This window comes from Solanum lycopersicum, chromosome 10 (genome assembly GCF_036512215.1).
Source record: "Solanum lycopersicum chromosome 10, SLM_r2.1".
NCBI lineage: Eukaryota > Viridiplantae > Streptophyta > Magnoliopsida > Solanales > Solanaceae > Solanum > Solanum lycopersicum.
The window spans coordinates 43,988,270-44,060,358 of record NC_090809.1 but is presented as its reverse complement, the minus strand read 5'-3'; the positions used below and the strand labels follow the sequence as shown (position 1 = coordinate 44,060,358).

At 35.7% G+C, this 72,089-nt stretch overlaps 1 protein-coding gene across 1 annotated transcript; it reads right to left on the bottom strand.

Moving 5' to 3' along the window:
• Positions 1 to 44,172: 44,172 nt before the first annotated feature.
• On the bottom strand, positions 44,173 to 46,916 carry LOC101260585 (pectinesterase-like). The gene is made up of 4 exons (XM_010329183.3): positions 46,557 to 46,916; positions 45,410 to 45,574; positions 45,006 to 45,326; positions 44,173 to 44,930 (listed from the first exon to the last, which is right to left on the bottom strand). The coding sequence occupies exons 2-4, from the start codon at positions 45,432 to 45,434 to the stop codon at positions 44,236 to 44,238; spliced, it is 1,041 nt and encodes a 346-aa protein (XP_010327485.1). The 5' UTR covers positions 45,435 to 45,574; positions 46,557 to 46,916; the 3' UTR covers positions 44,173 to 44,235.
• Positions 46,917 to 72,089: the final 25,173 nt, after the last annotated feature.

Below are 72,089 nucleotides of genomic sequence, written 5' to 3'. Positions count from 1 at the left end.
GACTTCACAGTAGTTGCACTTGTATCTCAACTAAATGACTTGACCATCAAAATATCTGAGGTGGAAGATCTGTGCAGGCACCAAGGGAAGTATATACCTCCCCACGCAAAAAGGAAACCAAAGAAAATGACAAATGTCCCCTAAGAAAGATGCACTTTTTCTTTAAGATCAATAATACTAACCTCTGAGTTTTCTTCATCTTCGATATCTGAATCTCCTACAGTCATGAAAGTTGTTTCATCTATTTCATTATTGGATTCTCCATATTCTAAACCCCAAGCAGCAACCATTGCACATTTCTCTTTTTTCTTTTTTCCCTTTTCTATCTTTTCTTTCCTCTATTCAAGTTCGCACTAGGGACAATTCTTAACATGATGATCAGTTTTTCCATACTTGTAGCAGCCATTCTGAGATTTATTATTTACCCACTTCTTCTCATTGGTTTCCTTCTTTTCATTTCTTTCTCCTTCTAAGATACTTTGCCTTTTGCTAGAAGTGTTATTTGATCCTCATCATAGTCAGTATCTTCTCCATCGGACGCTTTTAAGGCAAGTGATTCTTTCACTTGTATTTTACATAATACCTTTTATCCTGAATACTTAAAATTTATCGTCTCCTTGATCCTATCTTCAATTAACAAAAAAGTGGTTACGTTAGATGAAAGAAATGTCATCGTAGAGGATAGTGTACTTTGAAGTTGAAGTTTTACTCTCTCTCTCTCTCTCTCTCACACACACACACACACACACATATATATAATGATTTGATTCTTTGTTATATGCACTAAAGAGATTTTTTGCGCTACTTGTTGGGTAATTTCTTAGTGCAATAATTGCTGACACATTAGGCATGTCCTTTGAGTTTTTCGTGAAAATATATGATGGATTATTTTGATAAAATAAGATTATTTAGTCCCACAAATGATTTTATCAAGTTCTTCACGTCCCTTTTTGATATTTGCTCTATTATTTGTTGTTGTTATTTTTTTTTATCACTATTGATAATAACAATTACTAAATTTTCTTTTAGCACGAGTTTCATATCGATGCAATAATTACATTAATGTTCACTACTTATGTGTTTGATACACTTTTTTATGAAATTTAAGAAGGGTTCATGTTGTAGGCTTCTTACTTAATTTGGGTACAAATAGACCTCACAGTGAGTTTATAGAAGTATGAGACTATATAATGACAGAGGATATGGAAGTGTGGGACGTGATATGTAAAGTTTCTTATGTGCAAACCATGGAGGTTAAGGTTGGAGAGATAACAAGATTCATTCCCAAAACAAGACAACAATATAATGACTCTGACAAGCAACTAGTTCAGAAAAACTACGAAGCCAAGAAGTACCTTATGTTTGGCATTGGAATGAAACATTACAAAATGATCTCTTCATGCGAATCAACCAAAGAAATTTGGGATCTAGTGACTACTACCTTTGAAGGTACTGAGGAAACATGGAATTCTAAGATAGATTTCTTTACTACTAAGTTTAATAGTTTTACCGTGGAAGAAGGTGAACAAGTTCATGAGACAAGTTTCTCCAACATCACCAACGAGCTCATGTTTCTTGATAAACCAGTCCCAGTGTGCAAACAAGTCTCTAAGATATTGGAAATTCTTCCTAGATCTTGGACAAATGAATGTGTATTTGCTGAGGGGACAAAGGGACCTGAAGAGGCAACTCTAAATAAAATATGTGAGATTCTTCAAGATCATGAGTTGCATAGAAAAAAGAAGTGTCTTATTCTTAAAGGCAAATACAAAAGGACAGATATGATTGATAAAACTAATCAGAATAAAGAAAATTATGTCAAGACTACAAAAGGTAAAGACAACGATATGGACCTGGTCCGTCTCAAAATAAGCAGAAGAGAAGCTTCTTCAAGATGGTAAAGAAGGATCTTGCTGCACGGGAAAAATCCTCAGGTGATTCAGATGATGCTTTCATGGCAAAGTTAGATGAAGAAGATGCTAATGAGAAGGTAACAATATCTTATTTCAAGCGAAACTTGAAGCTGGTTGTTTCATTACTTGATTTGATAATTGAGATGAAAGATGAGAAGGATCTCATAAACAACAGCCTAGACATCATTCAAGATGGAAAAGTTGCTTTAGTTTCCCAAATATCTGATATTGAAAGTCAAATGGTTGTTCTAGAAGCTGAAAATCTAGAACTGAAGGAATAAATAAAAGGGGCGACTACTACAATTTTTAAAGGAAAAAATAAGGTCAAAAACTTGCAACTGAAGATAAATAATATGCTGCACTCTGCTGAAATGAAGGCGAAATTGGCTCTAGAGAGAAATCATATGCTAGAGAGGGACTTAGTCCGTGAAAAAGAAAAACTGGAAAAATTCCTCAAATGGACCAATTCCTCTAAGATTCTTACAAATCTGATCGATCAAGACAACAACAGTAGAAGAGGGCTGGGCTGTGACAAGATTAAATACTCCAACAATCCTTCAAGCAAAAAGGTTTCTGATGCTGATAATTTGTTGTGTGTAAATTGTGTTCGAGATGGAAATCTTAAGAAGGTTTGTCAAAATTTTGAATTTTTTTAAAGGAATTTCGTCAAACTATTCCAAACAGCGAAATAGACTGAAGAAGGGACCTTGTCCTACTCAGGGTCCTAAGATGGAAAAATCCAGTCTTCCTTACTGGATGACAAATTTTCTTATCACTCCATTATTAGCTTACTGGGTACCCCATCTCAAATGGGTTTCCAAGGTCAACAAGTGATTTGCCATGCAAGTGAGAGGAGGTAGTATCGGTTATTGTGATTTATGAATAAATCGATGATGAAAACACATTATTGTGAAAATTACAAAACTTCCTCTCTCTCTCTCTCAAGACTATTCAAGGTGGAGGAGTCAAATTTGGCAATGATAAGCAAAGGGTATATTTTTTTTTGGGGGGGGGGGGGCAGAAATGTTTGAAAATCTAAGGAAAATACACAATTGAGGATGTGTACTATTTCAATGGTTGAATTAGAATCTTGTAAGTATTTCATAGATTTGTGATGAATGAAATAATGTTAAGTTCTTATTAGAAAGAAATGTGTGATCACAAACTTGCTCTCTTGGGCAATCATCATGATAGAAAAGAGATGCAATAACATCTGTATTGCTGATCTGTTTACAGCTCATTGTGATAGTCTCACTGAACTTCATGCTCAAGGTAAGGATGTTGAGGTATATTCAAGAGACGTACTCATGAGTGTTACTTTGCTTCACAAACCTGTGCCAGGCGACCTGGTCACAGTCTGCAAAAAATGTTATTTGCAGATGACAAAGGTTGGGATTGGTGTTAAGAAGAACCAGATCAGACTATCCTTCAGGTGAAATATGCATACTTATAATCTTCCAAAGAACTTTCGACTGAAGTGGTGAATACTACATGTTTTGTGACAAAAATGATGTTATTGAGAAGTTTGATCTAAATATTGATGAAAGAATAGTTGTTGTACACTCTTCCTTCAACAAGGCTTATCAGGGGTATATTAAAATTGGTATGTGTTTATTCATGAGTCTAGAAGACTTTAGAAGTTACAAACAAAGAAGTTTCTGAGATGGAAGAGTTGTTTTAAAATTGGAGAGATGGTTTAAAAAGTGATCTTGCTTAAGAACATTCTCTTCATCAATCCAACAATCTCACGGATGCTAACGCAAATGATGAACCTGATGACGAACTCGGTCCTCTAGAAAGCGTTGAATAAAGATGATGCAATTCAAACTGAGAATGTAAATTCTAAAGGTGAGAATTAAGAAGCTTGTTGAATGCCTTGAATCGGACCCGCTACAAACAGAAAGGACGGGGGTCTCGCTGCCCGGTCAGCGAGTCGGGGGGTCCAGGGGGGCGACGCGCCCCCTGGCCTGGGGGTCCGGGGGGGCGGAGACGCCCCCGGGCCGACGGTATACAATGTTGTTGTATTGGGCCCTTAATTTTCTGTTGATTCTGTATGTTGGGCCCAAGCCTGTTAGGGCGTAGCTTAGCACTATATATAGACGCTATGGGAAACCCTATTCTGTAATTCTGTTTTTGCCTCTCCATAATAAAACTGCTCCCTCTCTTCCCGTGGACGTAGCCAATTTGTTGGTGAACCACGTAAATCTGTTGTCTTATTTTTCGCGTTTATATTTTCTCGTATTATCTCAAATTCCGCACAACAAATTGGTATCAGAGCCTCTCGGTTAATCGGTGTTCTTGGAGAATTCGAGATGTCTGCTTTGAACGTGAAAATCGACAAATTCACAGGGAGGAACAGTTTCAGTTTATGGCAGATCAAGATGCGGGCCTTGTTGAAACAGCAAGGCTTCTGGGCGCCGTTGTCGAAAGACAAGAACGCCGTCGTTACTCCTGAGATGGCGATTCTGGAGGAAAAGGCGCACTCGACGATCATGCTGTGTCTCGCGGATGACGTCATCACGGAGGTCTCGGATGAAGAGACTGCTGCTGGTCTGTGGTTGAAGCTGGAGAGTTTGTACATGACAAAATCTCTAACCAACAAGCTGCTTCTGAAACAACGTCTATTCGGTTTACGAATGGCTGAAGGTACACAACTCAGGGAACACTTAGAGCAATTGAATACTTTGTTATTAGAATTGCGTAATATCGATGTGAAGATCGAGGATGAAGATGCTGCCCTGATTCTGTTAGTATCTCTCCCAATGTCGTTTGAGAATTTTGTTCAATCGTTCATTGTTGGGAAAGATACTGTGTCACTGGAAGAAGTCAGATCAGCCCTTCATAGCAGGGAATTACGGCATAAGGCTAACGGCACAAGTACGGACATACAGCCTTCCGGTCTGTTCACCAGTAGCAGAAAGGGAAGGAAAAACGGCGGAAAGAAAAATAAGCCGATGTCGAAGGGTGCAAAGCCGGATGATGTTTGTAATTACTGCAAGGAGAAGGGACATTGGAAATTTGATTGTCCGAAGAAGAAGAAGCAATCGGAAAAACAATCAGTGTCTGCTGCTGTTGCTGAAGAAGACACCAATTCTGAAGAAGATATTGCCCTAGTTGCGGATGAGCACACTCATCATTCAGATGTGTGGGTTCTTGATTCTGGGGCATCCTATCACATCTGTCCTAGGAGAGAGTGGTTCACGACTTATGAGCAGGTAGACGGAGGCAGCATCTCGATGGCCAACAGTTCTGTCTGCAAGGTGGTTGGGACAGGCTCGATCAAGATAAGGACACATGACGGTAGCTTCTGCACATTGAACGAGGTCAGGCACGTTCCATTGATGACGAAAAATCTGATATCTCTCAGTCTTTTGGACAGCAAGGGATTCAGCTGGTCGGGAAAAGATGGAGTCTTGCGGGTCTGGAAGGGTTCAAATTTGATTCTGAAAGGTGTCATGCGTGGTACTTTGTATTTTCTACAAGGTTCCACGGTTACAGGTTCAGCCCATGTTGCATCGTCAGAATTTCACCAGAAGGATATGACTAAGTTATGGCACATAAGACTTGGTCATATGGGTGAAAGAGGGATGCAAATTCTGTCAAAGGAGGATTTACTTGCTGGTCATAAGGTTAAGAGCCTAGAGTTTTGTGAACATTGTGTTTTTGGAAAACTACATCGCAACAAGTTTCCAAAGGCCATTCATAGAACAAAAGGCACACTTGATTATATCCATTCTGATTGCTGGGGTCCATGCCGTGTTGAGTCTTTGGGAGGCTGCAGATTTTTTGTGTCCATTATTGATGACTACTCAAGGATGACTTGGGTGTACATGATGAAGCATAAAAGTGAAGCCTTCCAGAAGTTCAAGGAGTGGAAAATTTTGATGGAAAATCAAACAGGGAAGAAGATCAAGAGGTTGCGAACTGATAATGGGCTGGAATTCTGTTGGTCTGAATTTGATCAATTCTGTAAGGATGAAGGGATTGCTCGACATCGCACAGTCAGAAATACACCACAGCAGAACGGTGTAGCTGAGCGGATGAATCAAACACTTCTGGAGAGAGCAAGGTGCATGCTCTCTAATGCTGGGCTAGATAGAAGATTCTGGGCAGAAGCGGTTAGTACAGCTTGCTACTTGATTAACCGCGGACCACATACAGGTATACAGTGCAAGACACCTATGGAGATGTGGTCTGGAAAAGCTGCTGATTATTCAAATCTGAAAGCTTTTGGTTGTACGGCTTACTATCACGTCAGTGAAGGTAAGTTAGAACCAAGAGCTAAAAAGGGAGTATTTGTGGGCTACGGAGATGGAGTGAAAGGTTTCAGAATCTGGTCTCCAGCAGAAAAGAGGGTTATTATGAGCAGGAACGTTGTCTTTGATGAAAGTCCTCTGCTTAGAACCATTGTGAAGCCTACAACTACGTCAGAAACTGGGAGTCTTGACAAACAGGTGGAGTTTCAAGTCATTCAGAACGAGAGCGATTTAAAGGAACCTGAAGAGGAGGATCAAGAGCCACAGACTGAAACTGATATTCCAGAATCTATGCCATCAGATATCCATCAGAGTATAGCTCAAGATCGGCCAAGGAGGGTTGGAGTTCGGCCACCTACGAGGTATGGTTTTGAGGACATGGTGGGTTATGCACTGCAGGTTGCTGAAGAGGTAGATACATCTGAGCCGTCTACTTACAAAGAAGCCATTTTAAGTTCTGATTCTGAAAAATGGTTTGCCGCTATGGGAGATGAGATGGAGTCCCTACACAAGAATCAGACATGGGATCTGGTCATACAGCCTTCGGGGAGAAAGATTATTACTTGCAAATGGGTTTTCAAGAAGAAGGAAGGGATATCACCAGCAGAAGGAGTCAAGTATAAAGCCAGGGTTGTTGCCAGAGGTTTCAACCAAAGAGAGGGAGTGGACTACAATGAGATCTTCTCACCAGTGGTCAGACATACTTCCATCCGAGTGTTACTAGCGATAGTTGCACATCAGAATCTGGAGCTTGAACAACTTGATGTGAAGACAGCGTTTCTACATGGAGAGTTGGAGGAAGAGATATACATGACTCAGCCGGATGGTTTCCAAGTTCCAGGGAAGGAAAATCACGTCTGCAAGTTGAAGAAGTCCTTATATGGACTTAAGCAGTCTCCAAGGCAGTGGTATAAAAGGTTTGACAGCTATATGGTGAAGTTGGGCTATACTCGGAGCTCATATGATTGTTGTGTCTACTACAATAGGCTCAATGATGATTCATTCATCTATCTGGTGCTTTATGTAGATGATATGTTGATAGCTGCAAAGAAGAAGTATGACATTCAGAAGCTGAAGGGTTTACTTAGTGCTGAGTTTGAGATGAAGGATCTGGGAGCCGCTCGGAAGATTTTAGGGATGGAGATCATTAGAGACAGAGAGAGAAGGAAACTTTTCTTGTCACAGAGAAGCTACATTCAGAAGGTCTTGGCGAGGTTTGGCATGTCTTCATCTAAGCCCATTGATACCCCCAGTGCTGCCAATATCCATCTCACTGCCATGTTCGCTCCACAGTCAGAAGAAGAGAAGGAGTATATGTCACGAGTCCCTTATGCCAGTGCCGTAGGAAGTTTGATGTATGCTATGGTCTGTACAAGGCCAGATTTAGCACATGCAGTCAGTGTAGTGAGCAGATTCATGGGACAACCAGGGAGAGAACATTGGCAGGCTGTGAAGAGAATTTTCCGGTACCTTAGAGGTACATCTGACGTTGGTCTCATTTATGGAGGTGATACTCAGTGCTTGGTTACTGGCTATTCTGATTCAGACTATGCTGGAGATGTTGACACAAGAAGATCGATGACTGGCTATGTGTTTACCCTTGGAGGATCTGTCGTCAGTTGGAAGGCAACTTTGCAACCTACAGTGACTTTGTCTACTACGGAAGCGGAGTACATGGCCTTGACAGAGGCTGCAAAAGAAGGGATTTGGTTGAAAGGGCTGGTTAGTGATCTTGGTCTGCATCATGATCAGGCTACGGTGTATTGTGACAGTTTGAGCGCAATTTGTCTAGCCAAGGATCAAGTCCATCATGAGAGAACCAAGCATATTGACGTAAGGTATCATTTTCTAAGAAGTGAGAAGAGAATCAAGGTGAAGAAAGTAGGAACTGCTGATAATCCTGCTGATATGTTCACAAAGCCGGTTCCACAGAGCAAGTTTCAACACTGTTTGGACTTGCTCAACATCAGAAGCTGTTAATTGCCCTGCGGGGCAACTCTGAGGAAGAGGGGGAGGCTTGGCACTATCATAGTGCGTCTGAAGAATCTGTTCGGAGAATTCAAGTCAAGGTGGAGATTTGTTGAATGCCTTGAATCGGACCCGCTACAAACAGAAAGGACGGGGGTCTCGCTGCCCGGTCAGCGAGTCGGGGGGTCCAGGGGGGCGACGCGCCCCCTGGCCTGGGGGTCCGGGGGGGCGGAGACGCCCCCGGGCCGACGGTATACAATGTTGTTGTATTGGGCCCTTAATTTTCTGTTGATTCTGTATGTTGGGCCCAAGCCTGTTAGGGCGTAGCTTAGCACTATATATAGACGCTATGGGAAACCCTATTCTGTAATTCTGTTTTTGCCTCTCCATAATAAAACTGCTCCCTCTCTTCCCGTGGACGTAGCCAATTTGTTGGTGAACCACGTAAATCTGTTGTCTTATTTTTCGCGTTTATATTTTCTCGTATTATCTCAAATTCCGCACAACAAAGCTGATCAAACTCATTTTGAAAGATGCAGTGTATGACAGCCGCTTCCCAAACAAGTTGATCAGTTTGTCCAAGTTGCTCATCAATAATGGCTTCAAGAGAGGTAACATTGCCAAAAACCCGCTGTTTGATATCACTATGAAAGGAATTAAGGACTATTCACGTACATATTGATGATGTCATCATGGAGTTTTACAAAATGGAGCATGACATCTTCACCTTAGGCTTAAGTAAGGAACAACTTGTGAAGAATGTGTATGTACTCATAGTGGCTTAGCCGAAGGGAAGAAGCTAGCACAACATGATCAGGGCAATTGTTGTCTAAACATTGGAAGGGACCTAGTACCAGTTCAAAGAAGATGCTGAAAAGGTTTCATATTTTAGGTTGCTCGACAATTCAAACTCTCTTTGGCACTTACTTGAAGCTGGATGCTAATGAATTGTGTTTAATGATTCTACCCATGTACAAAGAAATAACTTTTGATAGCTGCTAATAGAATTCGAAGATATTTGAGGAAGACACGCGACCTGGTCCTATTTTGTCAATCTGCAGACTTTTTGATTTGGTGTATATGGTGTTGATTGATTGTGCTGGGTATCAAGCTGATGGAGAAAGTACCTCAAGAGTGGATAATGTTATAGGCTGATTTCTCACTAAATGGAAAATAAAAGGCAAAATATATTTGCCGTTTCATCAAACTTATGCAAGAATGTAGCAAGTGCACCTTGTTGGGTTCAACTCTAGTGGATAAGAAAACATCTTGAAGCTCATAAAAATCTGGCTGATTTAATCAAGCTGATGATGTAAATGCTAAATCCTTCTTGAATGGATCCCACCTGAAGCAATCAACTCTTTCATGAATATGCAAATGGAGAGAGGTATCCTTGCTTTTTCAATTTTGTGTGTTTTAGCAAGTTCAGTGTCATACCTTTTGTAGGTATACATACATGGAAAAAGTGCTGAAGGAAAAGGGATGTCGGCACATATTTTGGCAATCACATTCAAATTATTGAGAGGAACATGGTACTTTCTCACAGGATAGCACTCTTAACATTGTAGTATGAATTATACATGAGAACCATTGGAATTGCACATGTCTATCATTCAGGAATCTGACCATTGTCTCATCTTTTGAGTACCAAAATGATACTCCTTTCTCTTTCCTTATATTCCTTATTTCTTTCTATTGTCCTAGAAAAATCAATTTACCTTCAAAATATCTGGGTGTTTCAAAATTCTCTTTTCTCGTCTCTCCAAAAAAAGTTCAAATTGTTAACCCCTTTATTCTTACTAGAGAATTTTCTTATGAAAATGTTTTAAGTGTGAAGAGGGATCAGGTCCTCCAGGAAAAATGAAGAAGTGAAAAATGATGTTCAAAAAGGGAAAAGTTGATTTTTGGAGAACCCAATTCTAAAAAGGAAGTTGTCTGATTAAAAAAAATATGGTTCCTCAATTGTTGATCTATTCATCTCAGAGGCCTTGAGTGTTTGTGTTACAAATCTTTCTGTTATGAGAAACTCAGGCTGGTGCTGGAAGCTATGACAATTGCTCTTGTTAACTAGAATACTTAAATGGGTTGTCTACAAGTCCAGCTTCGGAAAAAACAATATCAGAGGGACCTGGTGCCATAAAAAAAATTAAAGTTAAAACAAAAATTGGCAGTCCTAAAGGTTCAAGATTGAGGAGAGGTGGAAAAGAAATTCAGTTTTAATAGAGACTTCTGAAAACACCATGCTAAGGGATATACTATATTAATTCTATTCTTTCAATCCCTTGCCTCTATGTCATCCCTTCTCTTCCTATATCTCTATGACAGTCCTCATTACTCTTTTTCGGCATTGTTTTGGTTTTCATTCTTAATGATATTTTACAATGCTTTAATGGCTGATCTTTTATTTATGAATGAAGAATGTCTTCCTTCTACTGGTTTGTCTAATTACATTACACAGTTTTTACTCATGTTAAGTGTTGCCTAAGTGGCCATGAATTTTCTGAATTAACATTTCTGTCAACTTGGTTTATTGATTTAACCCTTTTTAATGATGTCAAAAGGGGAAAAATTATTAAGGTATGAGATCAATGATGTTACCTATTTGAAGAAGACATGGGTTATGCCGATAAGGGAAATCTATGCTAGCTACTTAAAGCGGAAATGGTTCTGTCAATAGGTGGAATCAATGTTAACTGTCTGAAGAGGAAATGGTTCTACAGACAGGGGGAATCAATGCTAGCTACCTGAAGAAGACCTGGTCCTGCCAACAGGGGGAAGAAGTTGAAATTTTTTTGTCATGATCAAAAAGGGGTAAAATGCTATATTTATATTTTGATGAGTTGACAAACTTTGGAGATAATCCAAATCGAGTTACCCCAAGAATTTTTGTTGGTAAAGAGAACTGGTGAATAAGTATGTTATCAGTAAAACGGGAGAAAACATTAGTTCGAAGCTGATTTGAGATATTGATTCAAACTGGATATGATGTTTTTATGATTTAACAAACTTATCCATCTAAGAAGGAACCAGATACTTCCTACTGGGACAGGTGATAGTGAAATGAATGATAAACTCAATGTGAGGTGTATTTGTATGATATAATCAAAAAGGGGGAAAATGTTATATTGGAGGTGTTATGATGATCCTCATATATGAAGGGACCTGGTTCCTATCTGAGTTCGCTTGTCACAATTTATAATGGGGTATATCTATAAAGTTGTCGTGTCACTGGTTGGTAAGGCGTCAACGTACTACACCAATAAGAATGGGTGAGGGTGTTTGTACAATGGATAATAACTCTTTGTGTTTGATATTTTTAGCATGAAAAACACCATATCAAATTCAGTCATTCAAAGAAGAAAGTCAACCAGCAAGCCTTTCAAGAATTCATAAAGAATTTTGCAAAGGGACGTTGTCCCTGCAAGATTTCGCATGTGAAAGGACGAAAAAAGAGGTGTTGGAAAAGCTGCCACTTCAGATGTCGTAGGTGCACATCCTTCTAGAAAGGCAGACTCTCATCCAATAGGTGGTCCCAAGAAGTATGTGTGTAATTGATATAATCTCTTAAAACATAACACAAACCCAAGATTTGACAAACTAAATTTTGATTTTCTTCTCTCTGAAAATTCATGAGCTTACAAAGCGAAATACATATTCAAGATAGAACTTTGATAAACTTAACAAAGGGACTTCATAGAGTGAAGGAGAGTTCATTGGCCATATGTTTAATGCTTATTCTATATGGTTATATAAATGAACGATTGTACACTCACGTGAGGAGTTATGCAGGTTCTATGTCATCATAAAAGCAATGGAAATTTATAAGTGTGTATGCTCTAGATGTAAGGGCTTGGGTTACGAGTAACTTAGGCTTTTACTTTTGAGAGCAGTGTTGTGTTTTCTCAGACTCAACTAAGTGATAGGGAGTATTACTTTTACCTTGCTTGTTGAAGATTAGTGAAAGTGGTTTGAAAAAGTCATGTTGAGAACAGGTCGTGGTTTTTCCTCCCTTGGGAAAGGAGGTTTCCACATAATTTTTTTTGTCAATCTTTACATTTCTTTATTTGCTCTTTACTGTCTTACTTTACTGTATCGAGGACCTGGTCCTATCTATAAAAGTGTACGCATACATTCCAAGAACGTGTGTTCTTCGTCCATGTATATTGTAATTGTGAGGAAGAAGTTAGTAATCAATTTATGTTAGGATGAATCTCTTTGATGTTCTCAAATCTCTTACCAGCTTTATCTCAAATTGATTGAAGTGAATCTTTACTTTCTTTTCTATTACAGGGATGATTCTTCAAGTCATGAAAAATTAATCACGGGGGAGTTTCAATACATCACAATCTTGTATTGAGAAGTATTTTGGTTATGTCTTTTTATGAGTAATGGACAATAGCTATATTGTAACTAAATATATAAATATTAATTTTTTTCTAAAATTTATTAGTATTTGTGGCGACTTATAGTTGCCACCAAAAGTAAATTTTCCCAATATTTAAAGTTAAATCTATTGTGTCGGGTTAAAGTTGCCCCTAGTACTGTTTGTGGAGACTGTTGTTGCTGCTAAATACTTTCCATCAGTGGTGGCCTTTTTATTGGACTAGGTGTCAAATAAATTTGTGACAATATAAATAAACTTTTCAGGTATTAAATGTCACCACAAAAATGGTATTTTTGTGGTGATTGTTCTTTGTTTCTACAAAAAACCTTTAGCGGTTGCAACGCTAACGACCCTTCTGTCGCCACTAATGTAATTCACAGTGATATTTCATGATTTTGTGGCTACTTTACCTGTCACTGAAAGTGTAATTTTTTATAGTGCATTGAGGTTTGGAAAATTATTTTTGAAGGTCCTTATGTGCCAACTATGGAGCTTAAAGATGGATAGGTTCCAATAGTCACTCACAAAACATGACAACAACATAATGACTTTGACAAATGATTATATGGAAAAAACCACAAAACTAGGATGCTACTATATGTGGCATAACTATGAATGAGTACGACCTGATCTTAGCGGGTGAATCTACCTAGGATATCGGTTGAGAACAACATATGAGGATATTGAGGAAACAAAGAAATCTAAGTTAGATCTCATTACTTCTCAGTTTAAAAGTTCCACCATAATAAGAAGGTGAATGTATTCATGAAATGCGTACCAAAATGTCTACCATATTAACCAATGATCTCATGTTCCTTGATGAACATGTCCATGTGTGCAAGCAAGTCTCGAAGATATTGGTAGTCCTTCCAAAATCTTGGACAAATGATTTTGTGTTATCTATGAGACAAGGGATCGTGAATAGGAAACTCTTAAAGCGCTATTTGGACAACTTCACGTTCATGAGATTCACATAAAAGGGGAGGATCTGAATATCAAGGGCAAAGAAAAGAGGATAGATCTGATTGATGAGGTTGATCAGAAGAAAGATGTAAAATGAGTCGAATCACTAGCTTCCAAGGTGTCACAAAGTGAAACTCGCGAAATAAATAAGAAATTGTGTTATTTCACTCAATGATTTTAAAATATCGTGACACAAAATAGTTGTTTTATGAAGAAATAAAATCATGACAGGGCTACAAGTTTAAGTGACGTGTGTGAAAAGTGCAATCAACTAGGTCACTCCATTAGAGACTGCCTATGCAAAAAGCTGACCACATCGAATATATAAAGTCTGAAGAAGGAAAAGACAAAGAGGGTACCAGGTACGTGATAAGACAAATAGAAAAGAAGCCATTTATTGGGTCGTGAAAAAGGATATGACTTCGCGTGAAAATATCTCAAGTCATTGTGATGATTCTGAGCACTCTAATGATGTTTTCATGGCAGAGTCAAATGAGGAAGATGCTGATGAAAATGAAACTTTATCCTATTTCAAGTAAAAATTGAGTACCTTTTCTACCACTAAATTCAGAACAATAGTTGTTGTATTACATGATTTGATAAGTAAGTATGCTACCGACTAAGGATAATCTCGTGAACAATAGCCTAGTCATCTCTCAACATGGAAAAATTGCTTTAGTTTCTCAGATGTCTTATATTGTAAATTAAGTGTTGTTCTAGAAGTTGAAAATCTAGAACTGAAGGAAAAGATAATGGAGGTGACTACTACAATTTTTTTAAGTAAAGCATGAGTCAAACAAATTACAACTAGAGCGTGGAAATAAGCTACATAATGCTGAAATGAAGATGAAAATGAATTTAGAATGAAATCTTGAGTTGGAGAAGGACCTAGTCCATCTAAAGAGGAACTACAAATATTCCTCAAATGGACCAATTACCCTAAGATACTCACAAATATTATCGGTCAAGGCAAAAGTAGTAGAAATTGGTTGAGTTGTTAAAGGATAGTTCCCCCATACAATTCTCACAGCAAAAAAGGCTTCGTATGTTGAAAATATGCTATATGTGCACTGTTGTTGTGAAGGACATTTTAAGAAAGATTGTCATGTTTTGAAAAAATATGAAGTAAGTTCGTAAAGCTATCCCAAATAGAGGAATATACTGAAAAACGAAACCTGGTCTTGCTTCTGTTCATAGTTGAAGAAAACAAGTCTGCCTCACTGGACAGAGAATTATCTTATCATTCCTATATTAGTAATTAATTAATTAATTAATTTAATTAAATAAATTAGACTAAGTTGAATGAGTCAAGATCAATTCCTAAACGTAAAAAACTAACGATAAAACACTTAGAATTGGAAGTCCATCCCAAAGGGTTTCCAAGGTAACAAGTGATATGGTATACAAATGAGAGAAAGCAGCAACAATCTGTGGTGGTTCATGAATAATGGAGGAATCTCAAAGCACGTGACAGCAAAACTAAAAACTTCTTCTCTATCAATGCATTTCAAGGTGGAGGTGTATTATTTGGCGATGGCAAGAAAGGATATATTCTTGGTGTAAACATGTTTGGTAATTCTATTGAACAGACTATTAAAGATGTGTACTCTGTCAATGGTTGAAGAACAATCTTTTAAGTGTTTCAGAGATTATGATAAATGAAATCAAGTTAAGTTCTTATCTGATTAATGTGTTGTCACAAACTTGCTCTCTCGGTGATGATCTTAATAGAGAAGAGATGCAAGAACATGTATTTTATTGATCTTAATAATGGTCGAAGTAACAGTCTCACTTTCTTTAGTTCTCAAAGTGAAAATGTTGACTTATAACATGAGAGACATGCTCATGTGAGTGCTTCTCTACTACACAAACTTGTTTCAAGGGACCTGGTTCTTGGTTTGCCCAAAATCAAATCTGCAGATGCCAAAGTTTGTAATTCTTCTGTTAAAGAGAAGTAGATATGTTTGAAAGAAGCAAAGTATGACGCTCAGTTTCCCGACCAGCTCAAAGGTTGTCCAAGTTCCTCTCAACAATTGTTTCAAAAGAGGTAAAATTGACAAAATTCTCTTTATAAAATCACAAGGAAAATGTTGGTTATTAAAGTACATATTGATGTACCATGGTTTTACGGTACTTTCAGTGCTTTTTCCTTAAGTTTAGCGTGTTTCTAAGGCCTTTTTATAATAGTTTTAATGTATTTTTCTCTATATTTGCAGGAAAATTGTCTAGAATGAAAACATGGAAGAATTGTGTTGAAATTGCAGAAGTGATGACCTACGAAGCCATCGACGGTCGGGTGACCCCTCGATTGTCCGTAGGTGGAAACCGTCGTCTGAAGAAAATCATGGTGATGGAAGACCGAGGAAATCTGACCTAGTGTGGGTCTACGAAAGATATCGACGGACCATCATCTCCACGACGGACCATCCTGCACATCCGTTATTGCTAACAGAAAGTAGACCAGTACAAGTGTTGAAAGGATTCTAAGTGTGGAGAAATGGAAGCCATCGACGGACTGTCGTGCACTAAACGGACCATCATCATTGTTCGTCGATGGTAACAGTGAGGTTGAGAAGAAAGTAGCTAAAAAAGATTCTAATTGTGGAACGACGAGAGGCCTCGACGGTCAGTCGGTCCCGTCATCGACTCAGACGCAATTTTGGGAAGATTTTCCTTATATAGATTTCCTTTTTAGGTTAGTACTTCTTTATTATAAATATTTGTAAAAACCTCCTTTTTGGGGTTAGAAAGGATTCTATGTGTGGAGAAATGGAAGCCATCAACGGACTGTTGTGCACTCAACAAACCATCATCCTTGTTCGTCGATGGTAACAGTGAGGTTGAGAAGAAAGTTTCTAAAAAAGATTCTAAGTGTGGAATGACGAGAGGCCTCGACGGTCCGTCGGTCCCATCGTCGACTCAGACGCGATTTTGGGAAGATTTTCCTTATATAGATTTCCTTTTTATGTTAGTACTTCTTCATTATAAATATTTGTTAAAACCTCATTTTTGGGGTTAGACTCTTTGGTATTTTCAGTTTTATTATCCTAGTTGTTGAATATGAGATTTTGGGAAATATTCTACTTTCCGGAATCTTTTTTTGCAAGACTTTGATTTATTGAAGTAATTTTCTGAATTTTCTTAAATCTCATCAAAGTAAGTACATGAATTCTTGTCTAATCAATATAAATTGTGTGATTGTTAACATGGTAACTAAATCCATGACAAGGGTTGTGGGATCCATAGGTAAATAACAAGTTAAAAACTAGCTAAATTAACAATTCAATAATAGTATGTTGCATATGTTGATAATTCTTTTGTTTAGAAATCTTTTTAACGAGTGCACGCGTTAGAACTCACATTGTTGCTACATGTCGGACCAAGAAGATATATATAAAGAAAAGATTTATCAACGTAGATTTAATATACACTATCTAATTGGCTAGTGTTGATTGGTGCGAAGTAACATCTAAGCTATACATCGATTATGATGCTAAATATGAGGTAAAAGTAAGGTTTAGTAAAGCATACACACGTAGCCGGACAAAGGTGCGGGGTGAAATACCCTAGTTGCCAGACCGAGGAATTAGGGATACATAACTTACCACTTTGCATGCAAGATATTAGGAAAGGATTGTTATAGCTAGAATTACCACGTTATGAACCCGTGGGGAATACTTATGCCCTAGTTACTCTAATCACTTGATAAATATCGACAATTGATATTTGCTACTTGTTTACTTAGAAATATTTAATTCCTTTTATTATTTAAAACCCCTCTTTTATTACCTTTTTTCGGAAATGACTTGATTAAGTATATGTAATTGTAGGTTAAAGTTAAGTCTAAATCATTTTCCTCACGGGATCGACTCCAACCTCATAGTTGGATTCTTTACTTGATACAATCGCTTATACTTCTTTTCGAGAACTAAATTTGAGCGTGTCATATTTTGGCGCCGCTGCCGGGGATAAGTGGCTTTTAGATGAAATTTAAGCACATTACCGAAGATTAGTCAATAATTTAATAATTTTACTTTTTCTCTTTATTTTTTCTGTTGCAGATCTAACTTTAGTGTATGCAAAGTACACTGAGTAGAGGAGAACCCATACTTCGCCCAACCCCGAACTGAACTGTGAAATGTACAGAATGAACAGAAATTTGGGTAATCTTAAGGAAAAGTCTGACCGGGAAATTCCACCACCGGTTGAAGCTCATGATCAACTATTAGCTGAAAATGGTGGGGAAGGTGAAATAAGGAGGCATCACCCGTTCCACGCCCTCAAGAGTACTATAGGGGAAATGTAAACATCACTAACTCTGATGGTGCACTTGTCCTACCTTCTTTACCACATGTTCATACTTTTGTGATAACTAGAAGTCTGATGTAATGCTCAGAACTACAAGTTTGTTTTCGGGACTATCTTCTGAGGACCCACATGCTCACATCGCCAATGTGAGGTTGGTGCATAAGAGTTGTGTAGTGGAGGCCTGATTTGAACATGGACGTCATTGGGTTAAGAGTGTTCCCGCTCTTACTAACGGGAGAGGCTGCAATTTCGATTATTGAGCTCTCATATAACTCAATCTATACTTGGAATCAATTAAGGGGTGTGTTCTTAACACGATACTACCCAGTGTCTATGAAGCTATACAAAAAATATCGGGTGAACAACTTTGTGGAACTATCAGGAGAATCAGTCAGTAGTTCTCGGGATGGGTTCACATCGTTCTTAACAAGTCTCCCCAATTACCGTATCGATGATGAGTCACTGAAAGATTACTTCTATCAGGAAAATATGATAAAATTAAGCAGTACTAGGTATGATAGCGGTGTAGTTATTGTAGCGAGTGTCCTTTTATGCTGAGATCGCTGAGAAGTTAGAGAAAATCTCCCGAAATAATAAAGCTTGGAGAACTAGGAAGTCAGATACTGGGAAAAACACTTTTGTAATGCAACCCGCACACAACCCAGCCACAAGTGAGCTTCGTGACGAAATGGATCAAATAAGAACAAAGCTTGGGTTGGTGCTGAAACACGTCAATAGGGGTGAAGAAAAGGTAAATGCGGTAAACTACTTGTCTAAACCACCATCGCCGACTGATGAGTATTACTATGAGGAGGACTCTTATGTGGTAAATGAGTATACGGGGGGTTTCCGACCAAATTCACAAGGCTCCAATCACGAGAATTGGCACCGTAGTCAAGGATATTATAGTTAGAAGTACGGTAATTAAAATCGAGAGGGTCATTATGTCCAAGACGGGAATTACAACCTCGATAACAACTTCAACTAAGGTAGCTATGGTAACAGAAATGATAGCAGTGGAACCTATATTCCACATCAAAATTGGGAAGTTAAACCTAGGGATGGTGGGGGCAGTATGGCGCGATTTGAGGATATGTTGCAGAAAATGATGAGGAGGTTTGATGCTAGTTATGACCACACTAAAGATTTGAGGAGTGACTTAGAGAGTATTGGGAAAAAAGTTTTTGCACATGCAATCTTGATCAAGCATGTTGACTTGCAAATAGACCAATTGTCTTCGACTGTGAAACCACGCCAACTGGCCACTCTTCCTACCAATATTGTGCAAAATTCTAAAAAATGATGGATATTGTATGGCAGTCACAACTTGAGGTGTTAACTAAACCATTGAACCATCGATGCCTTCTGGTGTAGAAAATTTGATAAAAGGTGATGATGAGGTTGTGGAGGTTAGTGGTGAGTTAGGAGACAAAACAAAAAGAAGCTTAGGTACCCCATAAGGTGATCCCCTGTCTAGACCACCACGTCCATTCCCATAGAGGTTAGTGAAAATTACTGTGGATGTTAAATATCACTGTTTTATCACTATGCTCAAACATCTTTCCATCAATGTCCCTTTGATGGAAGCTCTTGAAAAAATTGTCGATTATGCCATGAAAGATATGGTCACTTAGAAAAGATCGGTAAGTATTGTGTGACACAAATGCCACTGCGATGCGTCTACTGATGGACGATCTAACGGTGAAGAGGCCTATTCGTATTATCCATGATGTGTTAGTAAAGGCGGTGTCATTCATTTTCTTGCCAATTTTGTGATTCTAGATTGTGAGGTCGATTTTAAGGTGCGTATTATTCTTGGTAGGACATTCCTTGCTACCGGTAGAGCCTTGGTTGATATTGAGAAAAGGAAAATGAAATTTTTGTTGAACAACGAAGAAGTGACTTTCAACATTTGTATGTCCATGAGTTATAGTGGTGAACTCCAATCGGTATCTGCCTTATTTTACAGGGTTGAAAAGTCATCTGAGGTACAAACAAAAGAGCGTCCGGGTGTAAAAGCACTAGCAGCACTGATCATGAATTTTGAAAGTGATTGCACTGAAGAGTATGGGTCATTGGTTGCGACACTTTATTGAGGTGATGTTCCACTTAAACCAAAGAAGTTAGAGTTAGATATGAAATATCACAAGTCTCCACCCATGAAACCATCTATAGATGAGGCTCCAAAAGTAGAACTTAAGGATCTACCACCTAATCTGAGGTATGGATTCTTGGGAAAAGGTGACACTTTGCCGGTAATTATTGGATCAGATTTGAATCTGCATCAAGTTGAGCATTTGGTGGAGGTTTTAAAAATGTTCAAAAAGCTATTTGGTCGACTATTGAGGATATTATTGGGATCCCTCCCGAGATTTGTTCACATACAATACAAATCATGCCCGATTATAAACCAAGTATTGAGCACAAGAGATGTTTAAATCCAAGAGGTGGTGAAGAAGGAAATTATTAAGTGGTTCGATGCTGGAGATATATATGCAATCGCCGATAGTAGCTAGGTATGCCATGTTAAGTGTGTACCTATGAAAGGGGGAATGAAGAAAAATGAGCTTGTCCCGATGAGACCGGTGACTGGATGGTTGGTATGTATAGAGTACCGAAAATTAAATGCATGGACCGAGAAGGACCAGTTTCCTATGCCTTTCTTGAATCAGATGTTGGATACACTTGCAGGATAGGGGTGGTACTACTTTGATGATGGTTATTCAGGTTATAATCAGATTTCTATTGTACCAGAAGATCAAGAGAAAACCACTTTTACTTTTTCTTTTAGGACGTTCGCGTTCAAGAGAATGTCATTTGGGTTATGTAATACACCGTCCACGTTTGAGTGATGTATGATGTTGATATTCTCTGATATGGTGGAGGAAACAATTGAGGTGTTTATGGATTATTTTTCAGTAGTTGGTGACTTCTTTGAGTAGTGTTTGAGTCATTTGTATGATGTTCTTAAGAGATATGAAGATTGCAACCTTGTGCTAAATTGAGAAAAATGTCACTTCATGGTGAAAGAAGGTATTGTATTAGGGCATAGCATTTCAGAGAAGGGTATATAGGTTGATCAAGCTAAAGTTTAGGTGATAGAGAGACTTCCTACACCCATCTCTGTAAAAGGTGTGAAAAGTTTTCTTGGGCATGCAAGCTTTTACCGGAGGTTCATCAAGGATTTTTTTTAAAGATTGCACATCCTTTGTGCAAGTTGCTTTGGAAAGAGTGTAAGTTTTATTTTGATGAATCCTGTCTTAAGGTATTTGGTGAGTAGAAGGAAAAGTTGGTGTCTGTACCTATCATCATTTCTCTAAATTGGAGCAATCCATTTGAGGTGATGTGTGATGCGAGTGGGGTTGCTCTTGGTGTAGTATTGGTCAAAGAAGGGACAAAATCCCTCATCCCATTTGCTATGCTAGTGAATTCCTTAATGAAGTCCAATATAACTACACTGTGACTGAAAAAGGGCTCCTTGCAGTAGTATTTGCTTTTGAGAAATTTTGCTCCTATTTGCTTGACACGAGGGTTATACTGCATACTGATTATTCTGCTTTGATATATTTGATGTAAAAGAAGGATGCGAAACCGAGGTTTATTCCTTGGGTATTACTATTGAAAGAATTAGACATTGAGGTGAAAGATAGAAAAGAGACCGAAAATCAAGTTGCTGATCAGTTTTCCTGATTAGAAGATGAAGCAATGAGGGAGTTAGGTGAAAATGCTGAAATTGATAATACTTTCCCTGATGAGTGTGTACTGGCTGCCTCCTAAGACTTGATTCCATGGTTCACAGATTTTGCGAATTATCTGGCTAGTGAAATCGTCCCACCGGATATGTCCTTTTCATCAAAGGAAATATATCATGCATGATGTGAAAAAGTTCTTTTGGGATGAGTTTTACTTATATAAGAGTTGTGCTGATGGGCTTATTTGGAGTTGTGTGCCGGTAGTTGATATGTTGAGTGTTTTGGAGGCATGCCATTCTTCGCTTGTAGGTAGGCATCATAGTGGTATCCGGACTGCTCACAAGATCTTGCAATGTGGCTACTATTGTCCAATCATCCACCAAAATGCTAATGAGTTTACCAAGGCATGTGATAGATGCCAAAAAGATGGTGGCATTTTGAGAAAGCAAAAGCTCCCTTTAAATCCCATTTGTGTAATTGAATTGTTTGATGTGTGGAGCATTGACTTTATGGGAACTTTTGTGAGTTCTCATGGGTTGAAGTACATTCTTGTGGAAGTCTATTATTTCTCAAAATGGGTAGAAGCTATCGCACTTGCGAATAATGAGGGGAAGAGTGTCAGCGCTTTCTTGAAACAAAACATATTTTCTAGATTTGGCATACCAAAGGCTATTATCATTTATAGGGGATCCCACTTTTGCAACAAGATGTTTAAGGGATTATTTGAAAAATATGGGGTTCGCCATAATGTGGCCACTTTTTACAATCCTTAAACTAGTGGGCAAGTTGAGGTGTCAAACTAGGAGATTAAGAAGGTTTTTGCGAAAATGGTGAATGCTTAGTAGAACTGATTGGTCAAAGGCATTTGATGATGCTTTTTGGGCCTACCAGAAAGCATACAAGAGTACTATAGGTATGTCCCGATACAAATTTGTATATGGGAAGGCTTGTCAATTATCGGTTGAATTAGAGCATAAGGTCTTGTGGCCAATGAAGAAGTTGAAAATGAATTGGAATGAGGCTGCGGAACAGAGGTTAAACGGGTTTAATGAGCTTGATGAATATCGCTTGGAGGAATATGAAAGTTCAGCCCTCTACAAAGAAAAGATGAAGAATTACCATGACTAAAAGATTGAGAAGCGCAATTTTTTTGTTGGGGATTTGGTGCTTTTGTTCACTTCTAGGTTGCGCTTATTTCTGGGCAAACACAAGTCCAAATGGCTGGTACCTATTTGACCACTCAATATTCCCTCATGGTGCGGTTGAGTGGGAGAACAAGGAGGGCGTAAGGTTCACGGTGAACGGGCAGCGAATCAAAATTTACCTAGGGTATGCTGAAACGGTGAATGAAGTGATCGAGGCATACCATCTTGACGAAGTCTGAGTAATCAAGATTCCGCCATCGTACCGCGACGTTAAATCAAGTGCTGATTGGGAGGCAACCCAATATGTATCCTCTAACCAACTATAGGTTTTTGATGATTTTTTAGGCATAGTTGCATTATTTTTGCTTTTATTACTTATGCCACGTTTCTTCTTTTATTTTTCTTTAGAATTTTTGGAAAGAGCGTAGTGTAGGTTCTGTGTCCAAAAACCGTCCAGAAAACACAAAAATATTAGCTTAATGGGTGTCAAATGTTAAGGGACAAAATCACTAGAAATCTGTAGAAAATTTGTCCGGTGCACCCACCGACAAACACACTGACGGACCGTCATCCCTTTGATGGTACATCCTATTCAACCGTCGACACTATCAGAACCTTTGTTTTTGATGTCCTAAAAATTTATTCTAAGTGTCCCTCGACCGACCCCTCTAATGGACCGTTGTCCCTTCGACGGTCCGTCATGTACAACCGTCAATGCGGTCACAATCTTTGTTTCTGATTTTCTAAAAAAATTCTAATTATCCGTCGATGGACTTCATTGAAAGGACCGTCGAACGTTCAATGGTCCTTCCGTCAAGACCGTTGACACTATCCAAACCTTTGTTTCTAATGTTTTCAATAATTCCTTGAATTGTCCCTCGACGGACCAAATGACGGACCATCATCCCTTTGACGGACCGTCGATTAGTCTATCAGGCAATGCTGCACTTCTACACTACCATTCCATCTGTGTTTTTACTGTTGTGTTAGATGATTTTGAATGTGTTACACGGTTCTAGTGATACTAATAACATCCCTTTACAGGTACATAAGGCCCCCAAAGAAGACCGTATCTACTTGTGAGGGCGTTCTTAGTCTGTAGCCCCATCGAATCGGACTTTCATAGGATCATATGATGAGCCTGATCCAAATTACAAACCACAAGGCACTTTCACTCCTAACCATGCTACCCACACTACCAGAGCTACGCCCACGAAGGTGGAGTCTGGCTGAGTCACGTCCTCCCCGTCTAAAGAGGAGCGAAAACTGACCAGCACATCTTCAAGGTCAGCTGCACATTCTCAGGAAGCGTCTTGCTCCGAGGAGGCTTCTGGTTCTGAGGAAGCGTCCAGCTCTATGGAGGCACCAAGTTTGAGATAAGAATGAGTCTCGGGCATGAAAGAAACAACGCAATGAGTAAGAGGTCGCGAGGAGAGCCTCGCTGATTGATGAGGTTGCTCGCCAGTTGAGGGTTATTGAATGGGCTGCTGGGGAATCTAGCTCGAGAATTGTAGAGGCTGAGAGGAGCACTACTGATGGTGTTGTTATTGCTTAGAACGCTACTGATGGTGTCCCTACTAAATACGGAGCGGGTGCCGGGAAATCAGACCCGTAATTACGTTGATCGTCGGTGCTTTGTGCCTAAGGTTTGCTTCACCTTCCACCCTATTTTATATACTTTTATACATGGGGGATAATTACATGTCTTTTTTTGGGGTGGGGTAAATGGAAAGTGAGTGCTAGGGTGAAGTCTGAGTAGCCCAACTAACGATCCTCTCTTGGGATTTTCTTGCATGTGCTCTTTAACACCAAGAGACTTGCTATTTTATTGTTGAACTGGCATATTGGTATCTTTTGTACATGGTATAGAAATGGAATCTGAACCATGATGGCTAAACAAAATAATATCCTGATTTAAAGAAAATGTTGCATGACTAGGCATAGTAACTGATGAATGTGTGACTCTAAGCATGACATATAGATACACCACTACATGACCCTAAACCTAAAACTCGAACTAGGTGTATGATAATCTCGTAGAGTAATGATATGTCAAGTGAGTAAGGAAAATTTGAATAGTCCATCGTTGGTACTAAGCTAGAACTTGCCTGGTTAGTCCTATTAAAAGCAAGTTATGATAGACAATTAGGAAAGGATCATAAGCCCTTGTTCAAGACAACCAATCTTTTGCCTAGATAAATGAAAAACTAATTAATTTAATCCCTTCTTGGTCCGAATGATTTGATATTAAAAAAGACCTTTCTTTTAACCCCAACTGATCTTTTCTGGGAAGAATGTGTTGGCCCTTGTCCATTTTTTGACATGTGCACCTCAGCTTATGCCTAAAGCATAAGTTGATGGTGGCTAATGGAGAAAACAACCTTGTTGTGGCCCTAACCCAACCTTGGGTATTGTTTACCTTGACTTATGTCAAAACCATGAGTTGAGGGTGGATGGTTGAGGAATGCTCCGGAAAGTGTGTTTGACAGAACAAAGAAAGAGAAAGAACAAAAGAAGTTGACTCAAGAAAAAGGGAAATAAAGGAGAAAAGTAAGGCGAAAGAATATAAAAAAAACTAAGAAATAGGGCGGAATAATACCATGAAAAGGTAGGATGCTTAGCCGTTATGTCATGGAGAGCAATAAGTCTTTAAAATACATCCAAATGTACACTATCTGAACCTGACCCTCAGTTACGAGCTAAGAATGTCCTATCGTGATCGTAAGAGTCTATTATAGTGAACTTAAAGCAGTGAAAATGAGGGCAAGCCTACGGCAACAAGTATAAATAAGGTGTGTAGTTGTTTAGAGAGCGAGTGTTCAAAAAAATTATTCCTTATACTCAAATTGAAATCATTATGTGAAAAATGAGAATGTTGTTTTGAAGTGAGGACACTAGTTGCAATACCAGAAAATTGGTACCTTGGTGAGAGATTAACAAAGATATGTGTTGGTGTGTGGTTATTTTGTGTCATGATTTTTTCCACATGAGCGAGCCTAATAGTGATAGTATGCATAAACCTAATGAAAATAATTGGGATTGATATTCCAATGATTGGGAAAGCTAAAATAAGGATTCTCTTGTACAATGGTTTTGTGGTGAGTCATATTACATCGCTTGAGGACAAACAACAAATTTAAGTTGAAGGTGTTGATGTATTGTGGTTTCACGGTACTTTCAATGCTTTTTCCTTAAGTTTAGTGTGTGTCTAAGGCCTTTTTGTAGTAGTTTTAATGTATTTTTCTCTTTGTTTGCAGGAAAACTGTCAAGAATGAAAATGCGGAAGAACTGTGATGAAATTGCAGAAGTGATGACCTATGGAGCCATCGAAGGTCCGTAGGTGGCAACCGTCATTCGAAGAAAATACTGCTGAAGGAAGAACGAGGAATTCTTGTTAAGTGTAGGGCTATAGAAGCTATCAACGGACCGTCATTTCCATGACGAACAGCCATATACATTTGTTATTGCTAACAGAAAGTAGCCCCAGTACCCGTCTTAAAAAGTTTCTAAGTGTGAAAAAACAGAAGCCATCGACAGACCGTCGTGCACTCAACGGACCATAATCCAGATTCGTAGATTGTAATAGTGAGTTGCAGAAGAAAGTAGCTGGAAAAGATTATAAGTTTGGAACAACGGGAGGCCTCGACGGTCCGTCAGTCTGGTCGTCGACTCAGACGCGTTTTTGGGCAGATTTTCCTTAAATAGATTTCCTTTTTCTATTAGAACTTTTTTATTATAAATAATTTTATAAACCTCGTTAGACTCTTTGGTATTTTTAAGTTTTATTGTACTGGTTTTTTAACTTGAGATTTTGGTCCGAAATCATTTGTTGCAAGACTTTAATTTATTCAAGTAATTTTCTGGATTTTCTTCCATCTCATCAAAGTAAGTACATGAATTCTTGTCTAATCAATATGAATTATGTGATTGTTAACATGGGTAACTAAATCCATAACTAGGGTTGTTGGAAGCATGGGTAAATAACAAGGTAAAAACGAGCTAAAATAAGAATTTTAGAAGAGTGTCTTGCATGTATTGATAATTCGTTCGTTTTGAATTCCTTATAACGAGTGCATGCAACAGAACTTGCCTTGTCGCTACTTGCAAGACAAAGAAGGTAGATATTAAGAAAATAATTATCAACATAGATTTAATATACACTATCTAATAGGCTAGTCTCGATTGGTGCGAAGTAACAACTAAGCCATACAACGAATATGATGCTTCATATGAGGCGTAGGTAAGGTTTAGTTAAACAAACACACATAGCCGAACCAACGTGCGGAGTGAAATTCCTAGTTGACGGACCAAGGAATTAGGGATACATAACTTACCACTTTGGATGCAAGATACTGAAAAAGGATTGTTATAGCTAGAATTAACGCGTTATTAACCTGTGGGGAACACTTATGTCCTAGTTACTCTCATCTCTTGATAGATATCAAATATTTAGACTTGCTACTTTTTTACTTGACATATTTAATTATTTTTGTTATTTAAAAACCCCTCTTACTACCTGTTTTCTGAAAGAACTTGATGAAATAGAAGTAATTGTAGGTCAATCTTAAGTCTAAAATACTTTCCTCGTGCGATCGACCCCAACCTCATAGTTGGGTTCTTTACTTGATACGACCGCTTATACTTCTTTTAGAGAAGTAAATTTGATCATATCAAATTTTGGCGCCGCTGCCTGTGACAAGTGGCTTTTAAATTAACTTTAGGTACATTAACGAAGTTTAGTCAACAATTTCCTAATTTTACTTTTTCTCTTTGTTTTTTTTATCGTAGATCTAACTTTAGTATATGACAAGTATATCGAGTTGCGTAGAACCCATACTCTAACCCAACCCTGAATTGAATCATACACTGCAGAAAATGAACCAAAATTTGGGTAATCTTGAGGATAAGTTCGACCGGGAAGTTCCACAACCGGTTGAAGCTCATGATCAATTATTAGCTGAAAATAGTGGGGAAGATTAAATAAGGAGGAAACATCCCACTCCACGCTCTCTAAAGTACTGTAGGGGAAATGTAAATATCACTGACTCTGGCTGTCCACTTGTCCTACCTCCTCTACCACATGCTCATACTTTTGTGGTAACTAGTAGTCTGATGTAAATGCTCAAAACTAGAGGTTTTTTTGTAGCTATATTCAGAGGAACAACATGCTTACATCGTCAAAGTGAGGTCGGTGTGTAAGAGTTTTGTGGGGAGGCATTATTTCAACATGGACGTCATTGGGTTAAGAGTGTTCCCTCTCTCACTAACAAGAGAGGTTGTTATATGGTTTACCGAGCTCCCCTATAACTCAATCCATACTTGGAATCAATTGAGGGATGTGTTCTTATCATGTTACTACCAGTGTCTAAGAAGCTAAACCACAAAGATAGGGTGAACAACTTTGTGGCACTACCGGGAGAATGAGTCAGTAGTTCTTGGAATAGGTTAACCTCGTTCTAAAGAAGTGTCCCCAATCACCGCATCGATAATGAGTCACTGAAATAGTACTTCTATCATGGAAAAAATCATATTAATAAAGCAGTACTAGATACAATGGTAGGTAGATCTAAGATCGCTGAGAAGTTAGAGAAAATCTCCCGAAATGATAAAGCTTGGAGCAATAGGAAGTCAGATACTGCGAGAAATACTTTTGTAGTGCAATCTGCACACAACCCAGCTACAGAGGAGATTCATGAAGAAATGGCTCAAATGAGAACTGATCTTGGGATGGTGTTGAAACACATCACTATGGGCGCAGAAAAGGTAAATGTCGTGAACTACTTGTCTAAACCACCACCGTTGACTGATGAGCATTAACATGAGGTGGAATCTTATGCGGTTAATGAGCATCCGAAGGGTTTTCGACCAAACGCCAAAGGATCCAATGAAGAAAATTGTCTCCAAGGTCTTTCAAATAAAGGTCAGAACTATGGTAATTACAACCGAGAGGGTCATTATGTCCGATATGGGAATTACAACCGCGACAACAACTTCAACCTGGGTAACTATGGTAACAGAAATGATAGGAGTGGGCTCTATGTTCCACCTCAAAATTGGGAAGTTGCTCGTAGGGATGATGAAAGCAATACGGCGAGGGTTGAGGATATGTTGCAGAAAATGATGAGGAGGTTTGATGCAAGTGATGAGCACACTAAAGAGTTGAGGAGTGACTTAGAGAGTATGGAAAAAAGTTGATGCACACGCAATCTCGATCAACCATCATTAGTTGCAAATGTCCCTATTGTCTTCGACTGTGAACCTATGCCGACCGGGCACTCTTCCTAGGAATACTGTGCAAAATTCGAAAAATGATGGACATTGTATGGCACAACTTGAGGTGGTAATCAATCCATTGACCCACCGATGCCTTCTAGTGTAGAAAATGTGATAAAAGGTGATTATGAGGTAGTGGAGGTTAGTGGTGAGTTAGGAGACAAAACGGGGAAAGAAGCTGAGGTACCCCAAAAGGTGCCCCCCATGTCTAGACCCTCACGTCCATTCCACATAGATTAGTGAAAAAGACCGAGGATGGTAAATACAGTTTTATCACTATGATCAAACATCTTTCCATCAATGTCCATTTGATAGAAGCTCTTGAAAAATGGGTCGGTTATGCCTAATTAATGAAATATATGGTCACTAAGAAAATATGGTCAGCTTTGAGAATAATGATAGAATGCAACATTGTAGTGCTATTGCTACAAGGTCTCTAGTGCAAAAGAAAGAAGATCTGGGTGCATCCACTATTCCATGTACAATAATGTTTTTACTCTTTGCGAAAGCATTATTTGATCTTGGGTAAGCATAAATCTCATGCCTCTCTCTATTTACAAGAATTTGGGTTTCGGTGACCCAAAGCCCACTGCGATGCGGCTAGTGATGGTCGATATAACGGTGAAGAGGCCTATTGGGATACTCCACGATGAGTTTGTAAAGGTGTCCTTGTTTTTAAGTAATGTATATTTTTAACGAATTCAGTCTCATACCTTTTGTAGGTATACACACGTGGAGAAACGATTGAATGAAAATGAAGGTAAGGATAGATGTAGGAAACCACATTCAAAGTATTTAGACGGACCCAATTTGTTCTCGAACGTTAGAACTCTTAACATTGAAGTTTGAATTACGCATGAGAACTATTGCAATTCCCATTTGTCTGTCATTGAGGTATATGGTCGTTGTCCCATCTTTTGAATACTAAAAATGAAACTTTTTTTCAAACAATATACTCCTTCACTGCCTTTATAATCCATATTTATTTTCAAATCTCCTTACAAAATAGAATTTTTAAAGTCTCTGTTCTTCTCTCTCAAAAAACACTTCAAATGGTTAAACCATTTGTCATTGCAAGAGAATTTTATGATAAAGATATTTTTGTGTGTGAAGAAGCTCCAGGTCTAACAAGAAAAGAGAATAAGGTGGAAAAGATGATGTTCAAAAGGGAAAGTGTTGATATTATGAGAACTCAAAATTTTCTGAATAGGAATGTGTTTGAACTTAAAATAAAAAATTTAAAAAAATGAAATGGTTCTTGAGTTATTGATCTTTTTATTATGGAGACATTGAGTAAGTTTAATTCATCAAGCTTTTTACCAGGAGAAACTCAGGCTTGCGATGGAAGCTATGATAGTTGATATTGCTATCAGGGGTGCAAAACTGGTTTGTCTAAAGATACCAGGTTTAAAAAAATGGGTAGCCCCTAAGGTTCAACATGAAGTCTGGGCAGCACTGAATGTGAACTTCTTGTGAGGCTAAGATATATGTTCTTCTAATTATATTTTTTCAATACCTTGCTCCTAAGACATCCCCTCTCTCCCTAAATTCTCATGTCAATCATCATTCCTTGGTATTATTGAAAAACAATGGGTATTGTCTTGGTTCTCATTCTTAATGATATTTGCAATGCTTTGATTACTGATCTTTTATTTATGAATGAAAAATGCCTTGTTTCTACTAACTTATTTCATTACTTAGGGATTTGTACTCATTATCAGTGTTTCCCAAGTGACTATGAATTTGTTTGAACCGCATTTCTGTCAACTTGGTTTACTGCTATAACCCTTTTTAATGATGTCAAAAGGGGGAAATTTCTAAGGTAGGATATCAATAATATTAGCTACTTGAAAAGGACATGGTCATGCCGATAGAAGGAATCAAATGCTACTTGAAGAGGACATTGTCATATCGATAGGGTGAAGAAGTTGAAAAAGTTTGTCATCATCAAAAAGAGGAAAATGTTATTTTGTTGCTGATGTGATCTTTTGATGACTTGAAAAACATTAGGAATAATGACAAAAAGGGGACCAATACAGTTACCTAAAGAGTTGTTGATAAGGGAATTATTGAATATGTTTGTTATCATCAAAATGGGGCAAAATGTTAGTTTGGAACTGATGGTATGTTTTGATGATCTTGCTATTGAGAGTGAAGGCATAGGAAATGAATGGATAAACTCGGTGTGAGGAATATTTATGTGTCATCATCAAAAAGAGGGAAAATGTTACATTCTAGGTATTTTAATGATCCTAAAACATGTTGTGGCTTGGTCCCTAGCAGAGTGATCTTGTCCAAATTCAAATGAGGTACAACTTTAAAGTTGTTATATCAGGTGGTAGGTGAAAAGCGCAGCGTACTGCACCAAAGGAAGAGAGAATGAGACTGTTTGTTTTAGTGGCTCACAAATTTAGAAACCCTATCTCTAGTACAAATTTGTATGGTGTACAACTGTAAAGTTGTCCAGCCAGTGAGTTAATGAAGCCGTCAACAAACTTCATCAATAGAAATGGATGAGACTGTTTGTCCAATAAACAACAACTCCTTTGATCAATATAATACAAATGTAAAATAATAAGAAGATTTATTGATTCAAAATAGAAAGAGAGTTAGCAAGTCTTCTCAAGAACTCACAAAGAACATTGCAAGGGAATTGGGACTTACAAGATTGCAAATGTGAAAGAACGACAAGACAAACGTCAGAAAAGATGCCATCTATGATGTGGTAGGTGTCCTTCCATTTAGGAAGCAAAATCTCAACCAATGAGGTTGTCTTATGGAGTTTACGTTCATTTTGATATAATATCTTTACAAAAAAAAATTGCAAACAAAAACATGGATTTTCTTTGAAAATTCATAAACTTGAAAAGATAAGCTGATTTTCAAGGAAGAACACTGCTCATATCAAAAAGGGGCATGATGGAGTGCTGAAGCGTCTTGTTGTATTTGGATCTCTGTATCTTATATTCCTCAGTTATTAAGTATAGTAGATCATTTGCTTGTCCAAGTATTTAGTTTCAGTCATATTAACTAGCGTTAGTTAGTAGAATTATCTATGTTTTGGTCTATCCTTTTTACACTATTGCTTTGCTATTCTATTCGGTAGAGTTGCCTAGGAGTGTCAACTAAAGTTAGCTAAAGTGTTTTATAGTAGAGTTGTTGCTCAATTAAGCTCTCGTCTTGGAGATCAGAGTTGGTGGCTAGAATTAGCCCTGGGGGTTCTTAATATCTAGATCAACTAGAGTTAGTTAATTTAGTAGGCAATAGGATTATTGCTTTTGCTCGTTAGTAATAGGTGGTATTACTTTCTGTTGAATTAGGAGGTTAATATCACTGTGTTGTAAACTATGTTTCTCTTTTGCTTGAGAATATTACTGTAGTTTTAAAATCTTGTGTGATAGGTCGTTGTTTTATTCTCTTGAGCAAGTAGGTTTCCACGTAAAACTCTTGTACCTGATTTACATTATGCTTTTTATTTTCTGCACTTTTATTTTGTCTGGGCACCTTGTCCTATAACACATACGTTCCAACATTACTGATAAAAGTAAATTGAAGGATACCATAAGATAATAGCAAAATAACAGTATCAAGATAGCAACCTTGTTAAAGCAAAACACACATTATTTTGTACTAAAATATAAGAAATAACATCTTGATCCAAAACTTGCTTGATATGAAATGGAATCCAACTTATCCAGTGCCTTCCCAAGATCTTCTTTAAGCCAAGAATTGCACTCTTTAGCTCCACCACATTTTCAATCAATTTGTCTCTTAACAGCTGAGAAAAATAACATTCAGTACTCCAATACACCAAAAACACCACATTTGTATAGATGTGATGTTGTTGTTGCTGCTATACGGAGCACACATCCTACTAATTGCATGTCAACATATTAATTAAAATGGCTAACAGCGTCATGGCAACATCGTAGAGAAGATTTTTTAAACTTACAAGATCATGCTCTGCTACCACCGCTGAGAATCGTACACAATGATGCACTCGACTTTAATTTTGGATACACTTACAAGATGTTGGGATCAAAATAACGTATGTGACAAGAAGCAGATTCCAAGTCATGACATTTGACGGATCCAAATGAACATACTGGGAGAAGTCTATCTTGTGCTATAAATTGGATCACTAGAATTTCTGATGATATTTCAAATGATGAATGCATCAACTTCATGTACAACATATAGATGGATCAACCTTGTATTTATTTAGTAGGATTTTCCTTTTCACACTACGCCAGGGCATCCAATATAAATTTGTTAGAATAGACAGTAATATAGGAGACACCGACAATCCTATCCACTCAGTGTCCCTTATTAATTGGTTGGACGAATCTACTTTCCACCCCATGGAAGAACTAAATATTGGAAAAGGAATTGGAGAAAGTGATAGCCAGGTCCTAGGGTGGTGGTCACCAAAATAATAGATCACGAGTTCAAACTAGGAATGGATCGTAGTTTGAATTCTTGTAGGATAATTCTGACGATATAGCAAAAACATCATAAAGATACAATATGACTTGTTTATAATACCACTAATGAAATTCAACATTATCATGTGAAACGTAAGGAATCACTAGTTCTCCACATTATAGTGACCTTCAAATGACTACCTTTAATGTTATCGACTAATACTACTAGAATGCTAGTACAAAGAAAAATAAATCATATCATAACTTCATAGAGTCAATTATTTTTTTGCGTCATTGATTCATAGCAGCTTCATACACTTCACATTTTGTTCAAGTGAGGAAATTCTACTCAATTCTTTAAAATGTCAAATTTGATTCTCATCGTCTTATTGGAATGTATCGCTCTTGTGCATGATTCCGGCTTTTTCAATCTATCATTTACAGTTTATGTAAATAACAATTTAGATGAGTGTGTTGGTAGCCATCTTCTTCAACTTCACTATTTTATTCTAGGTGATTTGATGATCCTCTGAAATGAAAGGACCTAGTCCCTAATAGAGTGATATCGTCCAGATACAAAAGTGTACAGTCGTAAAAACTGTCATGTCAGGTACTAGGTGAAAAGTGTAGTATCCTACACCAATAAGAAGAGCGGACGAGATTGTGTGTTTCAGTGTCTCACAAATGCAGGGACCTGGTCCCAGGAAGTGTTTCCTCCATCAGATGCATAATTAGTTACAATTTTAAAGTTGTCACGCTAGCGGTTGGTAAGGCGTCAGCGTACTACACAAATAAGAATGGAGGAGGGTGTTTGTCCAATGGGTAATAACTCTTTATGTTTGATATTTTTAGCATGAAAAACACCATATTAAATTCGTTCATCAAAAGAGGGAAGTCATCAAGCAAGCCTTTTAAAAAACTCACAAAGAAGTTTGTAAGGAACCTGGGCCCCACAAGACTGAGAAACGAAATGATGAAAAGATCTGATGTGGTAGGTGCACAACTTTTCCAACAACAGGCTTTCAGCCAATGGGATGGTCTAAACGAATTTGTGGTGATTTATATTAACTCTTTTCATCAAGCACAAATTTAAATTTTGGCAAACAAAGTTTTGGATTACAGAAAATCCAAAGCTCAAAAAGCAAAAGCCATCTTCAAGAAGTGTCATCTTAACAGCAACAAGGACCTGATAGAGCTACAATTTGTATAGTTTTTTAGGATTATATCTTTCATGCTTACATTGTAAATTTGTTCTTAATCTATAAAGAATTCATATATTTGTTGGTTTGTAAAGTCTAAATCAGTTAAGGCAACTGATTTAGTGAGCAACATTGATTTGTTGCTTAGTCAAATTCTAAGTCATCTAGAGTTAGGTGGTTTAGTGGGCGGTGTGGTATCCGCTTAGCAAATTCTAAATTATCCAAAGCATGGTAGTTTAGTGGGCGGTGTTGTATCTGCTTAGGCTCTTCAAGTAATAGATAGATTACTTGAAAGAGATTTTAATAACTTTTTCTTACATTCGTTGTAATAGGGTTTCACTTTTTCTTGAGAACATAAGTGAAGACAGTTGTAAATCCTGTGCAACTGCTTGTGGTTTTACTCCCTTGGTCCGTCGATTGGTAGGGGAGGACATATTCTAACAAGTGGTATCAAAGCAGGAGTTCTCTAACTGGTTAATACCAAGAGAGAAGTTCCTGTGAGAAATGGCATCACTACATAATAATCAAAGAAATCCGTATCCCACAATGACCTCCTCTTTTTAATGGTCAATTTATAAATAGTGGAAGATTCAGATGAGAGACTATCTCATGGTTGAGGACAGTGAAGTATGTGGCGTCATATGTAAAGGTCCTTATGTGCCCAATGTGGAGGTTAAATATGGTGAGGTCACAAGAGTCATTCCCAAAACTCGAAAATAATATAATGACTTTGATAGACTAGTAGTCCAGAAAAATCACAAAGCAAGGAAGATACTAATGTGTGGCCATAGTATAAATAAATACAATCTGATTTCATCTTACGAATCAGCCAAGGAAATCTAGGATATGTTTAAAACAACATATGAGATCCCTGAGGAAATAAGGAAATCTAAGCTAGATATCTTTACTACTCAGTTTGAAGGTTTCACCATGAATGAAGGTGAACTCATTCATGAAGTGCGCAACAGATTCTCCAACACCACAAATGAGCTCATGTTCCTTGAAAAACCTGTTCCTATTGTCAAGAAAGTCTCTAAGATACTGGAAATTCTTCCTAGGTCTTGAAAAATAATTTTGTGACTGCTGATGAGACAAAGGGCCCTGAAGAGGCGACTCTAAATACACTATTGAGTTTCATCAAGTTCATAAGGTGCATATAAAAAATGAGTCTCTTTCTGAAGGGAAAATACAAGAGGACAGATCTGATTGATGAGCCTGATCAGAAGAAAGAAAATAATGTCAAGACTGCAGAAGGTAAAGACAAATAGGTGGACCAGGTCCGTCCCAAGATAAGCAGAAGAAAAGTCTTTTTCAGCGAAAAAAAAGAGATATGGATGCATGGAAAAAATTCTCAAGTGATTCAGATGATTCTGAACAGACAGATAATGATTTGACGGCAAAGTCAGACGAGAAAAATGTTGATGAAAAGTTAACTCTATCTTATTTCAAGCAAAACTTGAATACCTTTTCTGCTAGCAAGTTAAGAAAGCTAGAAGTTGTATTACTTAATTTTATAAGTGAGCTGACAAGCAAGAAGGATACCACAAAAAACATTCTAGATATCTTTCAAGATGGGAAAATTGCATTAGTTGCCCAAATATCTGATATATAAATGTCAAATGCTTGTTCTAGAAGCTGAAAATCTAGAATTGAACTAACAAATCAAAAGGGTAACTAATTAAACTTTTAATGGAAGAATGAGGCAAGAAGCTTGCAGCTGGAGCTTGAGAATAAGCTACACACTGCTAAAATGAAGACCAAAATTGCATCAGAAAAAAAATCTTTAATTATAGAGGGACTTAGTCCGTGTAATAGAGGAACTGGAAAAATCTCTCAAATTGACCAATTCCTCTAAGATTCTTACAAATTTAATCGTTCAAGACAACAACAGTAGAAGAGGGTTGTGCTGTGACAAGATAAAATCCTCCTAGAATCCTCAAAGAAAAAAGTTCCTGATGCTGATAATATGTTGTGTGAGGATTGTGGACAAGATGGAAATATTAAGAAAGATTGTCCAATTTTTCAAAAATTTGAAGGAAGTTCGTCAAATTCTTCAAAACAGTAGAAAAGATCTTAAGAAAGGTTGTGAAGTTTGTCCGTTCTGAAAATAATAAAGAAAAGAAAGAAAGGGGACCTGGTCTTCGTGATAAAGTTGTTAGATTCGACAGTAATATGATAAAAAGAGGGCAAGGGACCTGGTCCTTGCTAACGTTTTAGCAAGAACTGCTTGCCCCCTTTAACAGGAAGGTTTCTTGATAAGCCTTTTGACACTTATTGGGAACTCTGTTTGAAATGGGTTCCTAAGACGAACATGTAATTCTTTGGTAGAAGAGAGGAAGTAGTCAGTATTTGTTTATAAATAGCATATGCTCAAACCACATGACTAAGAAGGTTACAAGACTTCCTCTCTTTCAAGGAACTTCAAGGTGGAGGTGTCTGTTTTGGCGAATGGCAAGCAATGCTACATTATTGGTGTAGATTTGTGATGAATGATTTGAAGTTATGCTCTTATGAGATAACTATTTTGTCAAAAACTTGCTCTCTCAAGCGATGATCTTGACAGAAGAGGGATGAAAGGAAATGAATATTAGTAATTTGTTTACTGCTAGTTACGATAGTCTCACTGACCTCAGTGCTCGAGGTGAGAATGCTGAGGTATGATTGAAGAGACGTGACTATAAGTGTTTCTTTGCTGCACAAACCTGTGTCAGGGGACCTGATCCTTGTCTGCATAAAATGATATTTGCAGATGTCAAAGGTTTTGATGATAATGTTAAGGAGAAGCTGATCTGACTATCCTTCAGACTTTTACTCTTTCAAGAAACATTCAGACTGAAGTAACAAATGTTACATGGGTTTTAACAAAAATGGCGATATTGAGAAGCTCAATCTCAATAAGGTATAAAAGAGTATCTGCGGTATATTTATCCTCCAGTAAGGTTTATTTGGTGTGTCAAATTTGGGTGCATTGAAAAAGATGTTCATGTGTTTTTTATAAGTCTTGAAGAAATGAGAAGTAAGTTACAAACAAAGAAGATTCTGAGATGGAAGAGATGATTAAAATTTAGAGAGATGATATAAGCAATTAGCTTGTTGAAGAACATCCTGTTCATGAATCCACGAATCTCAAGGAAGTTGATGTAGATGATGTACCTGAGTAGAGACCTGGTCCTCTAGACAATACTGAACAAAGATGATGCAGTTCAAATTGAAAATGTGAATTATGAAGGTGAGAATGAATAATTTGATCAAGCTCATTTTGAAAGAAGAAAATTCTAAAAATCGGTTCCCCAACAAGCTGATCGGTTGTCCAAGTTGCTCCTCAACAATGGCTTCAAGAGAGGTAAAATTGTCAAAAACCTTTCTCCTTGAATTCACTATGAAAGGAATTGCTAATTATTCAGGTACATGGTGATGATATCATCTTTGAGGCAATCTTTGAGGTGTTTTGTGTAAAGTTTATTTCTATTTCACTCATTAAAAGTGAGTGTTGATATAAGAATAATGGAAAAATTAAATATCTTCTTGGAGATGTAGGTCAAGCAAATTTCAAAAGGTATCTTTTTTTGTCAAGAATAATACATCATTGAGCTGCTCAAATGGCTTAACATACTTGATGTCAAGACAATGAGAAAGAAGGGTGATGTCATCATGGAGTTTTGCAAAATGGATCGCCAAGTGGCTGACATCTTCACCATAGGATTTAGTAAGGACCATCTTCTTAAGAATATGTATGTACTCATAGTGGCTAACCTAAAGGGAAAAAGATAGCAAAACATGATCAGGGAAATTACTGTCTGAACATAGGAAGGAACCTGGTACTTGTTCAAAGAAGCTGCTGAAATGGTTTCATGTTTCAGGTGCCTCGACAATTCATACGTTCTTGGGCACTAACTTGAAGCTTGATTATAATGAACCAAGTTTTAACACTCTACCCATGTACAATGAAATCATTTTTAAAGGCTGCTAGTAGAATGTGAATATATTTGAAGAAGACAGGGGACCTGGTCATATTCTGTCTATCAGAAGGCTTTTTGATTTGGAGTATATAGTGTTGATTGATTGTGTTGGGTATCAAGATGATGGAAAGATTACCTCAAGAGTGGATTATGTTATAGGCTGATCACTCACTCAAGGGAAAATAAAAGACAAAATTCAGTTTCACTTTCATCAACTTAGGCGAGAATGTAGCAAGTGCAGTTTGATGGATTCACTCTTATGGATCAGGAAACATCTTAAACCATATAAAAATTTGGCTGAATCAATCCACCTGATTATGGAAATGCTAAAACCTTCTTGAATTGATCCTTCCTGAAGCAATTGACTCCTTCATGACTATGCAAAGGGAGCAGATTTCCTTTCTTTTAAGTTATGTGTTTTTAGCAAATTTAGTTTTATACTTTTTGTAGGTATACACATATGGAAAAATGGGATGAAGGAAAATAGAGGTCACGACAGATCTAGGCAATGAAATTCAAACTACAGAGAGGGACCTGGTCCTTTCTTGAAAATTAGCAATCTTAACATTGCAGTTTGAATTATGCATGAGAATCATTGCAATTGCCACATGTCTTTCATTTAGGAATCTGAATGTGTCTCATGTTTTGATTACCAAAATGATACTTACTTTCTCTTTCTTTATACTTCATATATATTTCTATTTCCCTTGAAAAATCAAGTTACCTTCCAAATATCAGGGTGTTTCGAAATTCTCTTTTCTATTTCATTCAAACACACTTCAAATTGTTAACCCCTTTATTCATGCTGGAGAATTCTCTGCTGAAAATGTTTCAACTGTGAAGTGGGATGTGGTCCTCCAAGGAAAATGAAGAAGTTGAAACTATGATGTTCAAAAAGAAGTTGATATTTCGAGAACTCAAAGTTATCCGAAGAGGAAGGTGTGTATAAAAAAACTTCTTGGTTCCTCAATTGTTGATCTGTTCATCTCAGATGCCTTGAGTTATTTCTGTTATCATTCTTTTTGTTTTGAGAATCTCAGGCTGGTGTTGGAAATTATGACAGTTGCTCCTGTTAACTGAAATACTGAAATAGGTTGTCTAAAGATTCTGCTTCTGAAACAACACTATCAGAGGGACCAGGTGCCAAACTTAAAAAAATGGCATCCCTGAAGGTTCAACATACAGGTTGGGTTGTACAACATGCTGAATGTTAAGAGAAGATTCTGAAAATATTATGCTAAGGGATATGCTCTATTAATTCTATTGTTTCAATTCGTTGCCTCTAAGTCATCCCTTTTCTTCGTATATCTCTATTTCAGTCCTCACTTTTTGATTAAGGCATTGTTTTTGTTATCATTTGTAATCATATTTGCAATGATTTGATGGCTGATTTTTTGTATATGGATGAAAAATGTCTTGTTTCTACTGACTTGTCTCATTACTTTATATCTTTTTACTAATGCTCGGCGTTTCCCAAGTGGCCATGAATTTACTTGAACTTCATTTCTTTCAACATGGTTTACTGCTTTAACCCTTTTCTATGATATCAAAAGGGGGAAAGTTGTTAAGGTAAGGTATGAGATAAATGGTGTTCTAACTGCTTGAAGAAGTATGAGATCAATGGTTTTATCACTACTGGAAGAAGACATGGGTCATGTAGATAGGGGGAATCAATTCTAGTTACTTGAAGAGGAAATGGTTTTGCCGACGGGGGAATCAATGCTAACTACCTGAAGAGGACCTGGTCCTTTCTTCACGAGGAAAAAATTGAACAAGTTTGTCATAATCAAAAAAGAGGGAAAATGCTATGTTGGCTTGATGAGCTGACAAACTTCAGGATGATTCAACTCCATTTATGCCAAGAATTCTTATTGATAGGAGGAATATGTGAATAAGTATGTTATCATCAAAAAGGGGGGGAAACATTAGATAGAAGCTGAGTTGAGATGGTAGCTCAAACTTGATATTAAGTTTTGATGATTCAACAAATTTATCGATCTAACAAGGAACAAGATCATTGTTATTGGAACTGCTGAAAGTCAGATGAATGACAAACTTAGTGTGATTTATATTTTTTTGCTATCATAAAAAGGGGGGAATATTATATTCTAGGTGTTTTGATGATCCCAACGAATGCGGGACCTTGTCCCTAATAGAGTGCTCTCGTCCAGATACAAATGAGGTACAGTCGTAAAAGCTATCATGTAAGGTGGTAGGTGAGAAGTGCACTATCATACACAAATAAGAAGAGTGGTCGACATTGTATGTTTCAGTATCTCACAAATGCAGGGACCTGATCCCAGGCAGAGTTTCCTCCATCAGATGCATAATTGGTTACAGTTGTAAAGATGTCATGTTAGAGGTTGATGAGGCGTCATCTTACTACACCAATCAGAATGGAAGAGGGTGTTTGTCCAACAGGTAATAACTCTTTATGTTTGATATTTTTATCCTGAAAAGCACTATATTCAATTCATTCATCCAAAGAAGGAAGTCAGACAACAAGACATTTTAACAACTCACAAAGAAGTTTGCAAGGGACCTGGTCCCCGCAAGACTGCAACGTGAAAAGGTGAAAAGAAAGTTGTCAGAAAAGCATCCACATCAGATGTGGTAGGTGCACAACATTACCAACAGAAGGCTTTCACCCAATAGGATGATCTCAATGAATTTGTGGTGATTTATATTATCCCTTTATGTCAAACACAAATTTATGTCTTGGAAAACAAAGTTTTGGATATCAGAAAATGCAAAACTCAAAAAGAAAAAGCCATCTTCAAGAAGTGTCATCCTAAACACAACAAGGACGTGATAGAACTACAAGCTATGTAGGTTTCTTAGGATTATATGTTTTGTGCATACATTGTAAATCTGTTCCTAATCTATAAATGATTCAGATATTCATGTGGGTTTGTAAAAGTCTAAATCAGGTAAGGTTAACTGATTTAGTGGGAAACATTGATTTTTTGCTTAGTCAAATTCTAAGTCATCTAGGTTTATGTGGTTTAGTGGGTGGTGTGGTATCCTCTAAGCAAATTCAAAATAATCTGGAGCGTGGTGGTTTAGTGGGCGATGTTGTATCCGCTTAATCTCTTCATGTAATATGTAGATTACTTTATAGTGAGATTAGTAACTTTTTCTCACATTGGTTTTAATCGTGTTTAACTTTTTCTTGAGAAATTACTGAAGAAAGTTGTAAATCCTGTGCTACAGGTCGTGGTTTTACTCCCTAGAGCAAGGAGCTTTCCACATAACTCCATGTGTTGTGCTCTTTGTATTGTTTACTCTTTTGCACTGTTTTTTGCTGTGTCAAGGGACCCAGTCTGTTGACTGATAGTGGACGCACATATTCTAACATTCGTCTAAACCTATCAAAACACTATCATGTAGTTCCTTACCCAAGCGTACTTCTACTCTTTTCTTAGCTTCACAACCTTTCTTTTTTTTTTTTTATCATAGTAGCTTTGTTAAGAAATAGTGGTACTCTAATTTGTTTCGCGATCTCATTGAAAACATCCCAATGATAGAAGTGTCTCGACCTAAAGCAAGATAATTCTTACCATATCAGGGTCTCGATCCCATGGAGTTTCGTTGATTTACATCGTTCAACAGTGGAAAAACTTGTATCGATTGATTTTATAAGTAAAGGGATATTTTATTGGAAAGGTTGGAGTTTTCACCCTTTGTAACTTTTTTAATCACCAATTATCATTACCGAATCAAATATTTTAGACTTGCAAAAGTACGTTATTCAGATAACAACACTTCAATTCAATTCCACACGACTAGAAAATATATGCTTGGTAAGACTTTTCACAGTGTAACCAACTTCCAGCACCAAAGAAGAGACTAAAAATGGATGCACTTCTCAAAGTAGTTTTTCCAATGTATTTGATTTTAAAGAGTCTAGACTATTGGGTATGTAGCAAGAGTTAATGGGAAATGAAAGGAAGACGAAAAGAGAGGAACTTAGAAAGTTGGGAACTCTTATGCTTTAGTTAAAAAGGCATTTGTTCCTCATCGGTGGTGGAAAGAAAAATATGAGAGTTTAGACATGGTAGCACTCTTATTAATTGTTAAAAGGGTTGGAAAGAGGGACCACCTCGTGCTGTTACCGTCGTCGCTCGCTCGGCTTGGCTTTGAAAATGATTGAGTGATTATTTTCTGGGCAAAGTTTGTTTTAATTATTTTGAAACGTTGCAGATTTCAGGAATAACCATGACCGTTTGAATGTTTCAATTCTCATGAATGGTCGTGTGAATTCTGAAAGGGTTGCAACCTTTCAGAACCAGTTCCTCTTGCCTATAAATACCATGCATTCTTCAGATTTTCTCCTTACAAATTTTTCTGATTTCTCGTTCTTCTTTTGCACAAAGTTTCTTTGTGTACATAACTATTCTTGGGTGGTTTGATGACATTTAAGCTTTTGGTTATCAATACACTGGTGATTAAGATCACTTTATCCTGATAGGACATATTCCAAATCAAACCTCGGATACTAGAGGGGAATGATATCCTTAAGGGGACATTGTGAATCGATTCGTGTACGTTTACATTTTTAGTTTTTTGTGAATGGATTTTGTTCATCTTTCTTACAGGTTCATTAAACTTTGATAATTTCGTGTTTCTGCAAAGTTTTGTTCGAATCAATAATTCTATTTTTCAAACACGAATTGACAACACAAACACCTTGAAACTAACAACCTCATAAGTTCCATATATAGCACCAACAATACCGCAATGCCAGGACCACCCTTCAGAACTGATGACAGAGGTTTTGTATAAACTCTTTGTATATCACGTGACTTGCACATCTCTGTGTAATTTGATAGGGTTTTTCAGAAGTTGTAAGATTTTAAGATTGATAGACTAAATTTATATGCTTTTTGCATATATAAAAGATGTTTTTCATAAGTTGCATCTATAAGGGACCAAATCAATCTAACCCCATACATTAGTGACTGTTTTGATCATTTTCTCATTTGAGTTCTGTCACTGATTAATATGGATTGCTTCATTTTACTGGTTAGTTTGGATTTTTGCCCAAATCAGCCAAATTAGTGCATACCGCTTATACAAGCAATTAAAATTGGGAATTTCAATAGAATTTGGACAAATTTTACTACTCATAACTTCTTAGTGGAATAGCCTATAAGCGTATTTACATTCATAAAAGGAGGTACTTAATTTTAAATGCGTATTACTAAATTTTAGACTCAAGTCATATACAGTTTCTTAAAATTGTTAACATAATTTGCTTATGCATCTCAACTCGGCCTCAGCCTTGTATCTATTGATAAACCTCATCCATTTTGAACTCGAACCATTTAAATATTACAAAGAAGTACTCAATTATAATTAAGCATATATAAAAGTAAGAATATAAAAACCACCAGAAATGGCTATACATGAAATAATAGAATGTGAGACATGAGTTCTGGTGAACAACACTTTCCTCCACTTAGCTCCGCCACTAGGCATCATTCTATTATAATTATTAATCAAAGGTTTCGAGTCATGTGAATGAAGAACCCTCAAGGCTAAATGGATATGTTTAATTATGCTAATTGCGAATCCAAATTTGTTAGTACTATTAGAATTCTGGATGGTTAATGAACAGGAAGAAAACACATAGCTATTTCTTGTTTATCTGAAGCATTTGTACCAAGAAAACTTGATGCAACAAGATAAGAACATATATTGACTATTTTTGTAATATGATAATTATAACAAACACAACCCTGATATTGTTTATGAAAAGTCTAAATAATATGGGATATTGGTGGGAATCCACTTGTCACCATTTATAAAGTTCCTAACTGTAAAATGTGAGGCTATGCTTGGATTCGTAGTATGGGATGCCCATCTCACACGATCTCGGGTAACAGCACCTGGTCCTCTATTCTTGTACTCCAGAAAATATGGATGGCGATGAACAATGGGTTTCTTTGGAGATTTTGTCCATTTGGTCCATCCTTTAGGACTTATGAAGTGGTCAATGTAACTTTCCATGACGACTGCCCTAGAGTATTTACCCCATGGTCGACCTAAATAGGTGGTGACGTTATCCATATTCTCTAAATCTCGGGATGCCTTTATAGTGCAATTTTGAAGTACTATACCGGTTGCATTTTTCTTAAAATCTCTCTTTTGTGCTATGATTGTGTTATGCTGCCTGACCAATGGAATGTATGCTTCAATTAAGCAGTTTTGGAATAAGGCCTTTGCGTTGCCGCAAATGAAGTCTACCGTGCCATAGATTTCACAATCACTAAAAAATTGACGGTTCTTTTTGACATATAGAGTGTCTTGATACCCATCAAAGCGACATCTATAGAAAGAAGCCAAATCTGCTTCTACTCTTAACGCCACTGCTTGATACTCTGCCGGTCCAGCATCATTCCTAAAGGTGATGTCTTGAGCTGTGAAACCACTCCCACGAACCGCTACAAACAAAATAAGAACAAAGAATTATAATTTATCAAAATCAATGAAATGCATATAGAGAGAGAGAGACTTACCCACTGTTGCGGTGTCGTAGGTTTTATTGCCGGCGTAGAGGCTTCTATTACCCGTTATTATTGTAATACCCATTCCTTCTCCGATCAATACTATATTCGTCTTTTTTTTATCAACTAGAATGTATTCCCGATATGTGCCTTGTTTAATCTTGATATAGTATGGTTGGACACTCTTATTCGGGGCTGAAAGTATTGCTCCAGTTATAGTCTTGAAATCCCCGGTTCCATCTTGACAAACAACGACGTGAGGTGTTTCAGGGATCAACTGACTTTGACAACATAAAACAATTGTTGCAGCAACAAACCAAGCCATTATATTCCCTACATTGAAAGATTAAAAGAATTATCATTTTTATAGTATGAATGAATTACAGCTACAATGTAGAGATATAGAGGAATGATACCGCAAAAAGTATTTGAGATAACCATCGCGAAGGTGAAGAACAGTCTGGTGCTAATTCAAAAAGAATGAAAACTTTGAGTCACTGAAAGGATCAAGCAGCAAACTTCTTGCCAGTTGAAGCTTATTTGGAATAAATGGATATATCTTATCAATGTCTACTCTTGTACTACATAAAACAGTGATAATAATTATTATAAGAATAATAATAATATGTAATATTAGAATGTAAGTATAGTAATTGAGCTCAGTGCGAGTACCAGACATTCTATATTGATCGAGTTCAAATTTGCTACTTGTTGTTTTCAGGTACCTTAATTGACCATGTTTCTAGTGAAGTACCTATATACTACTCAATCTCAACACTCAATTATTCATAACACAAAAAACCATTACATCATGGGACAAAAAATGTCTAAAATTAGTATTAGTTAACAAAATACTTAGCATCTTAAATTTATTCTAACAATATAGATACTATATAAACATGATCTTAACATACCTAATTTCATCACAATTTTTACACTTGGAATTTTTAAAAGTAAGATAAAAATATTGTGTCTTCTTAATATAATATAAGTCAAAGAGAATGATTCTTACTATCATAAATCATATGAATTAATCAAACAAACATAACTATCAACATTTTCATATATCACATAATATTATTGTACACAAACAAATCAAACTCATTACTACAGAAGTGTTGTAATTTTTATTAACACCCTATCAAACTCAAATAAAACCCTCATTCAATCTTTTGTCACAATATCACAAAAATCAACTTGCACAAATATTAATATAAATTAACACCTCAGATAATACAAATATTTTCATATGTGAGTTTAATAAAAAGAACTTTTTCATTCAAAGAATTTGAGTTGTTCTAGAATGATCAACACATAAATATTTTTCTTCTCCAATTTGGGAGTTAAACACAAAATAATGTTGGTACAACCAAAATCTAACACCCAATCTTTTGCATAATAACCATAAAATTCACTTGAAAAATGACCAAATAAATATATCACTCACTTAATCAAATTTATGTTTACCTAGCAAGATTATAATTTCTGTGAATCTTCTTCGGGGTATATAAACAATTTGCCACACACAAATATATATTAGAATTGTACAGTATCATAACATACCTTATTAATATGAAAGCAAAAAGTCCAACTATAAAATAAACTCCTCTGCAGTGTTAACTTCCACAATGAATATTTTTTCCCTTTTTATTGTTATGGCTTCACCTCGCATTGAACCATTTTATATCTGCTTACCCCGATATATTTAATTCTTTGATTACTCCTTAGTCAATAAAGCCAATAAAACTTTTAATTATCACAACTCGATAAGATCGTTGGAAATCTTATTGGAAATACATCAACACAAATATTTGCATCGAATTCATCTAAAGTTGAGACATGTCAGGCATTGTATAAAACTAGGATTCATAATCTAATTACGATTTAATAAGAATGAAAACTCAACACAATAAAGTAGGTGCTCTTGATATCTTTTCTCTCTCTAAAAAGAATAGACCTTTTATTAGTATTTATAGATTGACAGGTTATCGCATATTGGCTAAAGAGCTCAACCCAGTCAAAATAAAAACAAATGATTGTCAATAATATTAATGGCTAATTAAGAGGGATAATCTCCAAGTAACAAATCTGTTACAATTAGAAAAGTAACGCTATAGACATTATGTTAAGAGAAAAGTCAACTAGACTTTTAAGAAAATTTAATACTTCATCGGTCCATTTTTATATCACATTTCTTTTTATAAATAGTTGGACTATAATATTTGTCATTTTATAAAATTTATGCATACATTATAATATTTTGGTTATTATACCCTTCATGAAGTAGTTAGTTAATCTTGTCATTTATTAATAATGTTGACTTAAAAACCATTAAATAAGGAAAGTAGGGAAAAGTTACATCAATTCTAAATGCAAGTGCAAAGTAAAAAGGTGACAAATAAAAGGGGACGGAGGGAGTAGTCATTAGCATATTAAATATTTTCGTGATAAAAAAAATAGATATAACGTCACTTGTGTATCCCCACAAGGACAGCCTCAACATAACGAAACAAAAGAAATACGAAAAGTATGGGAATAATGATATATGAGCAGAAAACTTATTCATTTTAGCATAAGCCCAAAACCTATTGTCACATGTACGAACCATTAATATTAAAATACATAATTCAAGCGGTAATTACAAGTCTCGATGTTTTCTATATCTCGATTGGAAAATAACATAAGTAAAACAACATGAGGGACCTCCAGGGTGATAATCAAAAACCTCTCAAAGTCCCTTGAAAATCCTTGAGAATAGAAGAAGAGCAAGATCACATGGGCCTGGTCTCGGAACATAAGTACACAGTGTAGAAGGAAAGAGTGACTGCCTAACAACACGGTACTCAACAAAAAACCTACTAAATAAAGTAAAACTATATAGAAATCGAGTACTCCTTTAATCTCAATCGAATCTCCTCAAACTACAACTTGCATAGAAGTTAGACCAACCTAATAGTTCTACAATAACAATCCAGAATGCTCAATGGTCACAATTCAATAGTCACATTTCATCAAATAATAAGTATCAAATATGTCAATCACAAGTGCCAAACAGATCAATTACAAGTATCAAGTGCATCAAGCATGAATAACAAGAAGATCAACCAAAAGTATCAAAATGCATCAAATCAAAATAGTCAATTTTTTTCGAAACCATTTTTCTTCAGTACAATATCAATACCTCGAATCTTTTGCCTTTCGCTTATATCAATTTTATAGCTTGAATCATTTCCCTTTGACTTACATTTTCCTTCGGCATTACATCACATTAACTGTCTGAACCGTGTCCTTTATCATATTATCACTACTCGAAACTATTTTCCTTCGACTTTATATCATGTAACTAGTTGATATCATTTTCCTTCAGATTTATATCATTTAACTGGCCCAAATTATTTATCTTTTCGCCATAACATCACATGTCTCATCGCGGTGCACATTAACATCGAAGCATATAAGAAATTTATCACCATAAGAAAGAAAAAACAATTAACGTAGTTCAAATCCACATCATCAATGCAAATCACCAATAAATCAAATAGGGTTCACCACAAGAAAATTCATAAAGCATTATGATAAACATGTTACCTTTTCTTTAATCTCATTTTTATTCATTGAGAATAATCAAGTGGAACAATGAACCAATCACCTAATTGTCGTTACTCCTTAACACCTACAATGGTGAAATACACGAATCAACTATATTTACAAAATTTAGGAAATCAATTGTCTTAATTCAATCAACGTCAATCCAAGACTTGAGTCTTCACCTTTCAAATAATTTCCTACATCCCACAATCTAGTCCAATCAAGTAATCCAAATAACATTCTGGAAATTACAAGTCTTTAACACTACAACCAAATAACTTTTAGCAGTAATAAATATACACATTAATAAAGAGTATTAAAGTCCTTGCCGACATTAATTAAGTGTCATTGAAACAAATGTCGCTAATTAAAGGCTTTAGAGACATATAGAAAAAGCTAATTATCGCTAAAATACATATTTAGCGGCGATTAAGTATTGTTGTTTATTAATTGTCATAAATGGTCATTTTTAATGTTGTGCAATTCATATAATTATAAAAATGGGTCAATAAACTCAAAAATTGTAATAACTAAAATTTTACAATAAAAACATTCAGATATTATAATCATTAAACATGAAATTCCAACTGAAAAATGGAACTAACAAACAAAACTATTGTAGAAGATAACTTGAAGGGAGATGAGAGCCATAAAATCAAAGAAATGGGATGAGAGGACTAAACATTTTTCTCAACAATTGCATAAACAATTCTTTCTCATATGTCGTCTTTTTAACTAGTTATTAATTTGGCATGAGTCCCAAATAGATTTTTGTGAAGGCCTTCTAATTATTTTTGCTTCTTTTCAGCTCAATAACTAGTTTTGTTGCATTGCATCCACATATATATATAAATATTAGGACAAATTTGGTTCATAAGAAAAATCTACTTTGAAAAATAAAATTTGAATCCAAAATTCTTTACTTGTAAATATTATCCAAGAATTTTGAACTCATTGGTGAAAGCATTTTCTAAAAAAAGAGTTAAAACAAGTCACAAGCACCTTTTTGTTTAGAATTGAAGTTCATGAAAAATCTTATCATTGTCAATCAAAAATCGAAGTTTCAATATTAAAATCCATAAATGATTAATCAGAAATGACGTTTTAAAGTAACAAAGGTTTGCCCAAATGATTTAACACAAAAAATCTCTTCAGGACTGCTTTCAAGGAGTTTGGGCATAAACCACAAAATTGAACGGCTTTAACCCTTCTTTAATGTCGCAAAAGCGAACCCCGAGAAGAAATTGGCATTCACGATTGCGATCTGTACTTCAATAAAGAAAATATTGCACTCACAATAGACCCATCACAAAAGCAAATGTCAAAGGGACAGACTTATAACACCCCAAAAATTTGTAAGCTACGGCTTGAACCATTTTTTATTTTTATATTAAGTTGTATTAGGTAATTCCTAAATTTCTCATATGTGTACAGATCAATTCATTAATCTTGGAATGGTTTGTTATTTCAATTAAGGTCAGAAGTGTTACTCTTAAAGTAACCTGTATTTATAAGGTTAACAAATGAACAGAAACAGAAATAAGATGAAGCAGAAAATACATAAAATACAAGAATTAATCCGAGTCCATAGAAACTACTGTGTGTACTTAAGAAATTTAATCCCCTCATTGTACCCAAGGTTATGGATTAATTTCTCCCAAGATAAAACGGATTAAACCTATTAAAGAAATAGCAGTACCTCAAATTTTTTAACTTCAACGAACTTAAGAACAACAACAAGGCACACAGACCCAGTCGATTGAGACTTTGATTTTATTTGAGAGAAAAAATAAATGCAGAGAAAGAAAATTGTTTTGGTTGTTTTAAAAATCGAAAGTTGACTTCCTTTTATAGCCATTATCAGCAAGGAACGTGTCTGTTCAGTGAAATCTGTTCAGACCCATTTTATCCAGAAAGTTGTGTCTTTTGGAAAAAATAACAACTTTTTTGAAAATTGTGTCTGTTAGGAAAATAATGACTTTTTAGAAAGTACCATTACCCGCAAATTTATAAGAGAACAAGATTTATTTGGTTTAACAAAAACAGATGAAATAAATTTTGTCCAAAAAATTTATCAATCAATCACACCATTTGCCAAATCCAAATCCAAGTCAGAAGCCAAAGCCGAAGCCGAGCGAGCGACGACGACGACGGCGCGAGGGGCATCTTCTTCTTAGATCTTTAAGAAGTAATGGAAGTATTTCTTTCTATAAGGACAACAATTTCCTTTTCTTTTTCCGATATGGAAGAAATGGCTTTTCATTTGCAAAGTTTTCATTTTCCCTCCAAAGTAGTTCCCTCACTTTTCATATTCTCTCTTTTCTTTTCCCATTCACACTTGCTAAATCCCAACAACCCCCCACATGAATGGGAAGCCTATCGTTAAAATATAGGCATAAAAAAAATTGTGTGTATTGTAGGTAAAGGTTAATCATATCTAGATAAGTAGGTTTCCCTTTAAACTTTCCATAGTGAACATATATCGGATATACTCGGTCAATAGGTAGATTTGATATCTTTGAACCGTTGAGCTTTGGTGTATACCTAGACAACATATGTCACACAATCAACCCTTGAACTGTTCTTTGTTCTCATTGTTTTGTTCGTTTCATCCATGAACACATCTTGGATAGTAAGTGCTTGAATAACTGGCCTTAACGAATTCTCCTTGAAGAGGCTTACACTTCACACTAACATAGGTGATTTCTAAATGTGTTATACCATAGATACACCATTTGATATTCCCTATATCAAACTTAGAAACCATTAAAAAGTCCTTATGTCTTTATCCTGGTTACTAAAGATTGTCTCATCATGAGAATGGACCATAAAATGATAATATTTTTTTTCTTTTTCTTTGATAATGTTGAACCGTCATCAATGACTTTGTTTTAACTCCTTGAACCTAGATGTTGGGTCTCTAGTCTTCTAGGTAGAGTTACCCGCCACAATGACTTGTTCGCGGCCATCATCCCATTTTCATTGATGATTTCTCAACTCCCTCTCTATTTAGGCCTTTTGTAAGTGGATCCGACACATTATTTTTTGACTTCACATAGTCAATTGTGATAATTCCACTAGAGAGTAGTTGTGTCACAGAGTTATATCTTCGTCTTATGTGACGAGACTTGCCGTTATAATAATGCTTCTAGCCTTCGTATTGCAGCTTGACTATCACAATGTTTGCATAAGGAGTCATTAGTCTGGGCCAAAATGGAATATCTTCTAAGAAATTCTGGAGCCATTCAGCTTCTTCACCTGCCCTGTCTAAATCAATGAATTCAGACTCCATTGTAGAGCGAGGTATACATGTTTGTTTGGATTATTTCCAAGATACTACTCCTCCACCAATAGCAATAACGTATCCACTTGTGGATATTATTTCAGTTGACCAAGTAATCCAATTTGCATCACTATATCCTTCAAGAACGGCTGGATATTTGTTGTAATGTAAAACATAGTTTTGAGTGTCATCTAAGTATCCCAAAACTCTATTCATTTTCAACCAATGATTATGATTAGGATTACATGTGTATCGACTCAGCTTACTGATAGCGCATGTTATGTCTGGTCGTATACAATTCATGACATACATTAAGCATTCCAATACGCTAGCATAGTCCAATTGAGATTGACTATAACCTTTATTCTTTGCAAGATGAAGATTTACATCAATTAGAGTCTTTGACCTTTTAAAATTAAAAAATTTGAATTTTTCAAGTATCTTTTGGATATAATGAGTTTGAGACAATGCTAGACCGTTAGGAGTTTTAAGAATTTTAATTCCTAATATCACATCAGCAACTCCTAAATCTTTCATATCAAACTTACTAGCAAGCATACGCTTTGTAGCTTTTATATTAGCAATGTATTTGCTTATTACAAGCATATCATCTACATATAGGCATAAAATAACTTCCTGATTTGGAGTATCTTTCATGTAAACACATTTATCACATTCTTTTATCTTAAATCCATTTGACAACGTGGTTTGATCAAACTTTGCATGCCATTGTTTTGGTGCTTGTTTTAGCTCATAAAGTGACTTAATAATTTTGCACACTTTCTTTTCATACCGGGAACTACACAACCCTCAGGTTGTTCTGTGTAAATTTCCTCTTCAAGCTCTCCATTTAAGAAGACTGTTTTCATATGCATTTGATGAATTTCAAGACCGTATACTGCATCTAATGCAATTAACATCCGAATTGATGTAATCCTAGTTACTGGCGAGTATGTGTCAAAATAATCAAGACCTTCTTTTTGTCTAAAACCTTTGATAACAAGTCTTGCTTTATATTTGTCAATAGTTCCATCGTCTTTCATCTTCCTTTTAATGATCCATTTTGAACCCAAGGTTTTGTTCCCTGGAGGAAGATCAACTAACTCCCAAGTGTGATTGCTTAAGATTGATTAAATTTCACTATTCACAGCCTCCTTCCAAGAGGTTGAGTCGCTAGACAACATTGCTTCCTTGAATGTTGAGGCTCACTTTTAGGTAGAAATGTTACAAAATTTGATCCAAATGAAGTAGATGTCTTTTGACACTTACTGCATCTTAGACTTTCTTCATTTTGTTCATTCTCTTTTGGTTCTTCTCTGAGTTATTTAGATCCCCCACTAGAAGAATCAAGTCTATTTTTATACAAATAGATATGTTCAAAAAATTCAGCACTATCTGATTCCATTACCGTATTATCATGAATATCCGGATGTTCGGACTTATGAACCAAAACTCAACATGCCTTATTGTTTGTGGCATATCCAATGAATACATAATCCACAGTCTTAGTTCCTATTTTTACCCTCATAGATATAGGAACTTGGACTTTGGCTAGACACCCCCACACTTCGAAATATTTCAAGTTGGGTTTTCTACCTTTTCATTTCTAATATGGAATTACATTTGTCTTTGAGTCAGGAACTCTGTTAAGTATCTAATTTGCTGTAAGGATAGGTTCCCCCCACAAATTCTGTGGTAAACCGGAACTTATTAGTAATGCATTCATCATTTCTTTTAAATTTTGGGTTTTTTCTTTCTGCATATCCATTAGACTGAGGAGTGTAGGGAGCAGTAGTTTGATAGATTATTCCATTTTCTAAACATATTTCTGCAAATGGAGATTCATATTCTCCACCTCTATCACTGCTGATCATTTTGATCTTTTTATTTAACTGAATTTCAACTTCAGCTTTATATTGCCTAAATGGATCTATTATTTCATCCTTACTATTTAGCAAATAGACATAACAATATCTAGTGCAATCGTCAATAAAAGTTATGAAATACTTTTTCCCACCACCTGATGGTGTTGACTTCATGTCACAAATATCAATGTGAATCAATTATAAAGGATTTGAATTCCGTTCAAAATATTTGTAAGAATGCTTAGCATACTTAGATTCAACACAAATTTTACATTTTGATTTATAACACTCAAATTTTGGAAAAATATTTAAGTTAATCAGTTTTCGCAAGGTTTTGTTATTAACATGTCCCAAACGTTCATGCCATAAACATTTAGACTAAGCAAGTAAGAAGAAGAAAAATCATTATTAATATCAACTAGATTTACATTGAGTTTGAAAAGGCCATCACTAGGGTAGCCTTTTCCTACATACATATCATTTTTGCTTACTACTACTTTATCCGAAACAAATACACACTTATATCCATGCTTGGTCAGAACTGGAATTGAAAAAAAATTCTTTCTCAATTATGGAACATATGAGACCCTATTCAAAGTTACTACCTTTCCTGATGTGATCTTTAATAGGACTTTGCCAATTCCTTCCACCTTTGCAAGAACGGAGTTTTCCATAAACAATTTTTCATCTGTAAGTGCTGGAGTATATGTTGAAAATAATTCTTTGTTTACACAAACATGGCATGAGGCACCAGAATCATCCACCATTCTCTTAATTTCTAACCAAGTTACATTCTGAAAGCATTGCACATAGATCGTCCATTTCTCCTTTGGATTCAGCCAAGTTTGATTGATCCTTCTTTTTCTTGTACTTCTTAGGACCCCGACATTCATTAGCCCTATGACCATGTTTACCATAGTTAAAGAACTTTCCATTGAATTTCTTCTTAGGAGGATTGCTTTTTGGACCAGATACTTTCTTTCTTTTTGTTAATTTTGTGGGATCTTCTTCAACAAAATTTACTCCAGATATTGCTTTATTACCACGTGACCTCTTTTCTGCAGCCTTATTATCCTCTTCGATTGTCAACCTTACTATGAGATCTTCAACAGTCATCTCCCTGTGTTTGTGTTTCAAGTTGTTTTTTAAGTCCTTCCACAATGGAGGTAACTTTTCAATAATTGCAGCCACTTGAAAAGCATCTTTCACAATCAATCCTTCCGCAAGGAGATCATGGATTATGACCTGCAATTCTTGAACTTGGGTGACGACAGTCTTACTGTCTATCATCTTATAGTCCAGAAATTTTGCCACAATGAATTTCTTCATTCCGGTGTCTTCTGTTTTTTACTTCTTTTCTAAAGCATCCCAGAGTTCTTTTGAGGTTTTGGCATTGCTGTACACATTGTACAGATCATATTGTAGACCACTCAAAATATAATTTTTAAACAAAAAATTTGAGTGTGTCCATGATTTTGTTACCAAGAATCGTTCATCAGCCGGAGTTTTATCTTACATAACAGGAACATTCTCATTAATGAACTTCTGCAGACTCAACGTACTAAGATACAAGAACATCTTTTGGTGCCATCTCTTAAAGTCGACTCCAAAAATTTTTGCAGATTTCTCAGACGGCGCTAAGACAACATTTGAACGATTATATACAACCGTTGTTGTTGCAGCACTTACTGTTCCAGCATTTGTTTGACTTGAATTAGTCTTTTTTTCTGTCACAAATGGCAGATAAGATAAGTATTTGAAATACTAACAGTAAAGAACAAATCTTTACACAAACTGTTACTGATTTAACGATAAAATTTTTATGTTCATTTAATCGTTAATCGAATGAATTTTAAAATTCAAGCAGAGTAGAAAACCATGAAGGTTTTAATCTCAAGAAACCTCAAATACAGAAACTGTTTAAATTTATTAAGATTGTTATTCTTATAGTAGCCTGTATTTATTAGGTTAACCAATGAATAGAAACATAAATAAGATGAAGCAGAATATACATAAAATACAAGAATTAATCCGAGTCCACAGAAACTACTGCGTGTCCTTAAGAAATTTAATCTCCTCACTGTACCCAAGGTTATGTATTAATTTCTCCCAAGATAAAATAGATTAAACCTGTAAAGAAATAGTGGTACCTCAAACTTCTTTAACTTCAACGAACTTAAAAACAGCAACAAGTCACATAGACTCACTCGATAGACACATTGATTTTATTTGAGAGAAAAAATAAATGTAGAGAGAGAAAATTTTTTCAGTGTTTTAAAAATCAAAAATTGATTTTCTTTTATAGCCATGTTCAACAAGGAACGTGCATGTTCAGTGAAATTTGTTTAGATCCATTTTATCTAGAAAGTTATGTCTTTTGAAAAATATAAAAACTTTTCAAAAAAATGTGTCTGTTAGGAAAATAACGACTTTTTGGAAAGTAACGACTTTTTAGAAAGTAACGACTTTTCGAAAAGAGTAACAATTCTTAAGAATGTTACCGTTACCCGCAAATTTATAATAGATAATTTTAACTGGATTTATTTTATTTAACAAAAATAGATTAAATAAACTTTGTCCAAAAAATTTATCAATTAATCACATCAAATCCAAATCTAAAGTCGAAGCTGAAGCCGAAACCGAGCGAGCGACGACGACGACGGCACGAGTGGGGATCTTCTTCTTAGCTCTATAAGAAGTAATGGAACTGTTTCCTTCAATAAGGACAACAATTTCCTTTTCTTTTGCCGTTATGGGAGAAATGATTTTTCATTTGCACTTTGCAAATGACTTTTCATTTTCCCTCCAAAGTAGTTCCCTCACGTTTCATATTCTCTCTTTTCTTTTCCCATTCACAATTGCTAAATCCCAACAAGACGAACCCCCTATCACAAAGTTGAGATGAAAGTTTATTTACTGTTTAAGTTTGGACATAAGATTCTACTTAGGTCAATTTCAAACGATCAAATATCCTCGCATATATTGAATCGTGTGACCATGACCTATAAAATTAAAGGTCTTTTAGTCGTCTTTCCAACACCAACGAATTTTCCTCATTTTTTATTTTTTATTTAAAGGTTATTGTCATGTTATCAGAGACTGTCATATTAGAAAAAAGTTGACTGTAGTCCGTTAGGGAAGTCGACTACTTGACGGTCTATCAATTTTATTGACATTTCAATGTTTCTGATGTTTATGAAGATGACATGCGATAAACAGTGATCCTGGTTACTGTCCATCAGGACCTTCATTAGGCGCGACTGTTTTTGCATTTTTTTGATTAATTATGGGTACTTAAAACTTTCCAATTCACACTAAGACTAAACACCGACCCTTTTACACCAAGTTAAGGGTCTTATCAGCGTTAAAAAATCATTAGAGCAAGGTTCCAAGAGGAGAAAAAGTTAGGCTTTCGAGCGCTTTTCAATTTTACATCAATTTCTCAAAGAACTTTATTCTTCCAAGGTATGTAAATTATCATAGTGTTAGACCAATTCATCCACATGTAGTATATTTACTTTCAAACCAGTAAAAGAGCAATCTAGGGTTTTTATTCTTGATTTTTAATATTTTTTAGATGAGTAGTATTTTTGAGTTCTGATTTCTATTCCAAATTGTTAAGTTGATGTAGATCATATATAAAGATTTTTTTAAAATTTATAATTTATGTATATTATCAAGCATGAACCTTATTATTGATTTATTTATTTAGAAAACCTTTTAACCAGACATTATATGAAATTGATTTTTGAAAAAAGTAAAGAAGAGTCTTCAATAGAGACTGAAGAGATGTTTTGAGAGGAAGTATAAGGGAACTAAGTATTTCCCAAAAGATATCATTTTTAAAGTTACAAAAGGGAAACATTGGTTTCTAAATGTGTTTATGAATTTAGTGATATTTCAGAGCAATTACCTCTTTTAAGAAGATAGTTTAAGCAATTATCTCATAATAGAGAAAGAGTATGTTTTTTTCATTTGAGCATGTGTATATATCTTACTGGGAGTAGTATTGAGCACCGGTATGGGTATGAATTCAGACAACTCAAAATTGTCATTAATTATGGCTTGCCAATATAAATATATGATCATACTTTTTAGATGAATCTTTATCTTAGTGGATCCACTTAGTTGAGAAGTACTATCCCCAAAATGGTGTGTGACAATTTAGGCAGAGTGGCCAAGACGTTGTACAATCACGTAGCCATAGTGAAGGATGTCGGTTAGAAATCTTCTAATAGAGTTAAAGTATATTTTAATAAATATGTTTTTATGTTTAGTTCATAGATGAGTATGTTTTGCAAGGTTTTAGATTATTTAACTCTTTTATTTCTTTAAATTAAGCTTGAGTTTAGTTTATCTATTGTAGTCCTTTCCTTAAATTGTGTTGCTTCATTCATAATAATTAATTGTACATTCTGTATTGATGTCATCAGACCTTTATACTTTCTTGGTGAAGCTACAGGTGTTCAAGATCATCAATAAGCGTTTTTTTGCGATTACTTTGTGCTTTATATTGCTTTGGTGAGCCTCGTATCATTTGAGAGGATTTCAAATTTATTTGTTCGCTTTTTTTTTGAGTTGTCGTGGGCTTGTCTTGAAATCTACCCTAGTATTAGAAGTTTCATAGATAGTTAGAGTTGAGGAGTCTCTCATTATTTCCTTTTGACTTTAAGATGTTTTTTCAAGCAATTATATTTATAATATTTAGTACGTTTTAGCATTTGACTTGAGTGTAGTTGATATATAGGAGTAAAACTCTGCACGCAAAGCTCCTTATAATTTCTTGAGTTAAGTCTTCTGCTAAGTAGTTAGTCAGGCAGAGGATTCATTCGCGGACAAAAATGGTTCTCAAGGCTGACCACTTTATCTTTGTGAAGCGTATCACTTGTATAATGAGGAAGACATTTAGGAACTTTTCGCTTTCTTTCCTCTTTTTCGTCAGATAGAATTTAACTTTATAAAAGTTTCTTCTAACTTGTGATTACATGTGTCTTTTTATATAACACCTCCGCAGAGAGCTGTTCAAATAAATCCTTCTAGGTGGAATGCTAATCCTCAAGGTCCAAAAGCTCCCAATGCACCAGAAGGGAAACCACCTCATGGAGATGTTACAAATTCTATGTTCAGTAATGCAATTCAGATTCTAACAAAGGCTATGGCAAATCAGGTTTGTCAACAAAGAGTGGATTGTCAGCATGTGACTAATATGTAAACAATCCATGAGTTTTTATAGGATGAATCCGCAGATCTCACAAGGTGGAAGATCATTGAGGTTCAGAAAAAATGTGGAAGAACTTCAGGAAGTTTTTGATATCATGCATATTGTTTATACTGAGCATGTGGAGTTATCATCATATCAACTCAAAGGTGTTGTTATGATTTGGTATCAGTTGGAAGAACAACGGGTAGATAGGGCACCACATCTAAGCTGAACTGTGTTGGATAATGTTCTTTTTGAGGAGCTTCTTTCCACGAGAACTAAGGAAATATAAGGTAAGAGAGTTCCTAAAAGTGAAACATGAACCTATTAGCGTGGAGGAATACAACCTAATGTTTACTCAGCTATCCCGCTATGCTCTAGAATGGTAGCAGATATGATGAGCGGGATGAGTTAGTTCATTTACGAGATATTCCGCTTATAATGTAAGGAAGATAAGACGACTATGTTGATATAGGACATGCACATAGAAAGGGTCATGATTCATCTCAGAAGAAGATAAGATAATTGATACAAAAAGAGTTTTACAGTAGAGGGCTAAGTAATAAGCATTGAGATTGGTTGGAAAAAGAATGGGAATGGTAATAAGTCAACTTTTAAGTAAAGGTCATCGGGACCTGCTTGATCTTCAGCTAGGCACCAACACCTTGAAGAAAAAATAATCGCCGAAACAAGAATTCTCAAAATTTTGGAGCTCGAAGTTTTTCAGTCTCAAGGAAGTAGGGAACAAAGCTTTGGAGACCACTTTGTTCTAAGTGTGGTAGTGTAAGTATAGAAGATTGTCATGATGGATTCAATGGATTCTTCAATTGTGGTAAAACAGGTCACTTTATGGTAGACCATTCTAAGACTAGGCATGGCAATAGGTGAAAGAGAGATCAATTTTCTTTTGCAGCTCTAGTAGATATGACTTCCTAAAGAGCATCTACTTAAGGAACATGTATGCTATGGCTAGTCGCAAGGTTTAGGAGAATTTTTCATATGTTGTCACCTATAGTCTTAAAATCTTTTCTACCGATGTTTATTCCTTATTTGATCCATGTCTGACTGTGTCTTTTGTGACTTCTTATATATCAATGAGATTCAAAATTTCCTCCAAACAACTTCTAGAGACCTTAAGTGTTTCCATACTTGTTGGTGAGTCTATTTTAGAAGAAAGAGTCTATCATAATTGTAACACTTATGTCTATCACAAATATACCATGACTTACATAGTTGAGCTCAATATGGTGGATTTTGATGATATTTTAGGTAGGAGTAACTTCAGGATTTTATGCCTTAGTTAATTGTAGCACTCGAGTAGTCAAGTTTCAATTTCCTATAAGTTGATTTTACAGTAGAGAAGTAGGTTAGCAGTTTCTAAAGGTCGATTTCATACCTTAATGCTAGAAAGTTAGTCTCCAACAGGTGCATCTATAACTTAGTCCGAGTTAATGACTCTAGTGTTGAGACGCTGCCTATTTAGTCAGTTCTAATTGTAAGTGAATTATAAGAGGTCTTTCCATACTATCTCTCCAGAGTCCGTCCCAAAAGGGAGATAAATTTTGGAATAGGTGTTCTTCCAAATACTCAATCCATATCTATTTAACTATATAAAATGGTTTTAGCTTGAATCAAAAACTTGAAAAAAACAGTTGAGAGATCGTCTTTTAAGGGTTTCTTCCAACCAAGCGTCTCACCTTAGGGCGCTCTGGTCTTATTCATGTGAAAGAAAGATAGTTCCTTTAGGATGTGTATCAATTGATCCCATTTGAAAAAGGTCACCATAAATAATATGTATCCCATCCCGAGAATTGATGATCTGTTCGACCAACTTTAGGAGGTCACTTATTCCTCTAAGATAGACCTCAGGTTGTACTATCATTATTTCAAACTAAGAGAAAGTGACATCCCAAGGACAATAATGAAGACCTGTTATGGTCACAATCAAATAGTCACATCACCACAACCAACAAATATAAAGTACATTAACCACTAGTGTAAAATAGATGAACTAGAAATATAAAGTGCATCAATAACAAGTAATAAGCATATCAATCACAAGTATCAAAATGGATTGAATCACAATAATCACTCTTGCCAGAACCATTCCTCCTGGGCAGAATATATCTATCCAGAACCATTTCCCTTCTTCTTTATATCATGTCACTACCCGAAACAATCTCCCTTCGACTTTATATCACATTACTTGCAAAAAACAATTCCTTTCGACACATATTTAGTAGTTGAAACTATTTTCCATTAGCTTTATATTATGTCGCTAGCTGAAACGATTTTCCTTCAGCTTTATATCATGTCACTTACTTGAACCTTTTCTCTTCAGCATAATCACATTTCTAATCAAGGTGCACAATAGTATCATTAAAAATAAGCAATTTTGCACCATAATAAAGAGACAACTATTCAAGCGATTCAAGTCCACATTAAAACCATCAAAAAAATTTCACCAATCAATCAAATAAGATTTATATATAAAGAAAATTCACAAAACATTATGATCAATAAATTACCTTTTCTTTAACCCCCTTTTAATTCATTAAAATTAATCAAGTTGAACAATTAACTCATCCCCTCATTCCCATTAGGTCCTAACACACATAATAATGGAAAACACATGAATAAACTAGATTTAGAAGGTTTAGAAAATCACATGCCTTAAATCAATCAACATCAATCCAAGACATGAGTCTACTCCTTTAGAATAATATCCAATGCCCCCACAATCTAAATCAATCAAGTAATCACAATAAAATTCTCAAAATAACAACTCCCACTTCATATTTTAAAAAATTGGTCAATAACTCTTGAATCCAATTTTGAAAATTAGGTTTGAATTCAAAACTTTTTACCCGAAAATGTTAAACAAGGCATTTGAAACTCATTGGTGAAATTCATTAAGACAAGAGAATTATCAGTTCACAAGAACCATTTTAGTTTAGAACTAAAGTTCTCAAAAAACCTTGTCATTTGTCAAATTAAAATCCCAAGTTTTGATGTTAAATCCATAAATGATTACTAGAAAATGACGTTTTAGAGTTACAAAAGCTAACCCAAATAATTGAGCACAATAAATTTCTTCAAAATCACCTCCTAGGATTTTACAAAGCTCAAAAATATAAAATATAGCTTAAATCCCGAAATGAGCAATCTTAAACCCATCTATGATGTCACACCTATTCAAAACAGCTAAAACCAAGAAAATCAGCCTTCGCTAAAGCGAAGGTTGCAATGTTGACGTACCCCAGTGCGATCTTGAAGGCCATGGGGACTGACCTATCGCGAACGCGACCAATGCTTCGAAGAAGCAATGTCTATCGCTAAAGTGAAACACATAAACATTAAAAAATATCAGCCAAATCCCAAAACATCAAATGGACACCCGAGATTCTTTTAATGCCCTTACAAACCAATTATATATGCAATTTGACAATACACGATAATCTTAACTCAATGGAACCATCAAAACACCAATCATGAGGTCTCCTTAGCCTGAAATCCGTGAAAGTCAGAAGAAACTAATCATATCACATAAAAGGTCAAGTCAAGCTCAAGACTTCTAAAAATTCAATCAACACTTCACTTAGGGCTCCAACAAAACTCTTGCAATTCCGATCCGAGTACTCAAACCCCAAATGTCTACCAAAGTCAACCCAAAGGCTAAAATTAAACAATTTTCCAACTTAATACCTCAAATCCTCAAAAGGACTACTAATTTGAAACTGACAATTATTAAGGGATATTTCCATATTCCGTGACTGATGGGAATCAATTAAATTTCATTTCGACACTCGTAACTTCAAAAGACTCCAAAAATCACTTTTAACAACTTTAGTCTATCAAATTCCCAAATTCACATCTTTTAACTTAAAACTTGAAAAAATTCATAACTCATTAAAAGTGACTCAGAATCGGTATCGGAAGGGGTAAAACAATAATTGAATGAAAATTTTATGAGGATGACGTTCCGGATCATTACAAGTACTCATTAACAAGATATAATAAGTGAACCTAGACAATGATATGTATACTTCTTTTTTCTTTTTGAGATACTAGAATCATTTTTGTATTAAATTAACCATAATTCTTTTGTAAAAAAAGCGGAAAAAATAGCGGTCTCCGTTGATGTGTGTGTGTTTATTACATTATATTATACATAATTAATCATAGTTAGACAGATGGAATCGTGGGTTCTTCTTTTCTTTGTTTTTTGAACTGACAGACTGCCCAATTTGGGTATTACATTATATTATACATAATTAAAATAATTTCTTTGATACGTTAATAATTTCATTTACAAGAATATTGGATTCAACCTTTTTTTTAATAGGACTCAACCATAATGAAAATTAGATAGCTAGTTACATACAGATGTTTGATTTGCAACTTAAAGTAGATATATGTGTAACATAAATTAAATAGTGAAAAGGTATTTAATTAGTATAAAACATAGGTGAAAATGTCATTTTTTACGTCTCCTTTCCTACAACATGTCATTTTCATTTTATTGGATTTTTCTATTATTTGAATTTTGAACAATTACTTAGTGGGAGCATTTTATTCATATTTTAATTAGAGAACTGCTTCGTAAGTATTTATATTTTCTTAGTAAGAGGGAATCAACTCGTGTGCTCTATGAATTTTTCATATTGTGATTTGTGAGGATGTAATTTTGTACTTTCTTCATTTCTTTTTAAATGATATTTTAACTTTTTAAATGTTTTCCAAAATAAATTTCTTTTTTTTTTTAATATTAAAAAGATATTATTTTTGTTTTTACTTCAAGTAGAAATGAAGTACAAAAATTCCGGTTCCAGGATCATGGCACGGATCTATGGTGGAGCAGCCCGTTTGCTGAAATCCATTTCGTGGAACAAACTTGTCACGCTGTTGTGTGGTTTCTGCTTCAACTTCTAATCCATTGGTTTTTCATCACTTCTGGTTCGTCCATTCACTATAGCTTCAACTCCTATCCTTTCCATCTTCATGATTTCCTTCATCTCCAATTTTATCTTTAGTCATAAGCAAATAAATTTTACACAAGAGCTAGTCACATATTTTCGTTTAAGGATACATTTACGAACAATATATATGACTACCATTGAATTTATTCTAGAAGCTATAAAATGACATTTGGTGATATAACCACCCTACACTTAAGCCTTGCTTGTCTTTGCATCCACACCAAGGGTCGACTCAAACATGCTTGTTGACACACGACATCTAAGCTTCAACTAGAACTACATCGATCACACAAGTCGCACAAAGCATGTTCAGAAAATCCACATAAATAATGCAGATGACACAAAACCTTCTAGCCTCAAGAATTGACTTTAATAACTTAGCAAATTCATACATAGTACTCGTTCAAGAAATCATATATATATTACATATCCTTCATTTAACGTGCGCCCTCATGACAAGAGAGTCACCCTTAATTACTCACAAGTATACAAGTTATTATGAGTGCAAAAATTGAATTTCGCTCATCCTCCAAAAAGAATTTACATGCAACACATGATGAACCATGCTCTAACTGTTACCCTTAGTGTAATGCTCAACATATATTAGAATTAGGGGTGTACAAGTCAAATCGAACCGATGAACCAAATCTAACCGACTTGGGGTTTTGTTTGGTTGGTTTGGTGGTTGAAAAAAAACCCGAACCCTCTTGGTTTGGTTTGTATTAAGAAATACGAAGATACAATAATATTTGTTTAATATTTCAAATTCGAAGATAACAATTTACATTGTAAGCATTTCTTGTATTCAGTTTGCCTCTAGCCTTTAATCTTGTTAATTTATCATAATGGATGTTGATATTTAAAAAAAAAAACTCATGTGAAGTTTACAGTCTTTTTGAAAATTTCTGTTCGCTTAACATTTTTTGAGTTTAGTTTATCATACAAGTGAAAAAATATTTTATTGTTCTTAAAAATATCGTATAGTTTAAAAAAATGTAAAATCAAAATAAAACAAAGGAAACAAAAAAAAAATGATATCGGAAAAACCTACTTTATATGGTTTGATTTGATTTTTAAATTTAATAAACCGACATAATTAGTTTACAGTTTTTTAATGAATAAGCAAATTGAACTCGACCTATGGTCACCTCTAATTAGAATATGTACATTCAAGATCAAATCAAAAATTGCTTGTTGTATTATAAGATAAGAGACGTGTAGGAGTTTTTTTTTATAAAAAAATTGATTTTTTATTTGTCAATTTCTTTTGTTAATTATTACAAATGGTAAACAAACACAAATCACAAGCCACTCTAAGTCATCTATTTATAAGAATCCTCATCCCACACTTGAAAAATGTTATGTTTGCAAAACTTCAATCATATCATATCATAAATTTAAATAAAAGATAAATCTAGACCCACCTATCATATATTTATATCATATTATATATATATATATATATATATATATATATATATATATATATATATATATATATATATATATATATATATATATATATATATATATTTATATAAAAAAGAACCTTAGTGTAACACTTCGAAAAATCAAAATCAAAATGTGTCTTAAAGCCTAACATAGGTGTCATGAGGTCTAGACACTGTTTTAAGGTCCATTCTAATTAATATAGATCATTTAGGAAGTTTAGAAAACACTCTGTCCAGAAACATCTATGACGTCCGTAAATTTGCTCAAGGAGGTACTACCGTGCCTTAGTCTATTTTACTAGCTTTTAGGAGTCAAAAATTCATCAAAATTTGGTGGAAGGGTGTATAACATGTGTTAATGTTGGTTCATATTCGAAACGTTCGAGTACAACTCCCCAAGGAGCAACCAAGGTTCCTAGAGGAGGACCATAGCACGTTGGTGTCAACACTGACTGGGTAGTGTGCACCCACAAGATGCAGTCAACGATTCATGTGTATCTTTGACCAAAACAACGAGTCTGGAGAACGGAGGGAGGGTCTATCATCGATGGACCAATAATCCGTCGATCGTGGTTTTGTCGATGGTGCTTGTAACTTCTTGCCAGTTTTAACTAAGTTGTAATTAATTAATTAAGGGGTTAGGTCATTAGTTAGGGGTTTAAGGCATCCTAATTAATTCACTTAACCCCTCATATAAAGGCTCCAACCACATTAAGCTAAAGAAAACTCACCAGAGACATTTGGGGACTGAAAATGGGCGATTTCACCATCAAATCTTCATCAAACTTTGAGGTATGAGATCTAATTCACCTTTGAGACCACTTTCCTCAAAGGATTACTTCAAAGAATTTCTAGAAATTATGTTTTCAAGTGGGTTTCCTCTAATCTCAGAATTGATGTTATGAAGTAAGTTGTTTATGATTTCTTTAGAATATAATGTATACAGTAACATGTATTTTAATTTTATCATGATAATTCTTGAAGGTTTGGTCTAAATTATAGATCATGATCCTCAACCCTCAATCCTAGGTTGTGATCTTGGCATGTATGGTATAATTTTCATTCAATTGACTTTTTATTGATTAAAATACTATACTATGATGTTGTCGCATCAATTATGAATATATTGAGCTGAATTCGAGGCCTATTATGCTAGTTATTGAGATGTTGATTTAGGTTATGTAGTATATTGTGAAATTGACCTAAGAATCTTCTCTTAAGCTACGATCTAGTGTTGAATTGTGTTATAGTGTTGCAATTGGCCTTGTTATTCTATTGGATATCATTGTGTGATAATGTTACTCCCCTAATTGGGTTGAGTTATGGGTTGATGGTACAACCTTTATGATGAACTATGAAGGAGACCTGGTAAGTCTTGTGATCCCTTTACTTTACTTAAAACTATGGCTAATTGTGATTAAGTCATGATTTTGTGTTGGAGCATGCCTCTTTTAGGATTGATAGAATGGTATGATGTTAAATTTAAATGTCTTGAATATGTCTGTGATATCGATTTAGATGAATGTTATAAGGATGTTGATGACTACCAATGTGTCTTACTGTGATATGAAATGTTAATGTGCTAACATCACCTATAAGAATTATATTTTTAACGACTTTTACTCACGCAATTCTTATTGAGGTATAATGATGATGATGTTATACAAGGGTTAGACCCTATGACCTAAACTAAGCTATTATTGATAATAAAGGCTTAAATACATTTCAAAAAAGGACTCTAGCTTAGCACCGAGTGAACTACATTGAGAAGTGTCCCTTCCCACATAGGGAAGGTAGGATCACTAATGTACTCTTGATATTGGAGACTAAAATTCATGTACGATTTAAAGAGAGTCCCAATTATATCTCCTAGTCCTTGAACTGTGTTGCCCCCATGAGAATTTTAGCTAGTTGATCCACGTAGTTTCTATGTTTTATATTTTGGTACTACCTCAACAAGTAGTCCGCCTTCCTTCAGTGTAGGGCTTATGACACGAGATTCCACTCTTGCTTATGTGGACTACGTCGGTTAGTGAAAGATGTTCCCAAAAAGTAAAATGAACTAAAGGATTGAACTCTAACTAAGATGACCTAAGGGGTCTAGCTTAGTCTCGGTAGGGGTATGGGACTCTACCTAAGCATTGCACAAGTTAGCCTTGAGTGTAGTCTTGGGAGGATGTTCTTATGTATGAATATGCTTATAATACTTTATGAGATGTACATGATAAACTTTTGTTTTGTTGATACTATATAATGATTAGTTTCACTTATGTATATATGTTGGTCTATATGGTTAAAGTAAGATGATATGTGCTCTTAAATGCTATGTTATGTGAAGTAGGATGTTAGTCATGATTCTTGTTGGGTTACTTGATTGAGTAAGGTTATGGGGCTTTGCTTCGTCATTGCACTTGTTAACTTGGCATGGGTAATTGATTTGCTTTGGTTATGTTGAAAGGTACTCTCATTTATGCTTATTGTTAACATGACTTTATGATATAGTTACATTGAGTATGTATTTACTTATATGACATGTATTCTTGAGTTGAATAGATTTGATGGTGTAGTTCTTGTAATGTACATGCCTATGAGTTAATTAATGTGAAAATTTATTGGATAGGTCTTGTTGAGAGTGGATAAAGGTTTTAAATGAAATGTGAATATTTTATCAAAATGTCCTTTTGTTAGCATGATTCCAATGTATGTGTGCATATGGTCTCATACGTAGTGCGATTGGTGTACTAACCCAATTTTTTCCTTTTTTGCCAATATTTTAGGTTCCGGTCATTGAGGTGCTTTGGAAGGTGCCTTGTATCCTTTGATCATCCAAGTAGGGTAGGTCCTCATTGTCCAAGGACGATGCCAATATAGAGCTTATGTTGGTGTTTTTGTTCTAAGACTCCTATGTTCTATCTCCTTTCATTTATGTACGGATTGTATAAAGCTTATATGTGGCTCTATTTACATTGATGTATGGGCTATGCCAAAATTGCTAATAGTGTTAGATGGTTATGAGATGAGACAATCTTTGAAGACTTTTTTCTATCTTTTATATATATATATATATATATATATATATATATATATATATATATATATATATATATATATATATATATATATATATAAATATATAAATATTTATGTGCAATAAAAGTTGAAGGCTATGTAACCATCATATACAAAGGGTGTATATATACTCAATATATATATATGTTTTGTGTATGTAGAGGTCTATATAAAAATTTTAAATTTTCAGCTAAACTTTGACCTATGAATTTAATGATGTTAACTAAGACGTTAGTTTTAGTCCTCAAAGAGGATGACGACGCCGATTGCATCTAGCGGGTAAAACCGGATGTGACAAACTTTGTATAAGAGCATGAGGTTGAATTATCTTTTAGTAAATGTCTCTCTCAACTACGTCTATGTAGTTTCATATTCATAATTGTGAAGAACGCCACACTTTTTGATAGGAACTTACGTGATACCTAGAAAACTCTCACTTTCTTCGAAATCCAATATTGTGCGATTAGAATATACTTATGTGTGATTTTGCATCTAATTCTATATTTGTGATTATAGGGAAATGAACACTCGAAGAAATGCAGCACGAATTGTTAAAGAGGAGATTGCCAATGCGGGAGCTCCTCCCTATGGTGATCAAGTTCCTCCTCTTGTGGAAGGTAAGAATGATAACCACACCCCGGTGAATCCTCCTCCCTTCACGGAAGAGAATATAAGGGTACCTCTTCTTCAAATGTCCCAAGCTATCAATACACAAGCACAAGCCGCAACTGCTCAATCCCAAGCTATGACAACCCAAGCTAATCAAAATTTTGTAGCCTATCCAAATCAACAAGTTCTACCATGGCCTCCCGTCTAAGGGACTTCACTAGGATGAACCCTCGTACCTTCTACGCATCTAAGGTTTAAGAAGACGCCGAAGAGTTCATTGATGAGGTCTATAAGATACTCTTTTCTATGGGGTTATCCACTAGTGAGAAGGTTGATTTATCCACTTATCAACTCAAGGATGTGGCTCAAACAATATATGTCCAATAGAGGGATAATATCCCATTCAGAGGTGGTCTGGTGACTTGGGAGATCTTCAAGAAGGATTTTCTTGATCAGTTCTTTCTTAGGGAGAAGGGGAAGCTAAGGTTGTGGAGTTCATAACCCTTCGCTAAGGAGGTATGAGTTCATGAATACTGCTTGAAATTCATTAAATTATCAAAATTTGCTCCTTCTTTGGTTTCATATCGTAGAGATGAAATGAGTCGCTTTGTGATGGGGGTGTTAGATAATTTTAAAGAAAAGTGCCATTCGTCTATGCTACATGACAAAATGAAAATTTCTCGTCTTATAGTTCATGCAGAACATGTGGAAAAGGCAAGATCTAAGTGGAAGAGTAGATATGCTAAAAGGGCAAAATCTATTGATGAAGGTTCTTCAAAGAATCGAATTGAGATACAAGAAAAGCCAAAATTTAGGAAGCGGGTTTATAATCAAGTTCCTTTCAAGTTCCCTAAGGATAGTGGTGATAGATTTGCTAACCTTAAGCCTAAGAAGGAAAAATGCACTAGTTCGCCAACCGAGAAGCCAACTTGTTGAAAGTGTGCGAAGAAGAACTATGGTTATTGTCTTAAGGGGACGGACAATTGTTTTATTTGTGGTAAAAGTTGGCACAAGGTTAGGAATTATCCTAATGTGAGGGGTCAATACAAGGGTAGCGTTCAAGGTCAAGCAAGTGTTTCAAATGACGCTCCGAAGAAGAATCCCTTTTATGCCCCTCCACTCTAGGGGTGAGAAAGAGACCTTTCCAGATATGGTGACCGGTATGTTGAATGTCTTCTCTATTGATGTATATGACATACTTGATCCTGGAGCTACTTTATCATTTGTTACCCCTTCGTAGCCAAAAAGTTTGACATTTTTCCCGATAATTTTCATGAACCTTTTATAGTGTCTACTTCCGTGGGTGTGTAAGTTTTTGCAAAAAAGGGTATATAGAAATTGTCCAATAATGTTTCCTAATAGAGTTTCTTATGTTAAACTTGTAGAACTTGATTTTCTTTAGTATGATATTATTTTGGGTATGGATTGGTTGCATGCTTGGTTTGCCTCTACTGATTGTAGGGCAAGGGTAGTGAAATATAACTTTCCAAATGAACCCATGGTAGAATGGAAGGGGGGAAATTCTATTCCTAGAGGTCGTATCATCTCTTGTCTTAAAGTATGCAAAATTATCTCTAAAGGTTGTCTATACCATATTGTACGAGTCCAAGATTTAGACTCCGAAAGTCCTCCCATTGAGTCGGTCCCCGTAGTGAGTGAATTTCTGGAGGTCTTTCCTAATGATCTTCCAAGTATTCCTCCCGAACGGGAAATGGATTTTGGTATCAACTTGCTACCAGATACAAATCCAATTTCAATTCCTCCTTATCAGATGGCTCCGGCCAAATTGAAAAAGTTGAAGGCTCAACTCAATTATTTACTAGACAAAGGCTTCAGTAGACCTAGTATTTCTTCATGGGGTGCTCCTATTTTGTTTGTGAAGAAGAAGGATGGGTCCTTAAGAATGTGTATTGATTATCACCAACTAAATAAATTCACAATTAAGAACAAGTATCCTCTCCCCCGGATTGACGAATTGTTTGATCAACTCCAAGGGGCATGCAACTATTCTAAGATTTACTTGAGGTAGGTGTATCACCAACATAGGGTGAGAGGTGAGGATTTACCAAAGACGTCATTTCAAAATAGATATGGTAATTATGAGTTCTTAGTAATGTCCTTTGGTGTGACAAATAATCCGGCGGCATTTATGGACCTAATGAATAGGGTGTTTTGATCTAACCTATATTCTTTTTTCATTATCTTCATTGACGACATCTTGGTATATCCGAAAATGAGGGTGATCATACGAACCCTTTGAGGTTGGTGTTGAAAGTACTTAAAGAAAATCAATTGTTTACCAAGTATAAAAACTGTGAGTTTTGGTAAAAGTCGGTGACATTTCTTTGTCATATCATCTGTATTGAAAGAGTTGAGGTTGATCCATGGAAAACGAAAGCTTTGAAAAACAGTCCTAGACCATTTACTCCAACCGACATTAGGATTTTTTGGGGTTTAGCGAGTTATTACCAGAGGTTTGTGGAATGTTTTGCATACATTGCATCTCCCTTGACTACTGTGACCCAAAAGTATAAGAAATTTGAGGGTCGGAGGCATGTGCGAGAAGCTTCCATGTGTTGAAAGATAAGGATACCTCCGTTCCGGTGTTAACTTTATCGGAGGGTACAAAGGGTTTTGTTGTGTATTTTGATGCATCCCAAGTGGGTTTTGAGTGTGTGCTTATGTAACACCGGAAGGTGATAGTCTATGATTCTAGGCAACTTAAGGTTCATGAGCGAAACTATCCAACTCTTGACCTTGAGATAGCGGCCGTGGTATTTTCCTTGAACATATAGAGGCATTACTTGTCTTGTATCCATGTTCATGTGTATACCTACAATAACAGTCTCCAATATGGTTTACCCAAAAAGAGTAAAATCTTCGACAGTGAAGGTGGTTAGAATTGTTGAAAGATTATGACATGAGTTTCCTTTAATACCCCGGCAAGGCCAACGTAGATGCGGATGCTCTAAGTCATATGACTATGGGTAGTGTGTCACACAATGATGAAGCCAAGAAAGACCTAGTGAAAGATGTTCATAGATTGGCTAGG

Excerpts from the sequence above, each read along its gene's own strand:
- LOC101260585 (XM_010329183.3), bottom strand. The coding sequence starts at position 45,434 with ATGGTTATCTCAAATACTTTTTGCG. Across the intron at positions 45,327-45,409 it reads TATCTCAAATACTTTTTGCG|GGAATATAATGGCTTGGTTT; the intron begins GTATCATTCCTC and ends CTTTCAATGTAG. Across the intron at positions 44,931-45,005 it reads CTACGACACCGCAACAGTGG|CGGTTCGTGGGAGTGGTTTC; the intron begins GTAAGTCTCTCT and ends TTTTGTTTGTAG.